This window comes from Salvelinus alpinus, chromosome 5 (genome assembly GCF_045679555.1).
Source record: "Salvelinus alpinus chromosome 5, SLU_Salpinus.1, whole genome shotgun sequence".
In the NCBI taxonomy this organism is placed as follows: Eukaryota; Metazoa; Chordata; class Actinopteri; order Salmoniformes; family Salmonidae; genus Salvelinus; species Salvelinus alpinus.
The window spans coordinates 93491778-93563866 of record NC_092090.1 but is presented as its reverse complement, the minus strand read 5'-3'; the positions used below and the strand labels follow the sequence as shown (position 1 = coordinate 93563866).

At 43.7% G+C, this 72089-nt stretch overlaps 1 protein-coding gene across 1 annotated transcript; it reads right to left on the bottom strand.

The window, feature by feature from the left end:
- Positions 1-56785: 56785 nt before the first annotated feature.
- Positions 56786-67919, bottom strand: LOC139575367 (mucin-21-like). The gene is made up of 3 exons (XM_071400282.1): positions 67850-67919; positions 66688-66801; positions 56786-57675 (listed from the first exon to the last, which is right to left on the bottom strand). Exons 1-3 carry the CDS (start codon positions 67917-67919, stop codon positions 56786-56788), a joined length of 1074 nt encoding a protein of 357 aa, XP_071256383.1.
- Positions 67920-72089: the final 4170 nt, after the last annotated feature.

Sequence of the window (72089 nt, the reverse complement as noted above, 5' to 3'; positions counted from 1 at the left end):
ATTAAATCATGCTTCCGTTCATCCATAAATGCCACCAGTGGATTTATTCAGGGGCAATAACATCCTTCTCATATTCGTACTGGGGAGAGCAATCACTGTATATCAAAATCATTATAAATGAACACAATCAATAAAGATGGAGGGTTGGGGAATGTGTTAAAAGTTAAATGCGGAATGGATAACCCCTTCGGAGGGTCAAGGACTGACTTGTCTCTATCCATTGTCTCGGAAGATGTATACCTCAATACCAGTAAAAATAAATGCATGCAAGGACCAGTGAGTAACAGTCACAGAGTGCATCCCTAATGGAACCCTGTTCCCTATATAGTGTACTACTTTCGACCAAGGCCCAATTGGGCTATATTCAAAAGTAGTGCACTATATAGGGAATAGACTGTCATTTGGGACGCATTCCATAAACGCTTGCTAGTATTCAGGCAATTTGTGTGTGATGGGTCTAAATGATCCGGGGGTGTCACATCTTGACACATAATTATCAAATGCCATTTAGTTTTATAACGCATCAAATATAATGCCATACGAACGTGTTTTCCCCTGTTTTGTCGGAGCCGATGAGAAGCCTCAAGGGGGAAATCAAATGCTGTGATGTAATCTTGCATTGCAAACATATGCCCAAGCTTATCGGCTGGCTGGAACGCTGCCCAGAGGCTGTCAGATAAGTCTAGTATCCACATATTGCCCCTAAAATACAAAGTAACACCAAATCAAGTGAGATTCAGATAAGATCGAATTGATGAGATGAGAAAGTCATTACCTGACATATACACAGCAGTTATGATAGCCGCCAATGTCAAGGGATGTTGGTCAATACCGTTTCCCATATTTCATAGCTCTTTAGTGGGGAATTAGATCATCAACATGGCCAGATGCCAACTCAAAGTCTTTCTTTGGCTCCTGAACATATATTTTTCATTTTATTCATAAGCCATCTCTCTAAGTGCTTTTTCATGTATTGCATAGTAGTGTAGGGGCCTATTTTCACAGCATGGGAGTGGAGTTACTAGAATCACAGATAGATCACAGTTGCACTCTCCCATTTTGGAAGGTATTACAGTGGTAGCGCTGTTAATTCATAAACGTAACCCAAAATGACCTTCAATTGACACAATATGCAAAATATTAGCATAATTCTATGGTCCATTTTCCTTTTTTAATTCACAATTTGAATGATTACACAGAGACAAAGGCTGTGTCTGTATTGGCACCCTAATCTCTAGTGCACTACTTTTGTCCAGGACCCTGGTTAAAAGTAGTGCACTACCTAGGGAATAAGGTGCCTTTTTGGATCAGCCAAGTAACAGGAAGTATCCCAAGTTATTAAAGTCCAACCGTGTAAATATTGATTACCGATGACGCCCTTGAAAACCTGAGCAATTTTGAAATTGGATGGGCATAAAGAAATAGAAAGGGGGACAACGTGTCAATGGCGTATAAACAGTTAAATATTCTATAAATAGTCATACATATTTCTTTCCCCATCAGATAAACGCTCAGTGAAAAGCAACGCAACACTTTTTTGTGTCTGCACTGTAAAAAAAAAATGTCCTGTAAAAATGTACAGTAATCATTACAGCGTATGTTTATTTATATGCTACACTGAATATACAGTAACTAAAATGTATTGACCACAAATATAGGTGATGTGGTAATGTGGTATTGTTTGTACTGAGAAAAGTATACTCTGAATAAAAAAAAGGTTTTATATTGATGTGTCTTTTCTCTTCAGCATTGTCCCAATGCGTAATCTCACATCTCTCTTGCCAACTTTCCATTGCCTCTGTATGGTATAGGACCAGGGGTGCACAACTAATTGAGCAAGGCGGACGGTTTCAGATACTGACACGAATGATTCAAGGGGCCAGGAAATGGTACAGGCTATTTCAACTTCATTCTGAGTATGGCGTCTCTTCATACTGAAAGTGACCTGTCTCCTGTATGGGCCGATGGATCCAGTTGGCTTTCCAGGTCCTCCAGGGATGTTGGCCATCCTCCCCTCCATCTGTGAGAACCTCACATCGATGAACAACCCTCCAAAAAGACAGACTCTCCAAATGCATACTCATCTCTTTGTGGAGTGGATCAGTGAAAAGATGACAAAATGGGACATGAAAAGTGTACTTTTTTAATAACGTTATATTCCAACGTTGAATATAACCTTCAAATGGCGTTAAATTAAAATGCGTATTATTGTTTTACAGCCTGTGGGGACTGCACAGATTTGGTTGATAAAAAAAGGGCATATGGGAATTGTTATGGACATTGTTTCAGAAGCTGTTTCAGGAGCTCCATCCCTGAATGATGTTTCAGGAGCTCCCTCCCTGAATGATGTTTCAGAAGCTCAAATCCCTGAATGATGTTTCAGAAGCTCCATCCCTGAATGATGTTTCAGGAGCTCCATCCCTGAATGATGTTTCCGTAGCTCCATCCCTGAATGATGTTTCCGTAGTTCCATCCCTGAATGATGTTTCCGTAGCTCCATCCCTGAATGATGTTTCCGTAGCTCCATCCCTGAATGATGTTTCCGTAGCTCCATCCCTGAATGATGTTTCAGGAGCTCCCTCCCTGAATGATGTTTCCGTAGCTCCATCCCTGAATGATGTTTCCGTAGCTCCATCCCTGAATGATGTTTCCGTAGCTCCATCCCTGAATGATGTTTCCGTAGCTCCATCCCTGAATGATGTTTCAGGAGCTCCATCCCTGAATGTTTCAGAAGCTCCATCCCTGAATGATGTTTCAGGAGCTCCATCCCTGAATGATGTTTCAGAAGCTCAAATCCCTGAATGATGTTTCAGAAGCTCCCTCCCTGAATGATGTTTCAGGAGCTCCCTCCCTGAATGATGTTTCAGAAGCTCCATCCCTGAATGATGTTTCAGAAGCTCCATCCCTGAATGTTGTTTTAGAAGCTCCATCACTGAATGTTGTTTTAGAAGCTCCATCACTGAATTATTCATAGTACCAGTGTAGGAAGAAGTTACACGCCTCAGCATTTCAAGAGTCTGTGTTCTAAAATGAAACGGCAGTAAAGTAGAAAGGGTATCTCAGAAGTACATCTGAAACTCCTCCTACTGAGGGATGTTGTTGCCAAATGATATCAAATGCTTATTTCCTCAGTGCCGGATCGGTTGTACAGTCGATGTTGTCTCACTAGAACTTCAATGTTCCTCAGTGGAGGATTTTCCCCTTTTTCCGTTTCCATTTCAAAAGCGTACCTTTTAAAAGTAACATGCATTTTGACACTTTATTCATTCCATCTGGGGTGAAGCGATGATGGAGTTGGGTGTCTCTGGGACAGCATTGGGGTATTCCATCACCAAAGACCTGGCCCCACCGCCATGGTTGACTGATGACATTTACTCCCAGCACTGACCGCCGCTGGCTGGCTGGCTGGATGGCCTCCTTCCCTTTGTGGCACTCCATTTACCTGTATGGGGTCCATATTAGGACAGCTTCTGAAACAAGTCTTGCTGAGACGGAGCCTGTTATAATATGGACACTGTGTACCTGAGTCCTGGTCAGAGGCTGCAGCTAACATCTCAATACTTAATGTGTAGGGCAGCCACCACCTACAGTGATCATATTTGCTCCGTAGCAACGCTTGCGTGTACGGTGAACTGTTGATGCCAAAAGGCATTGATTACATGCAATACCCAGATGTGCCAGCAAGAGACGCATATGTGTCGATGACTTAATGAGGAATTCAAATATTCATAACAGAAACACCACACCCTCTATGATAAAACATTGTGAGTGGAACACCATGTCTTCATTTGTAAGTATTGTCAAGCTAGGAGGGCTGCCAAACAATATGCCAAGGGTGGTCCCACCAGGAGAGGGTCTTGGCAGCCACAACAATGGCAGAAGGTGTTCTGGACTTCTCTCTTTCCACTTCAGCTAGCTGAAAGAGACACAGTGCAACACAGGAGCAGAGAGCAGGGCATGCTACCAATGCAGAATAATCACATGTCAAGTCTGGAACAAAGATTGTGCCTATGTGCTCTTGGAAACTGTTTTGATTTTGTTTCATGACTTTTCATATTATTTTCTGTTACTCACTTGTCTCAGGGCTTGTAACAGTATATGCATGTGGTATTATTTTTCCATACCATTCTAAAAGAAAAAAGTGTTTGAAAGAGGAGAGGGGAAATTAATACAAATCAAACTGTCAATATAGGCTAAGACAAATTGGGTACTAACTCAGTTCTGTTTATTCTGAAATAAACTTAGTTGTCCATGTGTACTTTTAATGGTGGACAACTAATCAATCCATTTAATTTATAGACAAACAAATTCCTCTGTCTAGACTACCCGGAGTGGGATCCTCTGTCTAGACTACACGGAGTGGGATCCTCTGTCTAGACTACCCGGAGTGGGATCCTCTGTCTAGACTACCCCGATTGGGATTCTCTGTCTAGACTACCCGGAGTGGGATCCTCTGTCTAGACTACCCGGAGTGGGATCCTCTGTCTAGACTACCCGGAGTGGGATCCTCTGTCTAGACTACACGGAGTGGGATCCTCTGTCTAGACTACCCGGAGTGGGATCCTGTCTAGACTACACGGAGCAGGATCCTCTGTCTAGACTACCCGGATTGGGATTCTCTGTCTAGACTACCCGGAGTGGGATCCTGTCTAGACTACACGGAGCAGGATCCTCTGTCTAGACTACCCGGATTGGGATTCTCTGTCTAGACTACCCGGATTGGGATTCTCTGTCTAGACTACCCGGAGTGGGATCCTCTGTCTAGACTACACAGAGTGGGATCCTCTGTCTAGACTACACGGAGCAGGATCCTCTGTCTAGACTACCCGGATTGGGATCCTCTGTCTAGTCTACCCGGAGTGGGATCCTCTGTCTAGACTACCCGGAGCAGGATCCTCAGTCTAGACTACACGGAGTGGGATCCTCTGTCTAGACTACCCGGATTGGGATCCTCTGTCTAGTCTACCCGGAGTGGGATCCTCTGTCTAGACTACCCGGAGCAGGATCCTCAGTCTAGACTACCCAGCGCGGACTGGGATATGTTCCGGGCCGCCTCGGAAAAACATGGACAAATATACTGACTCTCTCTCTGGGTTCATCAGGAAGTGTATAGAGGACGTTGTTCCTACAGTGACGTTTAGAACATACCCAAACCAATGGAAGCATTCACACAAAACTGAAAGCTCAAACCACAGCATTTAACCACGGTAAAGTGACTGGACCCATGGCGACTATAAACAGTCCACCTATGACCTTACCTATGACCTCACCTATGACCTTACCTATAACCTCACCTATGACCTCACCTATGACCTCACCTATGACCTCACCTATGACCTCACCTATGACCTCACCTATGACCTCACCTATGACCTCTGCAAGACAATCAAAGAGGCAAAAATACAGTACAGGGACAAAGTGGAGTTGCAATTCAACGTCTCAGACACAAGATGCGTTTGGCAGGGCTTTCAGACAATCACTGATTATAAAGGGAAAACCAGCTACATCGCGGACACTGACGCCTCACTCCCAGACAAGCTAAACACCTGTTTTGCCCATTTCGAGGAAAACAACACAGAGTCGCAGATGTTGCTCACGAGGACAGCGGGCTCCCGATCTCTGTAGCCGACGTGAGTAGGACCTTCAAGCGTGTTAACCAGTTAAATATAATTAAATGTAATTGAAAATGTCATCTACGTAATCCCCAGAAGTAATTATTCATCATGAGAGGGTCATAAACTATAACTAGTAATGCTGCATACTCCAAGAAAGGTTAAAATCTCACCTTTCTGTTAGATATAGTTATAAATTGCTGAGGTGTAGTCACAGTACAAATATGATAAAAATCTGCAACAAATCTTTGATGTGATGTATTTTCTATTCAACAAGACTGTATGAATAAGGCTTGAAATGACTTACATGCTTTCTAAAAAGAGTATAATCACATGATCCTACGTCACAAAGGTTCACAAACCGGGGGCTATTGCTCAATGCAAGCCGTTTCGATCTACGGTGTCCACAGATCGATTTATAAGCAAAATGTCAGTCAGAACCGGTACCAGAACCACGCAGGTCCCCTAAACTGGGGACTTTACTTAACCCTCACAAGGCTGCCGCCCCAGATGGCATCCCAAGCTGCGTCCTCAGAGCATGCCCAGACCAGCTGGCTAGAGTATTGACTGACATTTTCAACCTCTCACTGTCCCAGTCTGTTGTCCCCATTTTCTTCAAGATGGCCACCATTGTTCCTGTAACCAAGCAGACCAAGATAACTAAACTAAATGGCTATCGCCCCGTAGCACTCATCACTGTCATTATTAAGTGCTTTGAAAGTCAAGGACCATATCACCTCCACCATACCTGTCACCCTTGACCCACAATTTGCATACCGCCCGGCAGATTATCGGACGACGCAATCACCGTTGCACTCCACACCACCCTATCCCACATGGCCAAGAGGAATATCTATGTGAGAATGCTGATCATCGACTATAACATAGTGACTCCAAGCTCGTCACTAAACCCACCACCTGGGTCTGAACTCCTCCCTGTGCAACTGGATCCTAGATGTCCTGACGGGCCAACCCCAAGTGGTGAGGGTAGGCAACAGCAACACCACCACACTGATCCTCAATAAGGGGGTCCTCCAGGGGTTTGTTCAGCCCCCTAATGTAGAGGGAGCACACACCCATCCTCATCGACGGGCCGCAGTGGATAGGGTCAAATGCTCAGTGTGCACATGACTGAGGACCTGAAATGGTCTCGCCACACCGACATCGTGGTGAAGAAGGCGCAACAGCGCCTCTACAACCTCAGGCGGCTGAAGAAAAGACCCTCACGAACTTGATTGAATTGATTTGACAATTTGTCAAATCCAAACATAAGGGTGCTCCAGCTGGTGACGCCTCCACATACAATTTAAGAAAATCATCAAGGATAACACAATAAAGCTTAACAGCTTATTTCCATTGTGGTCCTTTTGGAGAGGGAAAGGGGAAGGAGGAATACTTCAACAGACGCACCATCTGAGTACATTCTGTCAGGCTGTTTCCCAGCCTGGTACGGCAGCTACTCCGCCCTTAACCGCATGTCTCTCCAGAGGGTGGTGCGGACAGCCCAACGCTTCACCGGGGCAACGCTGCCTGTCCTCCAGAACATCTACAGCACCTGGCGTCAAAGGAAGGCCAAGAAGATCATCAAGGACCTAGAGCCACGGATTGTTCACTTGGCTACTGTCCGACAGACGGACACAGTACAGGTGCATTAAACTCAAGACAGAGAGACTAAAAAACAGCTTCTATTAGCTGGACATCAGAGTGTTGAACAGCATTCACTAGCTGTCTGCCAAGTGATGCACGCTCACGCTCATGCTCACTCACACCAAACACACACAAACACACACACAAGCTATCACACACACGCACACACACACACACATACATCATACTCACTTACTCACACACGCACATACACACACTCACAGCCAATGGTGCTGTCCCATGTTGTAGAGACATTGAACCACTGGTCACATTCCATTTCACACTGTGTATTTAAATACTGTATCCCTGATATAGCTTATTCTATGATTTCTACTATTGTACATTGTATTTTAGTTATACTGGTTATACATACTGCATATGGATGTATCATGCTGGATTCTTGACACTCTAATATATCTACTGATGTACATATCATTCTTAGTTTATTTTGTGTAAATTCTCCCGGTGTACAAGCTGTATGTATAGATCAGTGGCGGTCCGTTTAAGACTAGGGAGGGTGATTCATTTTGTAATGGAGATGCTGAGAGTCGAGTAGCAGGTGAAACGTTTAATAAAACAACAAACATGAAACGAGACAACATAACAGTAGCGTCTACGCATAAACACAGGAACAATACTCACTGGGCAAGGAACCTAAGGGAGTGCCAGACATAGGGGAGGTAATAAGTGAGGTAATGAAGTCCAGGTGTGCCTCATGATGATGTGCAGGTGCGCGGTAATGACTGATGCCAGGTGTGCGTAATGATGGATCCCAGGACCGGTGGTTAGTATACCGGTGATGTCGAACACGGGAGGGGAGGAGAGGGAGTAGATGTGACAATTTTTTATGAGCTTGGCCTTATTTATATTACAGCACATTGGATGACTGTCATTCATATCACATATCTACATGATACTCGAATATTCCCTATACCAATCATGAGGTTGCTACAACCTAGCCCACGAATTAAAGTTTACAATGTAGGTACACAGGTCGAGAGAACATTTTGAGTAATCAAGGTGACAGACAGTGACACATTCAATACCGCCTTTCACACTCTTTCCTGCATCTAGCTGATCTGGGGTGTAATCATTAGTCCAAACAGTTGAAAAACTTGAGTTTCTATTGGAAAAATTCAGGTATGTTTATCCCCGTTTTACTCCGTTTGCTTCCGCTTAAGAAACGTTTTTCAAAAGAATCGGCAGAATAAATACACCCCTGATCAGTTCACTTTCATAGCAGCCACATACAAACAGCATTATCACTTTGCTCGTGGTATCATTCCTTCTCGCATTTCCGTCCTCTCCTCCAGTGCACAACACAATAGCTGTCTGTGACCAGGTGAAAAAACCTTTCCAAGTTAAACCTTCATACCATAATCACTAACCGCTACCCACAGCCTACATCATTGTCAACATATTAGCTAACTTCATAGTCAACATAGCTACTAGAACTAACACGTTAGTAAACCCGCTGCAATCATGTACAGCAAGCAATTTAGCAGTTACACCGGCAGCCTCGGTGGCAATAAATTAATCAAACCAAAAGCTTACCTTGACTTGGAAGAGTTCCAGTGTTGGATAGCATTAGCCAGCTAGCTAACATAGCATCCCTCTCTGTTTGATCCGGGTGTTTGAGTAGGCTGAACTAGCTAGCTGCATTAGCTAGCTAAGTAAGTGAAAGTGAAGAAAATCTCTCTCTCTTGCTTCTCCTTCATTTGTGAAGAAATTTAATTGTTCAAAACCAGTCAACTATTGTCTTTCTCTCTTTTTGAGTCAACTACTCACCACATTTTATGCACTGCAGTGCTAGCTAGTTGTAGCTTATGCTTTCAGTACTAGATTCATTCTCTGATCCTTTGATTGGGTGGACAAATCAAATCAAATTGTATTTATCACATGCGCCGAATACAACAGGTGTAGACCTTACAGTGAAATGCATACTTACAAGCCCTTAAACAACTATGCAGTTTTAAGAAAAATACCCCAAAAATAAGAAATAAAAGTTATAAATAATTAAAGAGCAGCAGTAAAATAACAATAGCGAGGCTATATACAGAGGATACCGGTAAAGAGTCAATGTGCGGGGGGGCACCAGTTAGTCGAGGTAATTGAGATAATATGTAGATGTAGGTAGAGTTATTAAAGTGACTATGCATAGATAATAACAGAGAGTAGCAGCAGCGTAAAAGAGGGGGGTGGGGTGGGGGGCCAATGCAAATAGTCTGGGTAGTCCTGAACACCTAGTCAAATGGCTACCCAGACTATTTGTATTGAATTTAATGTATTTTTTATTTAACCTTTATTTAACTAGGCAAGTCAGTTAAGAACAAATTCTTATTTTACAATGACGGCCTACCCCGGCCAAACCCTCCCCTAACCGGACGATGGAGGGCCAATTAAGCGCCGCCATATGGGACGGTTGTGATACAGCCCGGGATCGAACCAGGGTCTGTAGGGAAACCTCTAGCACTGAGATGCAGTGCCTTAGACCGCTGCGTCACTCGGGAGCCCCTAAAAGCTGTGGTTCTACTGGGGCTCGAACCCAGGACCTTCTGTGTGTAAAGCAGGCATGATAACCACTACACTATGTGGTTGTATACAGAGATGTATTGAACCTAGCTTGGTGACATCTGAATATATTTAATATAGTTTTATCTAAAAAGGATAACTTTTTCAATGTTTCACAATTTTTTAAAATTAAATTCACTAATGACAATGGTCCTCCCCTTCCTCTGAGGAGCCTTCACTGGTATAGATTGCAGTTTGATACTGCTGCAGCACTAATTGGGTATTTAATTGGATCAGCCCCCCGTTCTTGATTTTGTGCATTTTATTTGTATTTCTCTTAACATTTTTAACTCTTTGACATTTAACTGCATTGTTATGAGCTAACCTGTTAAACTGTGTACACCACCAATAAACTTTGATTTAATTTGACGAATATAGGAACATTGACTTTATTTTTTTATTTATTTTTTTAGCCCCTTTTTTCAATCTTGTCTCATCGCTGTAACTCCCCAACGGGCTCAGGAGGCGAAGGTCGAGTCATGCGTCCTCCGAAACTTGACATACCAAGTTAACACCCGCCCGCTTAAGCCGGAAGCTAGCCGAACCGATGTATCAGAGGAAACACTGTTCAACTGACGAACAAGGTCAGCCTGCAGGCGCCCGGCCCGCCACAAAAGCAGGATGAGCCAAGTAAAGCCCCCCCGGCCAAACCCTCCCCTAACCCGGACAACGCTGGGCCAATTGTTTGCCACCCTATGGGACTCCCAATCACAGCCGGTTGTGATACAGCCTGGGATCAAACCCAGGTATGTAGCGATGCTTCTAACACTGCAAAGCAGTGCTTTAGACTGCTGCGCTATTCGGGAGGCCCTGGAACATTGCATTTAAACTATGCACCATCGAGAGAATGCAGTCAGATTGAATCCCGGATAAAATACTTGAAGGAGTCTAGGTTTGTTTCTTTCTAGAGACAATTTACTTGAAAGCCCCCTAAGACGATAAAGTATCTATCACAATCTCTTCATGAAATGTTGCATTCATAAAGATTTGTGTGTATAACTCACATTGTAAGATAGATCATACATTGACGTCAATGTGAAATTTGCACAAAAAAATGTAACTATATGAAGTGCTATAAGACCAGTGTTGCGATAAACCATCAATGTCTGTCTGTGTTTTGTAATGATTAACCTGTCAAAGTAACAATACAGCAGACTATATAACGCACCAACCGTTCAGAATTATGACTTTCTGAAAGGATATTGAAGGAATAAAGTAATGGATTCATTTATAGCAATAATCTCAACAACAACAAAAAAATGTAACTGGCTATTCTCGGGCGTGTTTGCACCTTGAAAAGCAAATGTTAACATAATCTTTACAGACAGCAATGCATGCAGAATGTGTCATCAGATTATGTGTATTCATTATGTACACTCTCTTTTAAAAGACGTTAAGCAAGAATGGTTCCATTAAACTAAATTATGCTATTTCCATTCATCATTTAATTTATGGACATAAGGCAAAAGCATGTTCCGTGGATAAGCTGATTCTGAGGGAGGAATATTCTGCATTAATATTGATGCTAATATTCATGCTAGGAAATACAAACTGTAAGAATGTTGAAAACATGACAACATTCAAACCATCCAGTATCCAGAAGAAACAGAAAACTGCAGATCTACTTGTGTGTGTGCGCGCGCTGGCGCGTGTGTGTGCGCGTGTGTGTGTGCACGTGCGCGTGCGTGTGTGTGGTGTACCACTGTTGAGTGATTCTCCCGAAGGACTGATTAAGTATGATGATACTGATTTGTGGCAGGGAGATTTCTTTTCCCTGTTCATAACGTGCACGCCTTAAGTGAAGAGAAAACTATTTCCTCTTAATGGAATCTCCTAATGTTCCACAGTGTCATTAAGAATTCCAAACAGCCACCATATTTAGAGAAAATCTTTGAGTAATTAAAGAAATTGCTCCCCATCATGCTAGGGATGCTAGTGTCATGAAAGTCTAATGACACGCTGTCCTATCATTAGACACCGTTCTCATTCTGTCTCTCTCCCTTCCCCGATCTCCTCTCCTCTTCTTTTCTCTTCTCCTCCCCTTATCTACCTCAGCCTCTACCCTTTTTCTAACCATCTGGTTCTGTAACCTCCCTTCCATTCTGTGAAGTTATCTAGAAAACATTTTCTATGTTGTTTAATGGAGAAACATGGCTGCAGCCTGTGCCATGCTGTCACCCCAGCTGACAGAGTTCCCAGCGCAGCGTGTCGCCTCGCCCCCCCCCAGCGGCCCTGGCCTGTCCTCTGACTGCTGCGGGCTCCTGAACCACTCCACCACATCCTGCTACTGCGGAGCACTCCAGTACCAGACCTGGGTTTAAATACTCTTTGAAATCTTTCAAATACTTTCAGTGTTTGCTCTAGTCTGCCTGGAGTGCCAGATGGGCGGGGTTTGCACTTGTTGTGACTATTCTATTGGTTCCATTGCGCCAGACAAGCTCAATCAAGCCCGGATAAAGTATTTTAAATGATTTCAAATAATATTTGAACCCAGGTCTGCACCATGCAGTGAGTCACTGTATGTGGATGGATTTCAACTGCATGGGCCAGAGAGGATAAAGTAGCCTCAGGATCAATTCAAGGTCACTTCTGCTCTCTGATTCATCCTTTCACAGAAGGAACTCACTGGGAGTCACTTAATGCATGCCAGTACTATTCCGGGTCGGAATGACATGATGTTGGCACTACACGACTGCTGTTAAAGTGACATTGATTTTCTATCAACAAAAATATTGATAGCAGTAAGAGAATTTTCATTTGCATGGTCAATAGTAGTGCAAAAACACTGTGTATACTGTATATAGTGAAAGTCAACCGACAGCATTTCAATGGCAAAGGAATTGCCATATAGCTTTTTACGTTGCCTTTAAAAGAGTTAACACAATAGTGTACAAATATAAAAAATGTGAGTGTAAGTTACCACACGGATTAGAGATATACTATACTATCTCTGGTGCCTCAGTCATTTATTTAGAAATATGCACAATCCCATGCAGGATATCACCTCATAACTATTGGTCTCTGGAGTCCAGGTTTACAGCGTAGCAGCTTCCAGTCTACAACATAAATGGGGCACTAAATTCTCTCCATATGCATCCTCTGAACGCAAACAGACGGACACTTCAAGTCGCCACATGGTCTTCACAAAGAGCTTACCCAAGGACAGGCTGTGTTCTGACAAAACATGTCCTTCAGGTTGTAAGATGTTTTGTCGTTGTGCAACAGAAGCAGAACCATCCCCTAGAGACTATTGAATCTTAAGTAGCCTACGTTTTTACTTGGAATGCACTAAACATAGGCTACTACAATATAGAGGACTTTCTGAGCTTTACAAGATGCATCCTTTTGTATTGTGATGATTTCTATAGCCGAAAAGCATGTGTTTTCCAACACGCCAACAGGCCCTCAGCAGTCATCAGTAACACTTGCCGTATAACTACACTAAGCCTGAGCAGATGCTTCTTCATCATGCCCCAGCGATGATACACTACTACACACTACTTCGAGAGATGAACAGATTAGAGTGAGGTTCACTCAAGTGAAACTCTAACACAGGTGGATGAACTGGCATCATGAGCTCCCATGTCTTTCTCTGTGTGACATGGCTATAGAATGAGGCGTAGGCTGGATGGTTGGCTGGTGGAGCTGGTTGTTATGAATAGTCTGGGCAGAGGTGAATGAATGGGTTGCCGTGTCCACTGAGGGACAGATGGGGGAGGCAGTGGGGTATCTGGGAACATGGGCTACTTGATCACAGTACAACAGTCTACACGCTCAAGGGGCCATGTTAATGCTCAGCCATCCATCTTGGCCTCCCGGGGCTAGAGGAAGTGGTACAAGCTATAGAGGGGAGAGAAGAACCGGGGCCTGGCTGTCACAGCACCTGGAAATGGAGCTGACATTCCCTGTGTGTCCTCAGTCTACCTGTCACTTTAGGTCATTGTTGCCTGGTTGTTACTTGGATACCTCCATCTGTCTGTGGGGAAAATATGTGTCATATAACTGGATATTTACTGTTCCCTACTCATTTAATTTAATTTCAATTTGAACCAGATGGCTTTAGAACAAAATCTATACTTTTGAGAACAACATTTTATAGTCTAATTTGTTTAAGGACTGTGTAAAAAAAAAGGGGGGGGGGAAATAATACATCACAGAATTATATAATTCAATTAATGTGGGAAATTAAGTTTATTTTATTTAGCCTTTATTCAACCAGATAAATGTATTAGGAAAACTTAAGCATTTCTAAGTTTAAGAATAACACGCTTTACAACTCAAGGGGGATTTAGTGATGTGGAGCATTCTCTATTTGAATCTTTATTTACAAGAGGAAAACACAGTTCATCATAGTTGTATGTGCCTTCCGCTCAGACAAAAATGTAGCACACATGCTCTTCATTGTTAAGGTCAGGACCGTGAAACACGGTCTGTTTGAAAGCAGAGGAGGGTGAAATTGAGTTTGTTGGGTTAATGACATGAAAATGTCATTGTTCAGTTCACCTGCATGTATGGCTCTCATTATACCTGCTGGTTACTACATGCTCTCTACAGTTCATGGGAAATGAGCCCTTCACAATGATACAATGGCTGGAATGGGTGGAATTCTAGGTGGAATGGGTGGAATTCTAGGTGGAATGGGTGGAATTCTAGGTGGATTGGGTGGAATTCTAGGTGGAATGGGTGGAATTCTAGGTGGAATGGGTGGAATTCTAGGTGGAATGGGTGGAATTCTAGGTGGATTGGGTGGAATTCTAGGTGGAATGGGTGGAATTCTAGGTGGAATGGGTGGAATTCTAGGTGGAATGGGTGGAATTCTAGGTGGAATGGGTGGAATTCTAGGTGGAATGGGTGGAATTCTAGGTGGAATGGATGGAATTCTAGGTGGAATGGGTGGAATTCTAGGTGGAATGGGTGGAATTCTAGGTGGATTGGGTGGAATTCTAGGTGGAATGGGTGGAATTCTAGGTGGAATGGGTGGAATTCTAGGTGGAATGGGTGGAATTCTAGGTGGATTGGGTGGAATTCTAGGTGGGTTGTGAGGAATTCTAGCTGGAATGTGAACGTTCTCTTTGCTTGAATTGTGGCGCTGGTTGGGGCTAGGAATTACGGAATAAATGATGGACTGGATTATGGTTCTGGTAGGGGCTAGGAATTACAATAGTCTCTTTTTGATCACAATGAAAAGGTCACTAATTATGTCTATCCGGTTCAGAAGCTGATTTTCCTCCAGAGGTGAATCTCTGAGGTGCTGCTATGAACCATTATCTGGATATTTACATTCAAAAATGGAAAGAAGAAAAGGCTCTCAGTATTTCTCTCCTTACAAACTGCTTAATTAACAGCTAATGTGTGGATTTTACTTCAACTTCACATAGACTTTGACATGGAACCAGGTAATGCTGTGGGCTAAGATGCAGCTGGAAGATATTACATATTTTCAGTTTTTCTAAATGTCACACGGAATTTTTTACAAAGTTTGAAAGGTTGCTGCTTTTGGGGCTGTCGTAAACGGCCAGCAAAACACACTGTTCAATCAAAACGAGATGCATTATGGGCTAGGTTTGTCGCTGTGCAGCCTGTTAGCCACCCAAACTTTGCATTTGTAAATATAGACTGTTTTGTGATAACAATATACTGTACATAAAGTTGTTCAAGTCTCCATTTTTTGGTACTTGATCCTCTTCAGATTCTTGAGATATTTATAATCAGGCTAATTTCAAAGAGGGCTGTCCTTCAAAGCCAGTAGCGTCCCTGTAGCCTACATACAGTGCATAGACATGGCTGCAAATGAAATATGATATGCTGTTCGTGCTAGTGTTTTTGTTTAAACTAACATGGATATTGAAAATGTGTCTAACCAGTAATGTGCTAATGAAATTGCACAAATTATTGAATCCCATCTAACATTTTTAAAGAGCAGAAATTGATCATGTGATATAGCTTGGGGAGCTTAAACCCCACGAGAATGCAGTAATGTATTTGGCCGGCAGTGGGGCATTTACTGTCAAATGTAATGATGTGTGTAAATGACAGGTTAAGCATGAAAGATCCAAATGGGCATGGACGATACTGAAAATGGTTTAGGAGAATGGTTAAAAACACAATTAGCAAAACATTTAGCCCAAAAAATGCAGCAACAACTTCTTGTAGGAAAAATATAGATCACAATAATGTTAGTGGTGACATCTCTCCCACAGCAATTCATCTGAAACAGAATTACATAAGCCATTTACCACAGAGCCTGTGTGATGGATGACATCGCTCCAAAGCCAAGCTGAAACCGATCGCCACACTGTTCTCTGGAAATGTCACCAGCAAGACATACGACACACCCTGATTCCCTTTTAAATGAGAATCTGTTATTAAAGAAAGAAAGAAACACCCCAGGTGTTATATTCCGCATCTCCCCAAAATGCACCCTTGGCGTTTTTTTTATTTTCTTTAACTAAGAGTACAAAGAGTAGATTTATTCGTATGGGCGTGATAGTCAGGGTTTGATTGGCTGTCGGAGCCTTTAGCTGGTATAGGATGTCAGATCATATTTGAATACCTCTGGCAGATGATTTATAGGTGCAATCTTACCCAGCTGTCATGAGCCTTTATTCCTAGGGACAAGAGGATCTGGTGGCCTGAAGCAGCTGGTAAACACATTTGATGCGAGCATTCCTTAAACTAATCTCTGCTCACATTGACAGAATGACTGCCACTGTATACATTTCCCTGTTTTTGGGGGGGGAAATTAACACGGGGAGGGGAAATGCTCAAGGAGATCAAAGCAGCTGGTTGCCAGGATTCATTTCCAAATGAAATATCGGGCTCTGATGTGACAGAGTCGGGACTGCATGGACCTTTCTGGGTAAACAGTAGGTGCAGAGATTGAATAAGTCCATCTGAGATTGAAGCTGTCCTAATATGGACACCATACATTTATACATTTAACGTTTGAAAATTGACATTATTTTGTACAGGGTCACCAAATCCAAGGAAAATTGGGGTGCTCTTGTCTTGGACAAGATGAATGCAATTGTGGGGTACAATCCCGCATGTTGGCCCTGTGTCCCTTTGTCCTGTAACCAAACAATCATGTCCCGCATTTTATCATCAAATTCAAACACCACCAACTTAGAAAAACAGATTGATGTGTCCTGTATTTCAGTCAGACATTCCAACCTGTCTCTTGCAGTCACGTTAAACTCATGAAAAGATATCATCGGGATGTGGTAGCCTGTCGTTGTTGTTGAGATCTGATATCCTGCGCAGCGCAAGACGAGCCAATGTCATAGGCCTATCGTCAACCAATCATATTTCTCAAATCCTTTCGGGCTAAATTCCAGCTAAACTTGGAGAACTACAAAAGTAAGTAAATAGACGTATTAGACTAAGAGATATAAGGTAATTTCGTCAAACTTGTGAGGCTCTCCATGCTGATTAGTTGCTCATTCAACATATTTGCTGCTACTTCACACAATCCCATTTTAAAAGACTCCCTTCCTAACTGTTTTACATTCCCTGAGACCAACCAGAAATGTTTCCTTGGCTAATTTAGGAAAGGGATCATTTTAGCTAGCTGACTAGCTAGCCACCGGAGGACAACAACACAACGAGATGCAACAATTCAAGTTTTTCTGACAATGACATATGCTCTCAACGGGATTAGATAGGAGTGATGCCAAATCCAAACTGGCTTCCCTTGACACTTTTTTTTGTTGTTGCGCCAGGACCATTCACAGTTGAGCTCGTGCAGTCTAGCTCAACCATACGGGCGGCAACAATATCATACTCCTTTGGATCAGACATCATCAGATAGATGGCCTACACATAGATAGACAGAGGGGTGCTGGTTCATTCAATCCTGTGAGATACATTCAGCCTCTTGCAAATCGAAGGAAAATTATGAATCACAGAGAGACTAAATATATATATTTTTTATATTTTGGAGGGAAGCCTGGCTTCCCTTGGCATCCATGAATACACGCCACTGCACACATGAGGTCTCTCATTTCTGCATCAAGAGTAGGCTACCCATCAACTGCTCATTCGCTGCAGTGAACCGCAGGGGTGCAGTACTGCCAGAGCAAGGAAGAGTGCCACCTCTCATAATTTAGTAAAGTTAGTTTAAAGCTGAATCAATGTCTTGGAAGATCACAATGATTCATTAGTATTCTACATAACATAACCCAATATAATAGTATAACGTTACTGTTACACGAAAAAATACCATCTCATTTCTTATAAGATATTTAGCTGAATAGTCCCCCAAAAATATAATGCGTCCAAAACTCAACAGCGTGCTCCGCAAGGCAGAATGTGCTTTGATTGAGACAAAATACAGGAAGGCTATATAGTTTTTAATACCCTCTCCTCTAATTTGATCACGAAAGTAATTCAATAATGATATTCAATATTGATCTTCAATAATGATATTCAACAATGATATTCGATATCTGTCAATATATGAGAAGTTACGGTTTGATCGCCAGACTAATAAATCATTATTGACATTCTGGTGTTAATGAATCGGTATTAACAATCTGGGACTCTCCAAGAAACATCCCCACCCATCCCATCCCAGCTCATCCCAGCCCATCTCCACCCATCCCAGCCCATCCCAGGCCATCCCAGCCCAGCCCATCCCCGGCCAGCCCAGCCCACCCCCACTCATCCCAGCCCAGCCCATCTCCACCCATCCCATCCCATCCCAGCCCATCCCCGCCCATCCCAGCCCAGCCCATCCCAGCCCATCCCCGCCCATCCCAGCCCATCCCAGCCCATCCCCAGCCCCACCCATCCCAGCCCAGCCCATCCCATCCCAGCCCACCCCCACCCATCCCAGCCCATCCCAGGCCACCCCCACCCATCCCAGCCCATCCCAGGCCACCCCCACCCATCCCAGCCCATCCCAGGCCAACCCCACCCATCCCAGGCCACCCCCACCCATCCCAGCCCATCCCAGCCCATCCCAGCCCATCCCCACTCAAGGTCATTTGTCACCCTCAACAAAGGACACAATCCCTCTCCGTCTCTGGTTGAGTATAACACAAGTTAAACACTGATTTAATTAAGCCCTCATTTTACCACTGGCCTGGGCTTTTTGCCTCTAATGTGGAATGAATGAGCAGTGGCCCTAATGGTCTGTGCACTAATGCGGTTGAGACTAAAAGGTATTGCACTTCATCTGCTGCCATGCAGCCAGCACCAGAACCCTCTCAGACACACCACTCAGATACAGGCCCCATTATTCACTGGGACACATTCCTCTGCGTTCTAGCTAGCCATTTAGGCCTATAGGTGTCCCTGTTTTACTGTTTCAGTGTCTACAAAACGATAAAACTAGGGATGTTTTGTTTTTGCACCGGTGTCCATAGGACAGTCTCAATCTCAACAATACTTATTTTCAGGATGTCCTAATATGGACATAATGTTTTTTCAATGTTGTGCAGTCAAAGTTGAACATGCTATAGACGTCCTCTGTAGCTGAGTTAGCAGAGCATTGGGCTTGCAACGCCAGGATAGTAGGTTTGATTCCCGTAAAATGTATGCATGCATGATTGTAAGTCGCTTTGGATAAAAGTGTCTGCTAAATGGCTTATATTATGCCATGCTGACTTGAACATGCTATAGACGTCATGCTTAGTTGAATATCTTATAGACATCATGCTGAGTTGAACATTCTATAATACGTTGTGCTGAGTTGAACATGCTATAATACGTTGTGCTGAGATGAACATGCTATAGACGTCATACTGAGTTGAACATGCTATAGACGTCATGCTGAGTTGAACATGCTATAGACGTCATGCTGAGTTGAACATGCTATAGACGTCATGCTGAGTTGAACATGCTATAATACGTCATGCTGAGTTGAACATGCTATAGACGTCATGCTGAGTTGAACATGCTATAATACGTCATGCTGAGTTGAACATGCTATAGACGTCATGCTGAGTTGAACATGCTCTAGACGTCATGCTGAGTTGAACATGCTATAATACGTCATGCTGAGTTGAACATGCTATAGACGTCATGCTTAGTTGAATATCTTATAGACATCATGCTGAGTTGAACATTCTATAATACGTCGTGCTGAGTTGAACATGCTATAATACGTTGTGCTGAGATGAACATGCTATAGACGTCATACTGAGTTGAACATGCTATAGACGTCATGCTGAGTTGAACATGCTATAGACGTCATGCTGAGTTGAACATGCTATAATACGTCATGCTGAGTTGAACATGCTATAGACGTCATGCTGAGTTGAACATGCTATAATACGTCATGCTGAGTTGAACATGCTATAATACGTCATGCTGAGTTGAACATGCTATAGACGTCATGTTGAGTTGAACATGCTCTAGACGTCATGCTGAGTTGAACATGCTATAATACGTCATGCTGAGTTGAACATGCTATAGACGTCATGCTTAGTTGAATATCTTATAGACATCATGCTGAGTTGAACATTCTATAATACGTTGTGCTGAGTTGAACATGCTATAGACATCATGCTTAGTTGAATATCTTATAGACATCATGCTGAGTTGAACATGCTATAATAAGTTGTGCTGAGTTGAACATGCTATAATACGTTGTGCTGAGTTGAACATGCTATAGACGTCATACTGAGTTGAACATGCTATAAACGTCATGCTGAGTTGAACATGCTATAGACGTCATGATGAGTTGAACATGCTATAGACGTCATGCAGAGTTGAACATGCTATAGACGTCATGCTGAGTTGAACATGCTATAGACGTCATGCTGAGTTGAACATGCTATAGACGTCATGCTGAGTTGAACATGCTATAATACGTCATGCTGAGTTGAACATGCTATAATACGTCATGCTGAGTTGAACATGCTATAGACGTCATGTTGAGTTGAACATGCTCTAGACGTCATGCTGAGTTGAACATGCTATAATACGTCATGCTGAGTTGAACATGCTATAGACGTCATGCTTAGTTGAATATCTTATAGACATCATGCTGAGTTGAACATTCTATAATACGTTGTGCTGAGTTGAACATGCTATAGACATCATGCTTAGTTGAATATCTTATAGACATCATGCTGAGTTGAACATGCTATAATAAGTTGTGCTGAGTTGAACATGCTATAATACGTTGTGCTGAGTTGAACATGCTATAGACGTCATACTGAGTTGAACATGCTATAAACGTCATGCTGAGTTGAACATGCTATAGACGTCATGATGAGTTGAACATGCTATAGACGTCATGCAGAGTTGAACATGCTATAGACGTCATGCTGAGTTGAACATGCTATAGACGTCATGCTGAGTTGAACATGCTATAGACGTCATGCTGAGTTGAACATGCTATAATACGTCATGCTGAGTTGAACATGCTATAGACGTCATGCTGAGTTGAACATGCTATAGACGTCATGCTGAGTTGAACATGCTATAGACGTCATGCTGAGTTGAACATGCTATAATACGTCATGCTGAGTTGAACATGCTATAGACGTCATGCTTAGTTGAATATCTTATAGACATCATGCTGAGTTGAACATTCTATAATACGTTGTGCTGAGTTGAACATGCTATAATACGTTGTGCTGAGTTGAACATGCTATAGACGTCATACTGAGTTGAACATGCTATAGACGTCATGCTGAGTTGAACATGCTATAATACGTTGTGCTGAGTTGAACATGCTATAGACGTCATACTGAGTTGAACATGCTATAGACGTCATGCTGAGTTGAACATGCTATAGACGTCATGCTGAGTTGAACATGCTATAGTACGTCGTGCTTAGGTGAACATGCTATAGACATCATGCTGAGTTGAACATGCTATAATACGTCATGCTGAGTTGAACATGCTATAGACGTCATGCTGAGTTGAACATGCTATAGACGTCATGCTGAGTTGAACATGCTCTAATATGTCATGCTGAGTTGAACATGCTATAGACGTCATGCTGAGTTGAACATGCTATAGACGTCATGCTGAGTTGAACATGCTATAATACGTCATGCTGTTTTGAACATGCTATAGACGTCATGCTGAGTTGAACATGCTATAGACGTCATGCTTAGTTGAATATCTTGTAGACATCATGCTGAGTTGAACATTCTATAATACGTTGTGCTGAGTTGAACATGCTATAATACGTTGTGCTGAGTAGAACATGCTATAGACGTCATACTGAGTTGAACATGCTATAGACGTCATGCTGAGTTGAACATGCTATAGACGTCATGCTGAGTTGAACATGCTATAGACGTCATGCTGAGTTGAACATGCTATAGTACGTCGTGCTTAGTTGAACATGCTATAGACATCATGCTGAGTTGAACATGCTATAATACGTCATGCTGAGTTGAACATGCTATAGACGTCATGCTGAGTTGAACATGCTATAGACGTCATGCTGAGTTGAACATGCTCTAATATGTCATGCTGAGTTGAACATGCTATAGACGTCATGCTGAGTTGAACATGCTATAATACGTCATGCTGAGGTGAACATGCTATAGACGTCATGCTGAGTTGAATATCTTATAGACATCATGCTGAGTTGAACATTCTATAATACGTTGTGCTGAGTTGAACATGCTATAATACGTTGTGCTGAGTTGAACATGCTATAGACGTCATACTGAGTTGAACATGCTATAGACGTCATGTTGAGTTGAACATGCTATAGACGTCATGCTGAGTTGAACATGCTATAGACGTCATGCTGAGTTGAACATGCTATAGACGTCATGCTGAGTTGAACATGCTATAATACGTCATGCTGAGTTGAACATGCTATAGACGTCATGCTGAGTTGAACATGCTATAGACGTCATGCTGAGTTGAACATGCTATAATACGTCATGCTGAGTTGAACATGCTATAGACGTCATGCTGAGTTGCACATGCTATAGACGTCATGCTGAGTTGAACATGCTATAGACGTCATGCTGAGTTGAACATGCTATAGACGTCATGCTGAGTTGAACATGCTATAGACGTCATGCTGAGTTGAACATGCTATAATACGTCATGCTGAGTTGAACATGCTATAATACGTCATGCTGAGTTGAACATGCTATAGACGTCATACTGAGTTGAACATGCTATAATACGTTGTGCTGAGTTGAACATGCTATAGACGTCATACTGAGTTGAACATGCTATAGACATCTTGCTGAGTTGAACATGCTATAATACGTTGTGCTGAGTTGAACATGCTATAGACGTCATACTGAGTTGAACATGCTATAGACGTCATGTTGAGTTGAACATGCTATAGACGTCATGCTGAGTTGAACATGCTATAGACGTCATGCTGAGTTGAACATGCTATAGACGTCATGCTGAGTTGAACATGCTATAATACGTCATGCTGAGTTGAACATGCTATAGACGTCATGCTGAGTTGAACATGCTATAGACGTCATGCTGAGTTGAACATGCTATAGACGTCATGCTGAGTTGAACATGCTATAATACGTCATGCTGAGTTGAACATGCTATAGACGTCATGCTGAGTTGAACATCCTATAGACGTCATGCTGAGTTGAACATGCTATAATACGTCATGCTGAGTTGAACATGCTATAGACGTCATGCTGAGTTGAACATGCTATAATACGTCATGCTGAGTTGAACATGCTATAGACGTCATGCTGAGTTGAACATGATATAGAGGTCATGCTGAGTTGAACATGCTATAATACGTCATGCTGAGTTGAACATGCTATAGACGTCATGCTGAGTTGAATATCTTATAGACATCATGCTGAGTTGAACATTCTATAATACGTTGTGCTGAGTTGAACATGCTATAATACGTTGTGCTGAGTTGAACATGCTATAGACGTCATACTGAGTTGAACATGCTATAGACGTCATGTTGAGTTGAACATGCTATAGACGTCATGCTGAGTTGAACATGCTATAGACGTCATGCTGAGTTGAACATGCTATAGACGTCATGCTGAGTTGAACATGCTATAATACGTCATGCTGAGTTGAACATGCTATAGACGTCATGCTGAGTTGAACATGCTATAGACGTCATGCTGAGTTGAACATGCTATAATACGTCATGCTGAGTTGAACATGCTATAGACGTCATGCTGAGTTGAACATGCTATAGACGTCATGCTGAGTTGAACATGCTATATTACGTCATGCTGAGTTGAACATGCTATAAACTCATGGTTAGTTGAATATCTTATAGACATCATGCTGAGTTGAACATTCTATAATACGTTGTGCTGAGTTGAACATGCTATAATACGTTGTGCTGAGTTGAACATGCTATAGACGTCATACTGAGTTGAACATGCTATAGACGACATGCTGAGTTGAACATGCTATAGACGTCATGCTGAGTTGAACATGCTATAGACGTCATGCTGAGTTGAACATGCTATAGTACGTCGTGCTGAGTTGAACATGCTATAGACGTCATGCTGAGTTGAACATGCTATAATACGTCATGCTGAGTTGAACATGCTCTAGACGTCATGCTGAGTTGAACATGCTATAATACGTCATGCTGAGTTGAACATGCTATAGACGTCATGCTGAGTTGAACATGCTATAATACGTCATGCTGAGTTGAACATGCTATAGACGTCATGCTGAGTTGAACATGCTATAATACGTCATGCTGAGTTGAACATGCTATAATACGTCATGCTGAGTTGAACATGCTATAATACGTCATGCCGAGTTGAACATGCTATAGACGTCATGCTGAGTTGAACATGCAATAATACGTCATGCTGTTTTGAACATGCTATAGACGTCATACTGAGTTGAACATGCTATAATACGTCATGCTGACTTGAAAATGCTATAATACGTCATGCTGACTTGAACATGCTATAATACGTCATACTGAGTTGAACATGCTATAAGACGTCATGCTGAGTTGAACATGCTATAGACGTCATGCTGAGTTGAACATGCTATAGACGTCATGCTGAGTTGAACATGCTATAATACGTCATGCTGAGTTGAACATGCTATAGACGTCATGCTGAGTTGAACATCCTATAGACGTCATGCTGAGTTGAACATGCTATACTACGTCATGCTGAGTTGAACATGCTATAGACGTCATGCTGAGTTGAACATGCTATAATACGTCATGCTGAGTTGAACATGCTATAGACGTCAAGCTGAGTTGAACATGATATAGACGTCATGCTGAGTTGAACATTCTATAATACGTTGTGCTGAGTTGAACATGCTATAATACGTTGTGCTGAGTTGAACATGCTATAGACGTCATACTGAGTTGAACATGCTATAGACGTCATGTTGAGTTGAACATGCTATAGACGTCATGCTGAGTTGAACATGCTATAGACGTCATGCTGAGTTGAACATGCTATAGACGTCATGCTGAGTTGAACATGCTATAATACGTCATGCTGAGTTGAACATGCTATAGACGTCATGCTGAGTTGAACATGCTATAGACGTCATGCTGAGTTGAACTTGCTATAATACGTCATGCTGAGTTGAACATGCTATAGACGTCATGCTGAGTTGAACATCCTATAGACGTCATGCTGAGTTGAACATGCTATAATACGTCATGCCGAGTTGAACATGCTATAGACGTCATGCTGAGTTGAACATGCTATAATACGTCATGCTTAGTTGAACATGCTATAGACGTCATGCTGAGTTGAACAAGCAATAAAACGTCATGCTGTTTTGAACATGATATAGACGTCATACTGAGTTGAACATGCTATAATACGTCATGCTGACTTGAAAATGCTATAATACGTCATGCTGAGTTGAACATGCTATAAGACGTCATGCTGAGTTGAACATGCTGAGTTGAACATGCTATAAACGTCATGCTTAGTTGAATATCTTATAGACATCATGCTGAGTTGAACATTCTATAATACGTTGTGCTGAGTTGAACATGCTATAATACGTTGTGCTGAGTTGAACATGCTATAGACGTCATACTGAGTTGAACATGCTATAGACATCTTGCTGAGTTGAACATGCTATAATACGTTGTGCTGAGTTGAACATGCTATAGACGTCATACTGAGTTGAACATGCTATAGACGTCATGTTGAGTTGAACATGCTATAGACGTCATGCTGAGTTGAACATGCTATAGACGTCATGCTGAGTTGAACATGCTATAGACGTCATGCTGAGTTGAACATGCTATAATACGTCATGCTGAGTTGAACATGCTATAGACGTCATGCTGAGTTGAACATGCTATAGACGTCATGCTGAGTTGAACATGCTATAGACGTCATGCTGAGTTGAACATGCTATAATACGTCATGCTGAGTTGAACATGCTATAGACGTCATGCTGAGTTGAACATCCTATAGACGTCATGCTGAGTTGAACATGCTATAATACGTCATGCTGAGTTGAACATGCTATAGACGTCATGCTGAGTTGAACATGCTATAATACGTCATGCTGAGTTGAACATGCTATAGACGTCATGCTGAGTTGAACATGATATAGAGGTCATGCTGAGTTGAACATGCTATAATACGTCATGCTGAGTTGAACATGCTATAGACGTCATGCTGAGTTGAATATCTTATAGACATCATGCTGAGTTGAACATTCTATAATACGTTGTGCTGAGTTGAACATGCTATAATACGTTGTGCTGAGTTGAACATGCTATAGACGTCATACTGAGTTGAACATGCTATAGACGTCATGTTGAGTTGAACATGCTATAGACGTCATGCTGAGTTGAACATGCTATAGACGTCATGCTGAGTTGAACATGCTATAGACGTCATGCTGAGTTGAACATGCTATAATACGTCATGCTGAGTTGAACATGCTATAGACGTCATGCTGAGTTGAACATGCTATAGACGTCATGCTGAGTTGAACATGCTATAATACGTCATGCTGAGTTGAACATGCTATAGACGTCATGCTGAGTTGAACATGCTATAGACGTCATGCTGAGTTGAACATGCTATATTACGTCATGCTGAGTTGAACATGCTATAAACTCATGGTTAGTTGAATATCTTATAGACATCATGCTGAGTTGAACATTCTATAATACGTTGTGCTGAGTTGAACATGCTATAATACGTTGTGCTGAGTTGAACATGCTATAGACGTCATACTGAGTTGAACATGCTATAGACGACATGCTGAGTTGAACATGCTATAGACGTCATGCTGAGTTGAACATGCTATAGACGTCATGCTGAGTTGAACATGCTATAGTACGTCGTGCTGAGTTGAACATGCTATAGACGTCATGCTGAGTTGAACATGCTATAATACGTCATGCTGAGTTGAACATGCTCTAGACGTCATGCTGAGTTGAACATGCTATAATACGTCATGCTGAGTTGAACATGCTATAGACGTCATGCTGAGTTGAACATGCTATAATACGTCATGCCGAGTTGAACATGCTATAGACGTCATGCTGAGTTGAACATCCTATAGACGTCATGCTGAGTTGAACATGCTATAAGACGTCATGCTGAGTTGAACATGCTATAATACGTCATGCTTAGTTGAACATGCTATAGACGTCATGCTGAGTTGAACATGCTATAATACGTCATGCTGTTTTGAACATGCTATAGACGTCATACTGAGTTGAACATGCTATAATACGTCATGCTGACTTGAAAATGCTATAATACGTCATGCTGACTTGAACATGCTATAATACGTCATGCTGAGTTGAACATGCTATAAGACGTCATGCTGAGTTGAACATGCTATAGACGTCATGCTGAGTTGAACATGCTATAGACGTCATGCTGAGTTGAACATGCTATAATACGTCATGCTGAGTTGAACATGCTATAGACGTCATGCTGAGTTGAACATCCTATAGACGTCATGCTGAGTTGAACATGCTATACTACGTCATGCTGAGTTGAACATGCTATAGACGTCATGCTGAGTTGAACATGCTATAATACGTCATGCTGAGTTGAACATGCTATAGACGTCAAGCTGAGTTGAACATGATATAGACGTCATGCTGAGTTGAACATTCTATAATACGTTGTGCTGAGTTGAACATGCTATAATACGTTGTGCTGAGTTGAACATGCTATAGACGTCATACTGAGTTGAACATGCTATAGACGTCATGTTGAGTTGAACATGCTATAGACGTCATGCTGAGTTGAACATGCTATAGACGTCATGCTGAGTTGAACATGCTATAGACGTCATGCTGAGTTGAACATGCTATAATACGTCATGCTGAGTTGAACATGCTATAGACGTCATGCTGAGTTGAACATGCTATAGACGTCATGCTGAGTTGAACATCCTATAGACGTCATGCTGAGTTGAACATGCTATAATACGTCATGCCGAGTTGAACATGCTATAGACGTCATGCTGAGTTGAACATGCTATAATACGTCATGCTTAGTTGAACATGCTATAGACGTCATGCTGAGTTGAACAAGCAATAAAACGTCATGCTGTTTTGAACATGATATAGACGTCATACTGAGTTGAACATGCTATAATACGTCATGCTGACTTGAAAATGCTATAATACGTCATGCTGACTTGAACATGCTATAATACGTCATGCTGAGTTGAACATGCTATAAGACGTCATGCTGAGTTGAACATGCTATAGACGTCATGCTGAGTTGAACATGCTATAGACGTCATGCTGAGTTGAACATGCTATAGACGTCATGCTGAGTTGAACATGCTATAATACGTCATGCTTAGTTGAACATGCTATAGACGTCATGCTGAGTTGAACAAGCAATAAAACGTCATGCTGTTTTGAACATGATATAGACGTCATACTGAGTTGAACATGCTATAATACGTCATGCTGACTTGAAAATGCTATAATACGTCATGCTGACTTGAACATGCTATAATACGTCATGCTGAGTTGAACATGCTATAAGACGTCATGCTGAGTTGAACATGCTATAGACGTCATGCTGAGTTGAACATGCTATAGACGTCATGCTGAGTTGAACATGCTATAATACGTCATGCTGAGTTGAACATGCTATACACGTCATGCTGAGTTGAACATGCTATAGACGTCATGATGAGTTGAACATGCTATAATACGTCATGCTGAGTTGAACATGCTATAGACGTCATGCTGAGTTGAATATCTTATAGACATCATGCTGAGTTGAACATTCTATAATACGTTGTGCTGAGTTGAACATGCTATAATACGTTGTGCTGAGTTGAACATGCTATAGACTTTATACTGAGTTGAACATGCTATAGACGTCATGCTGAGTTGAACATGCTATAGACGTCATGCTGAGTTGAACATGCTATAGACGTCATGCTGAGTTGAACATGCTATAATACGTCATGCTGAGTTGAACATGCTATAATACGTCATGCTGAGTTGAACATGCTATAGACGTCATGCTGAGTTGAACATGCTATAGACGTCATGCTGAGTTGAACATGCTATAATACGTCATGCTGAGTTGAACATGCTATAGACGTCATGCTGAGTTGAACATGCTATAGACGTCATGCTGAGTTGAACATGCTATAATACGTCATGCTGAGTGGAACATGCTATAAACTCATGCTTAGTTGAATATCTTATAGACATCATGCTGAGTTGAACATTCTATAATACGTTGTGCTGAGTTGAACATGCTATAATACGTTGTGCTGAGTTGAACATGCTATAGACATCATGCTGAGTTGAACATGCTATAGACGTCATACTGAGTTGAACATGCTATAGACGTCATGCTGAGTTGAACATGCTATAGACGTCATGCTGAGTTGAACATGCTATAGACGTCATGCTGAGTTGAACATGCTATAGACGTCATGCTGAGTTGAACATGCTATAGACGTCATGCTGAGTTGAACATGCTATAATACGTCGTGCTGAGTTGAACATGCTATAGACGTCATGCTGAGTTGAACATGCTATAGACGTCATGCTGAGTTGAACATGCTATAATACGTCATGCTGTTTTGAACATGCTATAGACGTCATGCTGAGTTGAACATGCTATAATCCGTCATGCTGACTTGAAAATGCTATAATCCGTCATGCTGACTTGAACATGCTATTATACGTCATGCTGACTTGAACATGCTATAAGACGTCATGCTGAGTTGAACATGCTATAGACGTCATGCTGAGTTGAACATGCTATAGACGTCATGCTGAGTTGAACATGCTATAATACGTCATGCTGAGTTGAACATGCTATAGACGTCATGCTGAGTTGAACATCCTATAGACGTCATGCTGAGTTGAACATGCTATAATACGTCATGCCGAGTTGAACATGCTATAGACGTCATGCTGAGTTGAACATGCTATAATACGTCATACTGAGTTGAACATGCTATAGACGTCATACTGAGTTGAACATGCTATAGACGTCATGCTGAGTTGAACATGCTATAGACGTCATGCTGAGTTGAACATGCTATAGACGTCATAATGAGTTGAACATGCTATAATACGTCATGCTGAATTAAACATGCTATAATACGTCATGCTGCGTTTAACATGCTATAGACGTCATGCTGAGTTGAACATGCTATAATACGTCATACTGAGTTGAACATGCTATAGACGTCATGCTGAGTTGAACATGCTATAATACGTCATGCTGCGTTTAACATGCTATAATACGTCATGCTGAGTTGAACATGCTATAATACGTCATGCTGCGTTTAACATGCTATAGACGTCATGCTGAGTTGAACATGCTATAATACGTCATACTGAGTTGAACATGCTATAGACGTCATGCTGAGTTGAACATGCTATAGACGTCATGCTGAGTTGAACATGCTATAATACGTCATGCTGAGTTGAACATGCTATAGACATCTTGCTGAGTTGAACATGCTGTAGACATCATGCTGAGTTGAACATGTTATAATACATCATGCTGAGTTGAACATGTTATAATACGTCATGCTGAGTTGAACGTGCTATAATACGTCATGCTGTGTTGAACATGCTATAGACGTCATGCTGAGTTGAGCATGCTATAATACGTCATGCTGAGTTGCACTTGCTATAGACGTCATGCTGAGTTGAACATGCTATAAGACGTCATGCTGAGTTGAACATGCTATAATACGTCATGCTGAGTTGAACATGCTATAGACGTCATGCTGAGTTGAACATGCTATAATACGTCATGCTGAGTTGAACATGCTATAGACGTCATGCTGAGTTGAACATGCTATAGACGTCATGCTGAGTTGAACATGCTATAATACGTCATGATGAGTTGAACATGCTATAGACGTCATGCTGAGTTGAATATGCTATAATACGTCATGCTGAGTTGAGCATGCTATAATACGTCATGCTGAGTTGAACATGCTATAGACGTCATGCTGAATTGAACATGCTATAATACGTCATGCTGAGTTGAACATGCTATAGACGTCATGCTGAATTGAACAGCCTATAGACGTCATGCTGTGTTGAACATGCTATAGACGTCATGCTGAGTTGAACATGCTATAGACGTCATGCTGAGTTGAACATGCTATAGACGTCATACTGAGTTGAACATGCTATAGACGTCATGCTGAGTTGAACATGCTATAATACGTCATGCTGAATTGAACATGCTATAATACATCATGCTGCGTTTAACATGCTATAGACGTCATGCTGAGTTGAACATGCTATAATACGTCATACTGAGTTGAACATGCTATAGACGTCATGCTGAGTTGAACATGCTATAATACGTCATGCTGAATTGAACATGCTATAATACATCATGCTGCGTTTAACATGCTATAGACGTCATGCTGAGTTGAACATGCTATAATACGTCATACTGAGTTGAACATGCTATAGACGTCATGCTGAGTTGAACATGCTATAATACGTCATGCTGAGTTGAACATGCTATAGACATCATGCTGAGTTGAACATGCTATAGACATCTTGCTGAGTTGAACATGCTGTAGACATCATGCTGTGTTGAACATGCTATAGACATCATGCTGAGTTGAACATGCTATAGACATCATGCTGAGTTGAACATGCTATAATACGTCATGCTGAGTTGAACATGCTATAATACGTCATGCTGAGTTGAACATGCTATAGACGTCATGCTGAGTTGAGCATGCTATAATACGTCATGCTGAGTTGAACATGCTATAATACGTCATGCTGAGTTGAACATGCTATAATACGTCATGCTGAGTTGCACTTGCTATAGACGTCATGCTGAGTTGAACATGCTATAAGACGTCATGCTGAGTTGAACATGCTATAATACGTCATGCTGAGTTGAACATGCTATAGACGTCATGCTGAGTTGAACATGCTAAAATACGTCATGCTGAGTTGAACATGCTATAGACGTCATGTTGAGTTGAACATGCTGTAGACGTCATGCTGAGTTGAACATGCTATAATACGTCATGCTGAGTTGAACATGCTATAGACGTCATGCTGAGTTGAACATGCTATAATACGTCATGCTGAGTTGAGCATGCTATAATACGTCATGCTGACTTGAACATGCTATAGACGTCATGCTGAATTGAACATGCTATAGACGTCATGCTGAGTTGAATATCTTATAGACATCATGCTGAGTTGAACATGCTATAATATGTCATGCTGAGTTGAACATGCTATAGACGTCATGCTGAGTTGAACATGCTATAGACGTCATGCTGAGTTGAACATGCTATAGACGTCATGCTGAGTTGAACATGCTATAATACGTCATGCTGAGTTGAACATGCTATAGACGTCATGCTGAGTTGAACATGCTATAGACGTCATGCTGAGTTGAACATGCTATAATACGTCATGCTGAGTTGAACATGCTATAGACGTCATGTTGAATTGAACATGCTATAATACGTCATGCTGAGTTGAACATGCTATAATACGTCATGCTGAGTTGAACATGCTATAATACGTCATGCTGAGTTGAACATGCTATAGACGTCATGCTGAGTTGAACATGCTATAGACATCATGCTGAGTTGAACATGCTATAGACGTCATGCTGAGTTGAACATGCTATAATACGTCATGCTGAGTTGAACATGCTATAGACGTCATGCTGAGTTGAACATGCTATAGACGTCATGCTGAGTTGAACATGCTATAATACGTCATGCTGAGTTGAACATGCTATAGACGTCATGTTGAATTGAACATGCTATAATACGTCATGCTGAGTTGAACATGCTATAATACGTCATGCTGAGTTGAACATGCTATAATACGTCATGCTGAGTTGAACATGCTATAAGACGTCATGTTGAATTGAACATGCTATAATACGTCATGCTGAGTTGAACATGCTATAGACGTCATGCTGAGTTGAACATGCTATAATACGTCATGCTGAGTTGAACATGCTATAGACATCATGCTGAGTTGAACATGCTATAGACGTCATGCTGAGTTGAACATGCTATAGACGTCATGTTGAATTGAACATGCTATAATACGTCATGCTGAGTTGAACATGCTATAATACGTTGTGCTGAGTTGAACATGCTATAGACGTCATGCTGAGTTGAACATGCTATAGACGTCATGCTGAGTTGAACATGCTATAGACGTCATGCTGAGTTGAACATGCTATAATACGTCATGCTGACTTGAACATGCTATAAGACGTCATGTTGAATTGAACATGCTATAATACGTCATGCTGAGTTGAACATGCTATAGACGTCATGCTGAGTTGAACATGCTATAGACGTCATGCTGAGTTGAACATGCTATAGACATCATGCTTAGTTGAACATGCTATAGACGTCATGCTGAAATGAACATGCTATAATACGTCATGCTGAGTTGAACATGCTATAATACGTCATGCTGTGCTCTAACATCCCAGGCTGCTGCAGTTTTCACTCCAAGCCCGTCAAAGATTAGACAGAATAAGATGCAATGCAACACAAAATGAGAGATACCTGTACCGTTCTAGCTGAGTCTCTTATGGCCTTATGGTCCAAAGCACATGACTGTGTGCTGTCTGAACAGTCAGGTGATGCTGCATAGGAAACAATGGTTAACCAACACAGTCAAATGACATGAATTTCTTCATTTTCCTCTGGACCATGGATGACGGTTATTTCCATCAATGATATTTAAAAGTTTTTTTTTGTAGGAGGGGGCAATAGAGGATGTCCTAGGAAGACAATAATGGTTACACTGATTGAATAGAAGTTGGAGAATGCTGTAATTGTCACGTTCTGACCTTTTTATGTCTTTGTGTTAGGTTGGTCAGGGCGTGAGATGGGGTGGGTAGTCTATGTTCTTCATTCTATGTTATTGTATTTCTGTGTTTGGCCTGGTATGGTTCTCAATCAGAGGCAGCTGTCGATCATTGTCTCTGATTGAGAATCATACTTAGGTAGCCTGTTTTCCCCATTTTGGTTGTGGGTGTTTATTTTCTGTGTAGTGTCTGTTCACCTTGCAGAACTGTTTCGTTTTCTCCTCGTTGTTATTTTGTGTAGTGTTCAGTTTTCATTTAAATTATGACGAACACTTACCACGCTGCATTTTGGTCCTCTTCTCCTTCACCAGACGAGAATCGTTACAGTAATGTATTGAACCATGTGCCTGGTGGTGCATGTTGCTGTTTCGGCTGACCTGACGGGTCCTGTCTGAGAGAGCCTGTTTCCAGGGCCATCCCCTGAGAGCTGGGAGTGTGAAATGGAATTCCCCTGTGGGAGAAATGAGAGCAGCAGGACAGATCCAGAGACACACCGCCGAGCATGGCATTGACTCATTTGGCCCTCTTTCATGGTACATTTCAGAGGCACTCATTTGTCAGGGAAAGAGGACAGAAAAATATTTCTATGCCTAAAGGTGATACCAGGAAAGACGAGTGTCTATTCAGACTCTCTGGCATCAGCCCTCGATGGTGCCAATGTGAGATGGAATTACAAAGCGCACACGGAGCGCCACCACTGCTTTCCGTGATGCTTGGTTACATTATTCAGGACTGACAACCCATTGGTGTTCTTCAGACATCCTCACGATCACACTGGTGCAATTCCAGCCTATGGCAGTTCAGTTACAATGTTTGGACCATTTGAGACCCAGCGTGTAAAAATCAAGACACTTTCAAATTATCAGTTGAAGACATTTGAAAAGTTTTAAACTCTTCCACCCGTTGATATTAGAGTATATGATGCTGACTTCATATCCTCAAACATGTTCTTGTTTCATAAGACGATAAAAATATGTTTCAACTAACCTGAATATGTCTGTCCTTCTTCTCAAACGTGTAGTGGGTGTTCTCCAAAACATTAACATTCCTGATGTATTTTGCAGTGGGCGATAACCATATGTTAACATATTAATTTTATGCTTAAGGGAACTGGCACCATCAAAGACACCATCAAATATAACATGCTGGGTGAGACACATTGTTTTCATGCCTACAACTCACGTCAAACTTCATCAAATAGCTATTTTAAGTTCATGGAGCTCAAGGTTTTACCTTCCTTTCACTCTATAGTGTACTTTTGAAATGGTTGAAAACATCTAGCTTAGGGTTGTCACTTATCTCATAGATGTGCTTTGTTTTTGTCAGTGCTCTGAAGTTCAAGCAGGGAAACTGTCTTGCCAGCAGGCTTCAGGCAAGGACAAATGGAATATTTTGGTGTGCTGTGGGCTTGAGGTCCTCTGTGTGTGCGTGTGTGTGTGTGTGTGTGTGTGTGTGTGTGTGTGTGTGTGTGTGTGTGTGTGTGTGTGTGTGTGTGTGTGTGTGTGTGTGTGTGTGTGTGTGTGTGTGTGTGTGTGTGTGTGTGTGTGTGTGTGTGTGTGCGTGCGTGCGTGCGTGCGTGCGTGAGTGTGTGCCAGATTCATGTTTTCCACAGTGAACCTATTAACTTTCTCACAATGACCTTGAAATTGGTGTGAGAAATTGATTAATATGTAAAACCATTGAGAAAACCCTGCTGTGTTCGAATCACCACAACTACTCTGTATTCTCAGTGGTTGTATAGCCCAAAGCTGAATGGATCGGTCCTAACTTAACCTCTCATTTAGAACGCTTTCAATTCATCATGTGTGCACTCACAGGAAACATAGAAATTCTTTATGTAGACATACACTCTCTACACTACAGAGTAGTTATCCCATACGCACAATGCTGAAGAAATCAGTGAGTAAAACACACACCCTAGTCTGCGTCCCATTGAGAGAACAGGGTGCCATTTAGGACGCAACTCTGGAAAAGGCTATTGATCAGGAGAAAGTGGTCTGTTTCCCTGACAGGATTATTACAGGCTGCATTACCTCTCCCACATGACTAGGTCCAGGAAATGGTCAATAATAGAACCCTCAGTCAGACACACTCACTTTATTACCCCTCAGTCGAGCACTCGCTTCATCACCAGACACAACAGTCTCAATCAGCAAGGTGACGCTGTTCAACATTCACGACAGAGCGGAGAACGCCAAAAGGAGGCCATCTTTTAAACACGACAGCATGGAGGATAGAGTTTTAGGTTACATTTGCCCCTAAACTTTTTTTCTAAATTGGACCCATTAGAGATACATGAATTGTCTGAGATGAAGGGTTGTTGTGGAGTAGAAATGTAGTCCACACTGACAGGCTGGATATGTTGTTTTGTTGGAAGTGGCTCTTCTATCAAACACATTCAATCACGTCTTGAGCTATAAAACTCAGTTTGTTCTTCTGAGAGACTGATGGTTATGATGACCGACATGATAGAACATTACCATACACATGGGATCTTGAGCCCTGAAACTATTAAACATTAGTTCACGGTTTCACCTAGACCAGGGTTATCCAACCCTTTTCCTAGGGAGCTAGGGGTTGGAGTGAAAGCCTATGGGAGGGTAGCTCTACAGGAACAGGGTTGGAGAGCCCTGGCCTAAACTGTCCAAATTGCTAGAATACATCAGCCAAAAAAATTACCACGAAAAGACCACCACTAATTTTGGCCTGTAGACAAAACTGCAAAAACGCAATTCAGATACTGTAAGATTCAGTAGGAAGCTAATCCTCTGTCAATTGTCATCTAAAGCTGGGGATCATTTAGACCCAGTCAAATATCTACTGCAGCTGGCAAAACACACAACAGCTCCAGAACACTAGAGAATATCAGTGTCAACTGGACAAATTGAGCCCGATGGCAAAAGTGGAGGATGGGTGGACAAGAGAAGAAACAGATTGAGGGCAGGCAAAAAGAACAAGAGAATCAGAACGGTGAGAGATGAAGAGATGGAGAGAGAAGCCGGCGATCCGCATCAAGCCCAGAAAGAATCAGTGTCCGTGGCACCGGGGATCTGGAGTGTCCAGGAACACTCAGCAGTGAAGAAACACATCCAGGTGATGAATTGAAAAGTTCACAAAGAATCAGTTCTAGTTGGAAATCAAGGAGGTGGGAAATTGGCAACAACATCAGGAAGGCAGAACCTCAGAGAAGATCCATTCATCATGAGGAGATAAAAGGTTAGATCCCAGGCAGCTTTCGGTGGCCAAAACCAGGCAGATTGCAAGGCTTCAACACCATGCTGTGGCCCAAATCTTTCGGAACAGTCTGCCCTGTGGGCAGGCACACATGACAACATTTGCTCTGTAATTATTAATAATAATTTCAATGTTTATTTTGACTTAATTTGTGAAGGGTATCTGCCCAGCACTTGAACATGACTGTGACACAATAATCTCCACTGGGGACTTCATTTCGAGAAGTTAATTAGAATAACTCATGTTGATTCTGTTTTGATTTGTTTTTAAAGAGTTATCTGAAAATGCCTCCAGGTTTAATTGTTCTTTTAGAATTTCTTATCAAATGAAGTAGAAAAGATATTGCAACTCTTCAGGTAATCAAAGTGGAGGTGACTATTGATGCTGTAGGATCTACATTCCACATGTTTTGAAGCATCATGAGTTTTGGATGACGTCACACCTCGAGTTCAATGTATCCAAAGTCTGGAATAGGTCGCCGTGTACACTTAGATATCGTTGTCTAGTGAATCAAAAAACGTAGTCCAGGGAAAAAGGTGGTTGGTTTATACGATAGCCCTGCAAAGATCCACATTCTGTTGTTTATCTCAAAAATGGCCTATCGGGCAGAGGCTGGAAGACAGGAAACACTAGTTTGGTATCGGCAACTGCCTCTTCCCCAGAAATTATTATTATTTCTCTGTCAATTTGATTGACAGCGAGTTGTCTGACCAGAATTAGATATTTGTTGTTGTTTTCCCTTTGGGCTCCTCGTTGATAATGGCTAAAAGTGTCTGCACATGCCCAGTCAGGTGAGACCTCTGTGACAATGGAAAAGACATTGCTTAGACTGACACCTGCTGGTTGAGGTAAATAAGCTGTCCTTATATGGACACAGAACTAGCAACTACAGTTGGTCTATAGAAGTAGAAACTAGTGGAGATTACTATTCTTCAGACGCGTAACAAAAAAAGGGTTGAGACATTCTGATGTATATTACATACAACCTGGAAGGATCTAAATGATACTACATACAACCATGGGTGTCTGGGCACAAGGACTGTGTTAATAAACTGTCAAATAAACCTGACATGACTGGACAGTTGGCATGACGACCACATAATGCAGGCTGTAGAAGATTTGCTGATATGCTAATAATGACAGTCAGTGATTGACAAGTCTAGGGGAGAGAGATATCTACGGATAGTTGTTTTCCCAGTTATTGTTTTGTTTCCCTCTGAGTTCCTGCTCATCCAGCAGGTGATGTCAACTCAGCTCACTGCAGGAGGAAGAGCAACATGTGATGTCAACTCAGCTCACTGCAGGAGGAAGAGCAACATGTGATGTCAACTCAGCTCACTGCAGGAGGAAGAGCAACAGGTGATGTCAACTCAGCTCACTGCAGGAGAAAGAGCAACAGGTGATGTCAACTCAGCTCACTGCAGGATGAGGAGCAACAGGTGATGCCAACACAGCTCACTGCAGGAGGAAGAGCAACAGGTGATGTCAACACAGCTCACTGCAGGAGGAAGAGCAACAGGTGATGTGAAAACAGCTAACTGCAGGAGGAAGAGCAACAGGTGATGCCAACTCAGCTCACTGCAGGAGGAAGAGCAACAGGTGATGTCAACACAGCTCACTGCAGGAGGAAGAGCAACAGGTGATGTCAACTCAGCTCACTGAAGGAGAAAGAACAACAGGTGATGTCAACTCAGCTCACTGCAGGAGGAGGAGCAACAGGTGATGTCAACTCAGCTCACTGCAGGAGGAAGAGCAACAGGTGATGTCAACTCAGCTCACTGCAGGAGGAAGAGCAACAGGTGATGCCAACACAGCTCACTGCAGGAGGAAGAGCAACAGGTGATGTCAACACAGCTCACTGCAGGAGGAAGAGCAACAGGTGATGTGAACACAGCTAACTGCAGGAGGAAGAGCAACAGGTGATGCCAACTCAGCTCAATGCAGGAGGAAGAGCAACAGGTGATGTCAACACAGCTCACTGCAGGAGGAAGAGCAACAGGTGATGTCAACTCAGCTCACTGCAGGAGGAAGAGCAACAGGTGATGCCAACACAGCTCACTGCAGGAGGAAGAGCAACAGGTGATGTCAACACAGCTCACTGCAGGAGGAAGAGCAACAGGTGATGTGAACACAGCTAACTGCAGGAGGAAGAGCAACAGATGATGCCAACTCAGCTCAATGCAGGAGGAAGAGCAACAGGTGATGTCAACACAGCTCACTGCAGGAGGAAGAGCAACAGGTGATGTCAACTCAGCTCACTGCAGGAGGAAGAGCAACAGGTGATGTCAAACCAGCTCACTGCAGGATCTGAGGAAGAGCAACAGGTCATGTCAACACAGCTAACTACAGGAGGAAGAGCAACAGGTGATGCCAACTCAGCTCACTGCAGGAGGAAGAGCAACAGGTGATGTCAACACAGCTCACTGCAGGAGGAAGAGCAACAGGTGATGTCAACACAGCTAACTGCAGGAGGAAGAGCAACAGGTGATGCCAACTCAGCTCACTGCAGGAGGAAGAGCAACAGGTGATGTCAACACAGCTCACTGCAGGAGGAAGAGCAACAGGTGATGTCAACTCAGCTCACTGCAGGAGGAAGAGCAACAGGTGATGTCAACCCAGCTCACTGCAGGAGGAAGAGCAACAGGTGATGTCAACACAGCTAACTGCAGGAGAAAGAACAACAGGTGATGCCAACTCAGCTCACTGCAGGAGGAAGAGCAACAGGTGATGTCAACACAGCTCACTGCAGGAGGAAGAGCAACAGGTGATGTCAGCTCACTGCCCACTGTTCCAGACGTCGCTGCGTGCTCCCTACTATTCCCAGAGGTTTCACATCAAGTTCTTAAATTATTTTGTTTCTCCTTACCAGTCAGTGATTAGGGAGTACCATGGCAGTAAATGGTTTCTTAGCACAGAGAAATGCTCTACGTCCCAAATGGCACCCTATTCCCTATTTACAGTAGTGCACTATATAGGGAATAGTTCCATTTGTGATGCAGCCTTGGTCTTGGCTAAGAGTGAGCAGGTGAAGTATAAGATAACAGGAAACATACCGGATAGTGATGGAGTCCTTTTCCTGGAACCATATTGGATTGTGATGGAGTAATTTTCCTGGAACCATACTGGATTGTGATGGAGTCCTTTTCCTGGAACCATACTGGATAGTGATGGAGTCATTTTTCTGGAACCATACTGGATAGTGATGGAGTCGTTTTCCTGGAACCATACTGGATAGTGATGGAGTCATTTTCCTGGAACCATATCGGATAGTGATGGAGTCATTTTTCTGGAACCATACTAGATAGTGATGGAGTCATTCTTCTGGAACCATATCGGATTGTGATGGAGTCATTTTTCTGGAACCATATTGGATAGTGATGGAGTCATTTTTCTGGAACCATATCGGATAGTGATGGAGTCATTTTTCTGGAACCATTTTGGATTGTGATGGAGTCATTTTCCTGGAACCATATTGGATTGTGATGGAGTCATTTTCCTGGAACCATATCGGATAGTGATGGAGTCATTTTCCTGGAACCATACTGGATAGTGATGGAGTCATTTTCCTGGAACCATACTAGATAGTGATGGAGTCATTTTCCTGGAACCATACTGGATAGTGATGGAGTCATTTTCCTGGAACCATACTGGATAGTGATGGAGTCATTTTCCTGGAACCATACTAGATAGTGATGGAGTCATTTTCCTGGAACCATACTAGATAGTGATGGAGTCATTTTCCTGGAACCATATTGGATTGTGATGGAGTCATTTTCCTGGAACCATATTGGATTGTGATGGAGTCATTTTCCTGGAACCATATTGGATTGTGATGGAGTCATTTTTCTGGAACCATATTGGATTGTGATGGAGTCATTTTCCTGGAACCATTTTGGATAGTGCATTAAGTAATGATGACAATAAAGTGAAATGTGATGCGTTCAATGCATATACACTGTTTAACATGCAATTGCGTGTGTGTGTGTGTGTTTGTACGTGCATGCCTGTCTATGTATGTGTGTGTGTGCACATTCGTGTCTGCGTGTTATTATGTACATATCTGTGTACGTCAAATTCTCTTCCGACTTCCGCGTATTGCCAAAGTAGTGAGCGGTAATTATCCCAGTTAACGTTCTGATGAACCCCTCTAATGACCAGATCAATGTGCTACAAGGATCTAAGTTAGAATCATACGCTGGGTATTCATTATGAATGACAGAGACTCCAGCATATATCCCACATGGCACCCTACTCCCTTCATAGTGCACTATTTTTGACCAGAGCCCTATGGATTATAGTACACTAAATAGGGAATAGGGTGCCATTCGGGATGCAAACACTTTCCTCTGACTACAAAGGAGAAACGCGGAGAAGAGGATTGTTTCTGCCCCATGCTTGGTTAAGTCATAATGCCAACCCCATGTCTCCTACTAATTCATCTTCCAAGGGTGCGTCAGTGCCAAGAGCAGTACTAGCAAGACATGGCAGTAAATGCATCATAAAATCATTACCCTCGGAAGTCTGGCAATTAAATTGTCTGAGTGGAGCCGAATGGCAAGCAAGATGGCATCGGGAAAACACCTTGGGACATGGACCACCTTCCGGTGCCTTCTGAAGGTGAGGATATGCAAATTAACACTCAAATTTAATGGGAATTAACACAGGAAGGGAGGACAGATAGGGACACTGGAGTGAGAAATGGAAACGAGGCAGCGACCGGCCCCGCTACATGGCCGTCGTTCATGCTCTGCTTATGAACATCAGCCAGACTGACAAACGCAGGAAACCGTGAGGAAATTTATCACACTGAAAGTGACAAGAGAAGTGTGTATGTGAAAAGGGTGTAAATGAGGTGAAGTGAGGTGGTTCAGAGGCATTCTGCTGTACAGCTGGATATCACATTACACCACATAAGGCAGCCTGGTCTCATAGACTGGACTTAACATAGTAAACTTAAATCCGAGACACTCAATTAGTACAATTTGTTACGTTTGATATGGTTGCATAAGACAGATGGTTATCTAAGACAAAAATTAAAGTAGGGTGGTTGTTCGAGGTGGATGGGTGGGCGTATAACGTGAACATCTAGTAACCTGAAGGCAGCGAGTTCGAATCTCATCACGGACAAATGTAGCATTTTAGCAAATTAGCCATTTTTCAACTACTTACTACTTTTTGGCTGCTTTGCAACAACTTAGCATGTTAGCTAACCCTTCCCCTAACCCTAACTTTAAGCCTTTTAGCTAACCCTTCCCCTAACCTTAACCCTTTAACTTCACTAGGGTAGGGGGCAGCATTCGGAATTTTGGATGAAAAGCGTGCCCAAATTAAACTGCCTGCTACTCAGCCATAAAAGCTAGAATATGCATGTAATTAGTAGATTTGGATAGAAAACACTCTGAAGTTTCTACGACTGTTTACATGATGTCTGTGAGTATAACAGAACTCATATGGCAGGCAAAATCCTGAGAAAAAATCCAACCAGGAAGTGGAAAATCTGAGGTTTGTAGGTTTTCAAGTCATTGCCTATCGAATATACAGTGTCTATGGGGTCATATTGCACTTCCTAAGGCTTTCACTAGATGTCAATGGTCTTTAGAACCTTGTTTGATGCCTCTACTGTGAAGGAGGGGGGAATGGGAGCTGAATGAGTCAGAGGTCTGCCAGAGTGGCATGAGCTGACCAAGCGCGTTCACGTGAGAGTTAGCTTGCGCTCCATTGCATTTCTACAGACAAAGGAATTCTCCGGTTGGAACATTATTGAAGATTTATGATAAAAACAACCTAAAGATTGATTCTATGCTTCGTTTGACATGTTTCTACGAACTGTAAGACTTTTCATCTGAACTTTCGCCTGGACCTGCCCGCGCGTCATGATTTTGGATTGTGAACAAAATGCGCGAACAAAAAGGAGGTATTTGGACATAAATTATGGATTTTATCGAACAAATCAAACATTTATTGTGGAACTGGGATTCCTGGGAGGGCATTCTGATGAAGATCATCAAAAGGTAACTGAATATTTATAATGCTATTTCTGGCTTCTGTTGACTCCACAACATGGCGGATATATCTATGGCTTGGTTTTGTGTCTGAGCGCTGTACTCAGATTATTGCATGGTGTGCATTTTATGTTTTTTTAAATTTTTTATCTGACACAGCGGTTGCATTAAGGAGAAGTGGATCTAAAATTCCATGCATAACAGTTGTATCTTTTATCAATGTTTATTATGAGTATTTCTGTAAATTGATGTGGCTCTCTGCAAAATCACCGGATGTTTTGGAACTACTGAACATAATGTGTCAATGTATACTGAGATCTTTGGATATAAATATGAACTTTATCGAACAAAACATACATGTATTGTGTAACACGAAGTCCTATGAGTGTCATCTGATGAAGATCATCAAAGGTTAGTGATTAATTTTATCTCTATTTCTGCTTTTTGTGACTCCTCACTTTGGCTGGAAAAATGGCTGTGTTTTTCTGTGACTTGGCTCTGACCTAACATAATCGTTTGGTGTGCTTTCGTCGTAAAGCCTTTTTGAAATTGGACACTGTGGATTTACTGGATTAGTAGTGTATCTTTAAAATGGTGTAGAAAGTTGTATGTGCGTCCCACATACCCTAGTGAGGTTAACCAACTCCTAAACTTAACCCCAACCTTAACCCATAACCCTAACCCCTAGCCTAGCTAACGTTAGCCAGCTAGCTAATGTTAGCCATCTAGCTACCTCTAGCTATCGAAACATATAATACGTTTTGCAAATTTGTAACATATTTTATGTTTTTCAAATTCGTAACATATTGTATGTTTTGAAATTCCTAACATATCATACGAAATGTGTGATGGAGAACCACAAATGAAAACAGCATACTAAATGGAGGCTCTTGCGTTTTACGTACAGAGTAATACGAAATGCCCTGAGACCAGGTTGCATAAGAAGGTTAAGAAGTGTATACCATGAAAAGAGAGCGCAGTTATTCATCAGATGCAGACCTTGTGTGACAGAATGCTCTTCACAGTGAGTGAATTAATATAACTTTAGATATGAAATCAAATGCATTGCAATCTGGAGTCAATAAAACAAGCTTTGAACACCCACGATACACTCAAAGGCATTTTTTTTCACCTTTATTTAGCCAGGTAAGCTAGTTGAGAACAAGTTCTCATTTACAACTGTGACCTGGCCAAGATAAAGCAAAGCAGTGCGGCAGAAACAACAACACAGAGTTACACATGGAATAAACAAGGGTACAGTCAATAACACAATAGAAAAAAAATAAAGTATATATACAGCATATGGCATTTTTTTATTTATTTTTATTTCACCTTTATTTAACCAGGTAGGCTAGTTGAGAACAAGTTCTCATTTGCAACTGTGACCTGGCTAAGATAAAGCATAGCAGTGTGAACAGACAACAACACAGTTACACATGGAGTAAATAAACAATAAACAATAAACAAGTCAATAACATGGTAGAAAAAAAGAGAATCTATATACAATGTGTGCAAAAGGCATGAGGAGGTAGGCAATAAATCGAATAATTACAATTTAGCAGATTAACACTGGAGTGATAAATCATCAGATGATCATGTGTAAGTAGAGATACTGGTGTGCAAAAGAGCAGAAAAGTAAATAAATAAAAGCAGTATGGGGGGTGAGGTAGGTAAATTGGGTGGGCTATATACCGATGGACTATGTACAGCTGCAGCGATCGGTTAGCTGCTCGGATAGCAGATGTTTAAAGTTGTTGAGGGAGATAAAAGTCTCCAACTTCAGAGATTTTTGCAATTCGTTCCAGTCGCAGGCAGCAGAGAACTGGAAGGAAAGGCGTCCAAATGAGGTTTTGGCTTTAGGGATGACCGTTGAGACATACCTGCTGGAGCGCGTGCTACGGGTGGGTGTTGTTATCGTGACCAGTGAGCTGAGATAAGGCGGAGCTTTACCCAGCATAGACTTATAGATGACCTGGAGCCAGTGGGTCTGACGACGAATATGTAACGAGGGCCAGCCGACTAGAGCATACAGGTCGCAGTGGTGGGTGGTATAAGGTGCTTTGGTAACAAAACGTATGGCACTGTGATAGACTGCATCCAGTTTGCTGAGTAGAGTGTTGGAGGCTATTTTGTAAATGACATCGCCGAAGTCAAGGATCGGTAGGATAGTCAGTTGTACGAGGGTATGTTTGGCAGCATGAGTGAAGGAGGGTTTGTTGAGAAATAGGAAGCCGATTCTAGATTTAATTTGGATTGGAGATGCTTAATGTGAGTCTGGAAGGAGAGTTACAGTCTAACCAGACACCTAGGTATGTGTAGTTGTTGACATATTCTAAGGCAGAACCGTCCAGAGTAGTGATGCTAGTCGGGCAGGCGGGTGCAGGCTGCAATCGATTGAAGAGCATGCATTTAGTTTTACTAGCATTTAAGAGCAGTTGAAGGCCATGGAAGGTTGTGCGAACCTGCAGGTTCCAAGTGGAGGCAGAATCTACTGCTGATGTAAGACAATACAGTGAAGTAGGCTGTAAATAGCTGAGCCATTATTCCACATTTTAATTGTATGCCATCATAATTAGCGTGGATGAAATTTGGAGAACCAAACTATAGACTTCTGTAGGGCTGAACATGCCAAATTGATGTATGCATTTTAGAACATTTTAACTACAGTTGAAGTCAAAAGTTTACACACACCTTAGCCTTCGCATTTAAACTCAGCTTTTCACAATTCCTGACATTTAGTCCGAGTAAAAATGTCCTGTTTAAGGTCTGTTAGGATCACCACTTTATTTTAAGAATGTGAAATGTCAGAAAAATAGAGAATTATTTCAGCTTTTCTTTCTTTCTTCTCATTCCCAGTGGGTCAGAAGTTTACCTAGACTCAATTAGTATTTAGTAGCATTGCCTTTAAATTGTTTAACTTGGGTCAAATGTTTCGGGTAGCCTTCCACAAGCTTCCCACACTAAGTTGGGTGAATTTTGGCCCATTCCTCCAGACAGAGCTGGTGTAACAAAGTCAGGTTTGTAATGCCTCCTTGCTCGCACACGCTTTTTCAGTTCTGCCCACAAATCTTCTATAGGATTGAGGTAAGAGCTTTGTGATGGCCACTCCAATTCCTTGACTTTGTTGTCCTTAAGTAATTTTGACACAACTTTGGAAGTATGCTTGGGGTCATTGTCCATTTGGAAGACCCATTTGCAACCAAGCTTAACTTCCTGACTGATGTCTTGAGATGTTGCTTCAATATATCCACATCATTTTCCATCCTCATGATGCCATCTATTTTGTGACGTGCACCAGTCCCCCCTGCAGCAAAGCACCCGCACAACATGATGCTGCCACCCCCGTGCTTCACGGTTGGGATGGTGTTCTTCGGGTTGCAAGCCTCCCCTTTTTCCTCCAAACATAACGATGGTCATTATGACCAAACAGTTCTATTTTTGTTTCATCAGACCAGAGGACATTTCTCCAAAAACTACGAACTTTGTCCCCATGTGCAGTTGCAATCCGTAGTCTGGCTATTTTATGGTGGTTTTGGAGCAGTGGCTTCTTCCTTGCTGAGCGGACTTTCAGGTTATGTTGATATAGGACTCATTTTACTGTGGATATAGATACTTTTGGGCCTGTTTCTTCCAGCATCTTCACAAGGTCCTTTGCTGTTGTTCTGGGATTGATTTGCACTTTTTGCACCAAAGTACATTCATCTCTAGGAGACAGAACGCGTCTCCTTCCTGAGCAGTATGACAGCTGCGTGGTCCCATGGTGTTTATACTTGCGTACTATTGTTTGTACAGATGAACGTGGTACCTTCAGGCGTTTGGAAATTGTTCCCAAGGATGAACCAGACTTGTGGAGGTCTACAACTTCATTTCTGAGGTCTTGGCTGATTTCTTTTGATTTTCCCATGATGTCAAGCAAAGAGGCACAGGTACATCTCCAATTGACTCAAATGATTTCAATTAGCCTATCAGAAGCTTCTAAAGCCATGACATTGTTTTCTGGAATTTTCCAAGCTGTTTAAAGGCACAGTCAACTTAGTGTATGTAAACTTCTGACCCACTGGATTTGTGATACAGTGAATTATAAGTGAAATAATCTGTCTGTAAACAGTTGTTGGAAAAATTACTTGTGTCAAAGTTACATGCACAAAGTTAACAAGAAATTTGTGGAGTGGTTGAAAAACGAGTTTTAACAACTCCAACGTAAGTTTATGTAAACTTCCGACTTCAACTGTATATGCCAGGGATTTTCTCAGCTTTATTTTTTATTTTTTTTATTTTACAATTTGCAAAGGGGGGTGAGTGTAACGGATGTGAAATGGCTAGCTAGTTAGCGGGTACGCGCTAATAGCATTTCAATTGGTTACGTCACTTGCTCTGAGACTTGAAGTAGGGTTTCCCCTTGCTCTGCAAGGGCCGTGGCTTTTGTGGAGCGATGGGTAACGACGCTTCGTGGGTGACTGTTGTTGATGTGTGCAGAGGGTCGATGGTCGGGGCGACTTTCCTGCAACTTTCTATTTACGAACTAAAAATACTTTCCTGCAACCCGCCTCACCCAATGTGGTACGGATCTCCTATTTTCATTTTTATTCCTTATAACTGGAACTTCCATCAGGAGCTAGCCAGCTAACTAGCTATTCGTCTTTGTTAGCCACGGCTAGCGGTCCTTGCCTTTTTTCCCGTCATCAGCCAGCCTTAGCTCGGACAACACCTGCCAGTCTGCACAGCGCGACATCAACCCAGAGCATATCGGACTGCTTCTCTCTACCATATCACCGGATTTCTGACATTCTGGATCACTACACCGGATCATTACTCCGGATCATCGCAGCTAGCTAGCTGCAAACGAATGGCTACTGTTAGCTAATGCCTCTGTCCGAAGCAAGCTCCAGCTAGCCTTGAGCAGGGCCCATATACCAGCTAATTCTAAGGCTACAACACCTCCTTTGTCAATTGGTCTGGACCCTTTATTGTCGACACGGAGCCCTACAGATCCATCACGACTGTACTACCGACGTGATCGCCTGATGTGGTCTCAACAGGCTATTCTGTTACGATGTCGCCGAAGAACCAGCTACTAGCCCCGGCCCGCTAGATATTCTGAACGCTGTGTCCCCTGCTCGCCCAGCATAGTAGTTACGACCGAACAGCACCCTGACTCACCTATTGCTGCTCTTTGACCCTATGATCACTCGGCTACACAGCTGATGCCCCCTGGACTGTTTCAATAACACGGTACCTCATTTTGTTTACCTGTCGGTCCCAGCCTCGGACTCAGGTCTTGTATGTACCTAACTGACCCGCTCTGCCCATTCATCACCATTTACCCGTTGTTGTCTTAGCTCTCCTGATCGACACCTGTGATTGCTTTATGCCTCTCTCGAAAATCAATATGCCTTGACTACTGCTGTCTTGGCTAGTGTTTACTGTTTTATTTCATTGTAGAGCCTTCAGTACCGCTTAAAATGCCTTAGATAGCTCTTTCGTCCCACCCCACACACATGCGGAGACTTCACCTGGCTTAACGTGTCCCTCCAGACACGAAACCTCTCTCATCATCACTCAATGCCTAGGTTTACCTCCACTGTACTCACATCCTACCATTCCCTTGTCTGTACATTATGCCTTGAATCTATTCTTCCGCGCCCAGAAATCTGCTCATTTTACTCTCTGTTCCGAACGCACTAGACAACCAGTTCTTATAGCCTTTAGCCGTACACTTATCCTACTCCTCCTCTGTTCCTCTGGTGATGTAGAGGTTAACAGCCCCTAGTTCCACTCCTATTCCCCAGGCTCTATCATTTGTTGACTTCTGTAACCGTAAAAGCCTTGGTTTCATGTATGTTAACATCAGAAGCCTCCTCCCTAAGTTTATTTTATTCACTGCTTTAGCACACACCGCCAATCCTGATGTCCTAGCCGTGTCTGAATCCTGGCTTAGGAAGGCCACCAAAAATTCTGAAATATCCATCCCCAACTACAACATTTTACGCCAAGATAGAACTGCAAAAGGGGGTGAAGTTGCAATCTACGGCAGAGATAGCCTGCAGAGTTCTGTCATGCTATCCAGGTCTTTGCCCAAACAGTTTGAGCTTCTACTTTAAAAAATCCACCTTTCCAGAAATAAGTCTCTCAATTTTGCCGCTTGATGTAGACCCCCAACTGTGCCTTGCACACCATATGTGAATTAATTGCCCCCCATTTATCTTCAGAGTTTGTACTGTTAGGTGACCTAAACTGGGATATGCTTAACACCCCGGCCATCCTACAATCTAAGCTAGATGCCCTCAATCTCACACAAAATATCATGGAACCTACCAGGTACAACCCTAAATCTGTAAACATGGGCACCCTCATAGATATCATCCTGACCAACCTTCCCTCCAAATACACCTCTGCTGCCTTCAACCAGGATCTCAGCGATCACTGCCTCATTGCCTGAATCCGTAATGGGTCCGCGGTCAAACGACCACCCCTCATCATTTACATTTACATTTAAGTCATTTAGCAGACGCTCTTATCCAGAGCGACTTACAAATGCTCCCTGAAACACTTCGGCGAGCAGGATATTGACCTCATTCCGTCAGTAGAGGATGCCTGGTTATTCTTTAAAAGTGCTTTCCTCACAATCTTAATTCATTAAATAAGCATGCCCCATTCAATTTTTTTTTTTAAACTAAGAACAGATGTAGCCCTTGGTTCACTCCAGACCTGACTACGCTTGACCAGTACAAAAACATCCTGAGGTGTTCTGCATTAGCATCGAATAGCCCCCGCGATATGTTACTTTTCAGGGAAGTTAGGAACCAATATACACAGGCAGTTAATAAGAAAGCAAAGGAAAGCTTTTAAAAAACAGAAATGTGCATCCTGTAGCTCAAACTCCCAAAAGTTCTGGGACACTGTAAAGTCCATGGAGAATAAGAGCACCTCCTCCCAGCTGCCCACTGCACTGAGGCTAGGAAACACTGTCACCACCGATACATCTACGATAATCGAGAATTTCAATAAGCATTTTTCTACGGCTGGCCATCCTTTCCACCTGGCTACCCCTACCCCGGTCAACAGCCCTGCACCCCCCACAGCAACTTGCCCAAGCCTCCCCCATTTCTCCTTCACCCAAATCCAGATAACTGATGTTCTGAAAGAGCTGAAAAATCTGGACCCGTACAAATCAGCTGTGCTAGACAATCTGGACCCTCTTTCTAAAATTATCCGCCGAAATTGTTGCAACCCCTATTACTAGCCTGTTCAACCTCTCTTTCGTATTGTCTGAGATTCCCAAAGATTGGAAAGCTGCCACAGTCATCCACCTATTCAAAGGGGGAGACACTCTAGACCCAAACTGCTACAGACCTATATCTATCCTACCCTGCCTTTATAAAGTCTTCGAAAGCCAAGTTAACAAACAGATCACCGACCATTTCCAATCCCACCATACCTTCTCCACTATGCAATCTGGTGTCCGAGCTGGTCATGTGTGCACCTCAGCCACGCTCAAGGTTCTAAACGATATCATAGCCTCCATCGATAAAAGACAATACTGTGCAGCCGTATTCATTGACCTGGCCAAGGCTTTCGACTCTTTCAATCACCGCATTCTTATCGGCAGACTCAACAGCCTTGGTTTCTCAAATGACTGCCTCGCCTGGTTCACCAACTACTTCTCAGATAGAGTTTAGTGTGTCAAATCGGAGGGCCTGTTGTCCGGACCTCCGGCAGTCTATATGGGGGTGCCAGAGGGTTCAATTCTTGGGCTGACTCTTTTCTCTGTATACATCAATGATGTCGCTCTTGCTGCTGGTGATTCTTTGATCCACCTCAACGCAGACAACACCATTCTGTATACTTCTGGCCCTTCTTTGGACACTGTGGCCTCCAACTGCTCTTAAATGTAAGAAAAACTAAATGCATGTTCTTTAACCGATCACTGCCCGCACCCGCCCGCCCGACTAGCATCACTACTCTGGACGGTTCTGACTTAGAATATGTGGACAACTACAAATACCTAGGTGTCTGGTTAGACTGTAAACTCTCCTTCCAGTCTCACATTAAGCATCTACAATCCAAAATTAAATCTAGAAGCGGCTTCCTTTTTCGCAACAAAGCATCCTTCACTCATGCTGCCAAACATACCCTCGTAAAACTGACCATACTACCAATCCTTGACTTCGGCGATGTAATTTACAAAATAGCCTCCAACACTCTACTCAGCAAACTGGATGCAGTCTATCACAGTGCCATCTGTTTTGTCACCAAAGCCCCATATACTACCCACCACTGTTACCTGTATGCTCTCATTGGCTGGCCCTCACTTCATATTCGTCGCCAAACCCACTGGCTCCAGGTCATCTATAAGTTTCTGCTAGGTACAGCCCCACCCTATCTCAGCTCACTGGACACCATAGCAGCACCCACCCGTAGCATGCGCTCCAGCAGGTATGTTTCACTGGTCACCCCCAAAGCCAACTCCTCCTTTGGCCGCATTTCCTTCCAGTTCTTGCTGCCAATGACTGGAACAAATTGAAAAAAATCACTGAAGCTGGAGACTTCTATCTCCCTCACTAACTTCAATCATCAGCTGTCAGAGCAGCTTACCGATCATTGCACCTGTACACAGCCCATCTGTAAATAGCCCACCCAACAACCTCATCCCCATATTGTTATGAATTTCCTTTACACACCAGTATCTCTACTTGCACGTTCATCATCTACACATCTATCACTCCAGTTTTTAATTGCTAAATTGTAATTATTTCACCTATTATTGCTTTACCTCCTTAATCTTACTACATTTTCACACACTGTATATAGACTTTTCTTTTGTGTTATTGACTGTACATTTGTTTATTCCATGTGTAACTCTGTGTTGTTGTTTGTGTCACACTGCTTTGCTCTATCTTGGCAAGGTCGCAGTTGTAAATGAGAACTTGTTCTCAACTGGCCTACCTGGTTAAATAAATGTGAAATATATATTTATTTTAAATAAATCTCAGTGCTAGAAGCGTCACCACTGACACCCTGTTTAGAATCCAGGCTGTTTCACAACCAGCCGTGATTGTGAGTCCCACTGGGTACTGGTTTTATTTAATTGTATTAATTTAACCTTTATTTAACTAAGCAAGTCAGTTAAAAACAAATTCTTATTCACAATGACGGCCTAACCCGGACGACGCTGGGCCAATTGTGCGCCACCCTATGGGAATCCCAATTACAGCCGTATGTGATACAGCCTGGAATTGACCTAGGGACACACAGTAGTGACACCTCTTGCACTGAGATGCAGTGCCTAAGACCGCTGTGATACAGCCTGGATTCGAACCAGGGTCTGTAGTGACGCCTCTTGCACTGAGATGCAGTGCCTAAGACCGCTGTGATACAGCCTGGATTCGAACCAGGGTCTGTAGTGACGCCTCTTGCACTGAGATGCAGTGCCTTAGACCGCTGTGATACAGCCTGGATTCAAACCAGGGTCTGTAGTGACGCCTCTTGCACTGAGATGTAGTGCCTAAGACCGCTGCGCCACCCGGGAGCTAAATTGTGTTCTGATTGCGTAACTGTAACAAATCAGATTACTTCTAAATAGATACGAATCATAGTCATCACATTTTTTAGTAATATTTCTAAAATGATTATTTGATGACATGTCTAATGGTAAATGTTATTCACAATATACATAGCATATTTGCTTGGTCTCTTAATGTGCATCTCTGAGCTAAGTTTAACTCAATCATTTAATGCTAGGACATTGATTTCAAGATATTAGCTCCTTGTCCCTCAGTCTCTAAATAATTGCATAATGGTAAACCAAGACACGTGCATCTTATAGTATTCCGAGTCGTGATGCAAGGCCCGCAACCTTGGCTATACCAGGTGGATACGATTATAGGACTATAGCATTCACATGGTAATGGGGTCAGATGGTACAGTGCCTTACAAAAGTATTCACCCCCTTGGTGTTTTTCCTATTTTGTTGCATTACAACCAGTAATTAAAATTTATTTTTATTTGGATTGCATGTAATGGACATACACAAAATAGTCCAAATTGGTGAAGTGAAATTAATAAAATAACTTGGTTCAACAACAAAAGAATTACATTTAAAAAATGGAAAAGTGGTGCGTGCATATGTATTCACCCCTTTTGCTATGAAGCCCCTAAATAAGATCTGGTGCAAACAATTACCTTCAGAAGTCACATAAATAGTTAAATAAAGTCTACCTGTGTGCAATCTAAGTGTCGCATGATCTGTCACATGATCTCAGTGTATATATACACCTGTTCTGAAAGGCCCCTGAGTCTTCAACACCACTAACCAAGGGGCACCACCAAGCAAGCGGCACTATGAAGACCAAGGAGCTCTCCAAACAGGTCAGGGACAAAGTTGTGGAGAAGTACAGATATGGGTTGGGTTCTAAAAAAATATCAGAAACTTTGAACATCCCACGGAGCACCATTAAATCCATTATTAAAAAATGGAAAGAATATGGCACCACAACAAACCTGCCAAGAGAGGACCGCCCACCAAAAATCATGGACCAGTCAAGGAGGGCATTAATCAGAGAGGCAACAAAGAGACCAAAGATAACCCTGAAGGAGCTGCAAATCTCCACAGCGGAGATTGGAGTATCTGTTCATAGGACCACTTTAAGCCTTACACTCCACAGAGCTGGGCTTTACGGAACAGTGGCCAGAAAAAAGCCAAAAGACTCCCCAAAAATATGGAAGAAGGTACTGTGGTTAGATGAGACTAAAATGGAGCTTTTTGGCCATCAAGGAAAATGCTATGTCTGGCACAAACCCAGCACCTCTCATCACCCCAAGAATACCATCCCCACAGTGAAGCATGGTGGTGGCAGCATCATGCTGTGGGGATGTTTTTCATCGGCAGGGACTGGGAAACTGGTCAGAATTGAAGGAATGATGGATGGTGCTAAATACAGGGAAATTCTTGAGGGAAGTCTTCCAGAGATTTGAGACTGGGACGGAGGTTCACCTTCCAGCCAGGACAATGACCCTAAGCATACTGCTAAAGCAACACTCAAGTGGTTTAAGGGGAAACAATTAAATGTCTTGGAATGGCCTAGTCAAAGCCCAGACCTCAATCCAATTGAGAATCTGTGGTATGACTTAAAGATTGCTGTACACCAGCGGAACCCATCCAACTTGAAGGAGCTGGAGCAGTTTTGCCTTGAAGAACGGATCAAAAATCCCAGTGGCTAGATGTGCCAAGCTTATAGAGACATACGCCAAGAGACTTACAGCTGTAATTGCTGCAAAAGGTGGGTGAATACTTTCCACTGTATATCATACTAGGGTCATAAACCCTCTACACTAATTCTCTGTCATCCTCAGACCAATTTAATTTTCTCTATTCAATAACTCCCATGAGGAAACTGATAGTGAATTAGTTACAGTAAGCAGTAAAACAGAAGATTTTGTATTTTAGACCTCCCTATGGCTCTTACAAAATAAGAATGTAAATGGAGAGATTAGTAAAGTAAAATCTACATTACATTTATACACTCTTTGAAGTTTCTCCAATCAACTTTTGTGTCTCGTCTTCCTTGTGCATTCATCCCATTTCCATATAAAGCAGCCCCTTGTGAAAAAACATCTATCTGTTCTAAACAGAATACACAGAGATAACAACTTTCTGCTCAATTAAAACCCACTCGCTGAAGAAGGAGATGATAACTTTGATCATTGTGGGGGGGGATTCAAAACCAGATCTGGCACTTAGAAGCCGACCCATTCCTTCTGTCCTTCTTCTGCCCCCCCCCACCCCCCACCCCCTCATCAGTCTGTCTGTCTTCATATCTTTTCCCCTCCTCTTCTCTTTTTCTGGGTCCCTTGTTTTGCTCCTCTTTGAAATGTGGCGGCTGGATGATGTGTGTGTGTGTCTAGGCATATGGCCATGGTGAGCCAAGATTCAGAGTCCTTTGGTGAGCGGCGTCTATCTGCCTTCCTCAGACGGCAGGCGGGCCACTGAGCTGACAGCGATTAGACCGCTCCCCTGCTGGTGGCAGACGGAATGAAGCGGCCTGATAACGACCCCTCCCCCCCACACTTCCCCCATCCTGCACCCACGCTCACCATGGGTGGTGAGTTTAGGGGGGCGCTCGCTCACAGAACGCACCGTTTCCTTTGAACCTTTTAAAGCCAGCCTGTTGGAGTATTCACAGCACGTGGAAAGGAAGCATTTGAACCCGTAGTGGGATTGTGAAATTCAAGCTGGAGAAGAGCTGAGACGGTCATGGCAGTGGTGAATAAATCAGAGCAGAGATAGAGGTAAAGAGAGTGGGGATCACGGGTGGATTAACAGTGGCTGTGGCTGACAGCGGCTTTGAAATAGTAACTGTTGAAAGTTTCTCCTGCTCTCAGGTCTACAGGGAGGTGAGGATGTCTGGGGTTAGGTCAAAGGGGATACAGTCCTTCCACTGCATAATGGTGTGTAAATGAATGCTTTGGAGTCAGAGCAGAGCTTCCAGGCATGGCGGAGAATGAAGTCTTCAACTCCAAGGTATGACACTGAACAACATCCCTACATTAATTGTGTGTGTCTGGCATGCGTGTGTGTGTGTGTGTGTGTGTGTGTGTGTGTGTGTGTGTGTGTGTGTGTGTGTGTGTGTGTGTGTGTGTGTGTGTGTGTGTGTGTGTGTGTGTGTGTGTGTGTGTGTGTGTGTGTGTGTGTGTGTGTGTGTGTGTGTGAGCATTACAAGAAATAACTCAATGTGTTGAATCTAATTAACTTTTTTATTGGTTAATTTGATTACGGTTTAAAGTATAATTTTTATGAGGGTATAAAAACATATGCAATGAAGTATGAACTGAAAAAAAACGCATTAAAAAAATAACATAGCCAGAGGCATTAGTAGCTTTGTGCAGTCCACTTGGTGTCTAAACACCCCAGAGGCTTCATGTCCCATCAATCATGCTCTTCACAAATTAATTAATGTCAACCGTGCCCGTATCAGACTAGGGAGGGAAAACAACAGCCCACTAAACAAACGTACCAAGCAGCACAAACCAATCCACATATAATACCCTCCTCGTCATTGTGTTAACCCTGCGACCCCCCTGTGGAATAATTCTCATTATTGTTATTATTATTATTAATATTATTATTTGGGAGGAGAGGGTAATCAGGCAGAAATAGATGAGCAAGGGTGAGGAGGTTCTCATTTATCTCAGCCATTATCTGTAATGAGCCACTCGTCGCTGTGCCCTGTGGCAATGGGGCTCTGCCATTAGGAAAACATCCCCCACCCCACACCACCCTGTGGCCACTGGGCCCCACTCTCTCCTTCTCTCTTTCTCTCTGTAATTGAGGGGGGAATAGACATGCTCGGCCGAACACACAGGGGCACACTTCTTATTGACACAGTGTTAAAGACTCATTAACACAACGATTGGAAGAACAGAGGGAGAAAGGACCAAATGAACTCTATATGGTAATCAGGCGAATAGACTCGGGCTAAAAGTGCAGTTGTCTGTCAGACTGTGTTGTACCTGCAGTGTCTGGGGGATCGGTTCGTCTGTCAGACTGTGTTGCACCTGCAGTGTCTGGGGGATCGGTTCGTCTGTCAGACTGCGTTGTACCTGCAGTGTCTGGGGGATCGGTTCGTCTGTCAGACTGTGTTGTACCTACAGTGTCTGGGGGATCGGTTCGTCTGTCAGACTGTGTTGTACCTGCAGTGTCTGGGGGATCGGTTCGTCTGTCAGACTGTGTTGTACCTGCAGTGTCCGGGGGATCGGTTCGTCTGTCAGACTGTGTTGTACCTACAGTGTCTGGGGGATCGGTTCGTCTGTCAGACTGTGTTGTACCTGCAGTGTCTGGGGGATCGGTTCGTCTGTCAGACTGTGTTGTACCTGCAGTGTCCGGGGGATCGGTTCGTCTGTCAGACTGTGTTGTACCTGCAGTGTCTGGGGGATCGGTTCGTCTGTCAGACTGTGTTGTACCTGCAGTGTCTGAGGGATCGGTTCGTCTGTCAGACTGTGTTGTACCTACAGTGTCTGGGGGATCGGTTCGTCTGTCAGACTGTGTTGCACCTGCAGTGTCTGGGGGATCGGTTCGTCTGTCAGACTGTGTTGTACCTGCAGTGTCTGGGGGATCGGTTCGTCTGTCAGACTGTGTTGTACCTACAGTGTCTGGGGGATCGGTTCGTCTGTCAGACTGTGTTGTACCTGCAGTGTCTGGGGGATCGGTTCGTCTGTCAGACTGTGTTGTACCTGCAGTGTCCGGGGGATCGGTTCGTCTGTCAGACTGTGTTGTACCTACAGTGTCTGGGGGATCGGTTCGTCTGTCAGACTGTGTTGTACCTGCAGTGTCTGGGGGATCGGTTCGTCTGTCAGACTGTGTTGTACCTACAGTGTCTGGGGGATCGGTTCGTCTGTCAGACTGTGTTGTACCTGCAGTGTCTGGGGGATCGGTTCGTCTGTCAGACTGTGTTGTACCTACAGTGTCTGGGGGATCGGTTCGTCTGTCAGACTGTGTTGTACCTGCAGTGTCTGGGGGATCGGTTCGTCTGTCAGACTGTGTTGTACCTACAATGACTGGGGGATCGGTTGCCACAGTCAGTGCTGTACTGAGCCCCTGGATAAGTTTTTCTCAGTGGAGACAATGTTGAGAGCTGAGGAATACGCATGGAAAGTAGATAAGCATGGATGCGCATCACAATGGTCAACTGGAGACTGTTATTGACACGACATCACTACTCTAACTGGCAAAACAGTGTAGAAGTGACTGACTGTAAACCATTTTAGCCTGCTAGCTAATCATCTTGGCCAATTTTGGGGCAAAACAATTGACTTATTTACCGTTAATTAGGCAACGCAAACACCTTAGCTTGTAAACGAGATGCAACGCAAACACCTTAGCTTGTAAACGAGATGCAACGCAAACACCTTAGCTTGTAAACGAGATGCAACGCAAACACCTTAGCTTGTAAACGAGATGCAACGCAAACACCTTAGCTTGTAAACGAGATGCAACGCAAACACCTTAGCTTGTAAACGAGATGCAACGCAAACACCTTAGCTTGTAAACGAGATGCAAAGCAAACACCTTAGCTTGTAAACGAGATGCAACGCAAACACCTTAGCTTGTAAACGAGATGCTGTCACCAATATTTAAGGTGTCTACAGTAATCCTTACTTTTTGATGTTCTATAACAGCTCCACAGGAGGCGGGCTGCCTCCTGAGAATTCATAGGCGATCAGATAAACCCCAACTTCCTTCCATTCTGCTAGCAAACGTGCAATCTTTGGAGAATAAAATAGATGACCTACTGGGAAGATTAAACTACCAAACGGGACATTCAAATCTGTAATATCTTATGCTTCACAAAGATGTGGCTGAATGACGACCCTATCAACATACAGCTGGCTGGTTACACGCTGTGTCGGCAGGATAGAACAGCGGCGTCTGGTAAGACAAGGGCAGCAGACTATGTATTTTTGCAAATAACAGCTGGTGCACGATATCTAAAGAAGTCTCGAGCTATTGCTCGCTTGAGGTAGAGTATCTTATGATAAACTCTAGACCACACCACCTACCTAGAGAGTTTTCATCTGTATTTTCCATAGCTGTTTATACTTACCACCCAGTCCGATGCTGGCACTAAGAGAAAACGCTCACCCAGAGGCGGCGCTCCTAGTAGTCAATGACTTTAATGCAGGGAAACTTAAATCCGTTTTACCAAATTTCTATCAGCATGTTAAATGTGCAACCAGAGGGAAGAAAACTCTGGACCACCTTTACTCCACACACAGAAACGCATACAAAGCTCTCTCTCTCACCCTCCATTTGGCAAATCTGACCATAATTCTATCCTCCTGATTCCTGTTTACAAGCAAAAATGAAAGAAGGAAGCACCAGTAAAAAAGTGGTCAAATGAAGCAGATGCTAAACTACAGGACTGTTTTATTAGCACAGACTGGAATATGTTCCGGGATTCCTCCGATGGCATTGAGGAGTACACCATGTCAGTCATTGGCTTCAACAATAAGTGCATCGATGACGTTGTCCCCACAGTGACTATACGTACATACCCCAACCAGAAGCCATGGATTAAAGGCAACATCTGCACTGAGCTAAAGGCTAGAGCTGCCGCTTTCAAGAAGCCGGAAGGTTATAAGAAATCCCGCTCTGCCCTCCGATGAACCATCAAACAGGCAAAGCGTCAATACATGACTAAGATCGAATCGTTTAACACCAGCTCTGACACTCGTCGGATGTGGCAGGGCTTGCAAACCATTACAGACTACAAAGGGAAGCACAGCCGAGAGCTGCCCAGTGACACGAGCCTTAAAACATGTTGGTATTACAGATTCGGACAGGGAGAGGTTGAAAATGTCAGTGAAGACACTTGGTAGTTGGTCAGCGCATGCTCGCAGTACACGTCCTGGTAATCCGTCTGGCCCTGCATGTTGGTAGGGCCAAACTACTTCTATGCTCGCTTCGAGGCAAATAACACTAAAACATGCATGAGAGCACCAGTTGTTCTGGAAGACTGTGTGATCACGCTCTCCGCAGCCGATGTGAGTTAGACCTTTAAACAGGTCAACATTCTGGCCGCAGGGCCAGACGGATTACCAGGACGTGTACTGCGAGCATGCGCTGACCAACTACCAAGTGTCTTCACTGACATTTTCAACCTCTCCCTGTCCGAGTCTGTAATACCAACATGTTTTAAGCAGACCACCATAGTGCCTGTGCCCAAGAACACTAAGGCAACCTGTCTAAATGACTACTGACCCGTAGCACTCACGTCAACAGCCATGAAGTGCTTTGAAAGGCTGGTCATGGCTCACATCAACACCATTATCCCAGAAACCCTAGACCCACTCCAATTTGCATACCGCCGCAATAGATCCACAGATGATGCAATCTCTATTGCACTCCATACTGCCCTTTCCCACCTGGACAAAAGGAACACCTATGTGAGAATGCTATTCGTTGACTACAGCTCAACGTTCAACACCAGAGTGCCCTCAAAGCTCATCACTGAGCTAAGAACCCTGGGACTAAACACCTCACTCTGCAACTGGATCCTGGACTTCCTGATGGGCCACCCCCAGGTGGTAAGGGTAGGTAACAACTCATCCGCCATGCTAATCCTCAACACATGGGCCCCTCGGGTGGGTGCTCAGTCCCCTCCTGTACTCCCTGTTCAACAAGAACTTCTCCCTCAATGTGATCAAGACAACGGAGATGATTGTGGACTACAGGAAAAAGAGGACCGAGCACGCCCACATTCTCATTGACGGGGCTGCAGTGGAGCAGGTTGAGAGCTTTAAGTGGTGTCCACATCCCCAACAAACTAATATGGTCCAAGCACACCAAGACAGTCGTGAAGATGGCACGACAAAACCTATTCCCCTCAGGAGACTAAAAAGATTTGGCATGGGTCCTCAGACCCTCAAAAGGTTCTACAGCTGCACCATCGAGAGCATCCTGACTGGTTGCATCACTGTCTGGTATGGCAACTGCTCGGCCTCTGACCGCAAGGCACTGCAGAGGGTAGTGCGAACGGCCCAGTACATCACTGGGGCCGAGCTTCCTGCCATCCAGGACCTCTATACCAGGCAGTGTCAGAGGAAGGCCCTAAAAATTGTCAAAGACTCCATCTACCCTAGTCATAGACTGTTCTCTCTGCTACCGCACTGCAAGCGATACCGGAGCGCCAAGTCTAAGTCCAAGAGGCTTCTAAACAACTTCTACCCCCAAGTCATAAGACTCCTGAACACCTAATCAAATGGCTATCCAGACTATTTACATTGCCCCTCCTCTTTTACACCGCTGCTACTCTCTGTTGTTATCATCTATGCATAGTCACTTTAATAACTCTACCTACATGTACATATTACCTCAACTAACCAGTGCCCCCGCACATTGACTCTGTACCGGTACTCCCCTGTATCTCGCTATTGTTATTTTATTGCTGCTCTTATATTACTTGTTACTTTTATTTCTTATTCTTATCCACATTTGTTTTTAAACTACATTGTTGGTTAGGGGCTCATAAGTAAGCATTTCACTGTAAGGTCTACACCTGTTGTATTCGGCGCATGTGACTAATACAATTTGATTTGATTTAAGCCAGGTATAACAGCCCAAGAGATCAACAATATTTTCAATACACTTTGCTACAAACTATGAGCTGTACAGACAGACAGAGACTGATTTATAGGTCGTCATGCATTGACTCTGAAGTTGTGTTCCTTCCTGTTTCAGAGGCTAATGCATTTGCACACACACACACACACACACACACACACACACACACACACACACACACACACACACACACACACACACACACACACACACACACACACACACACACACACACACACACACACACACACACACACACACACACACACACACACACACACATCATCTCCACAATTTCACCTTCCTCTACTGTAATTCTCAAAACTTTCATGGCTAGTTCATTTAGAGCAGACCTTCATTTTCAGCTTGTATCCTATCCCCTACAATTGTCAGCCCTCAAAGTTGTGTGAAACAAAGGAATGGGGAGGAATAGTCCTGCAGCCTGAGGCAAGGACGACTCCAACACTTAGCTTCCGGATGCTCTCATCTTTCAACGGGGGCCACTTCCACAGACCTGACATACTCTTGACAGTAATCAGTGGCCAATTCTGTTCAGTGACCAACGGCTATTGTGTATAACAAAAACCTTGAAGCAATTTAGAAAAAAGCACTTTCGAGAAAAGTGAGAGACCACAAGACATTGCTTTCATAGAAAGCAATGTCATCAGCAAAGCAGCCTGAGTACTGTATCCAACGAAGGCTGAGTACGAGTACTGTATCCAACGAAGGCTGAGTACGAGTACTGTATCCAACGAAGGCTGAGGACGAGTACTGTATCCAACGAAGGCTGAGTACGAGTACTGTATCCAACGAAGGCTGAGTACGAGTACTGTATCCAACGAAGGCTGAGTACGAGTACTGTATCCAACGAAGGCTGAGTACGAGTACTGTATCCAACGAAGGATGAGTACGAGCACTGTATCCAACGAAGGATGAGTACGAGTACTGTATCCAACGAAGGCTGAGTACGAGTACTGTATCCAACGAAGGATGAGTACGAGTACTGTATCCAACGAAGGCTGAGTACGAGTACTGTATCCAACGAAGGATTAGTACGAGTACTGTATCCAACGAAGGCTGAGTACGAGTACTGTATCCAAAGAAGGCTGAGTACGAGTACTGTATCCAACGAAGGATGAATACGAGTACTGTATCCAACGAAGGCTGAGTACGAGTACTGTATCCAACGAAGGCTTTAGCTTTCATTTACTCGATAGCAGGGTTGTGGTCAATTCCATCTAAATTCAGTCGATTCAGGAAGTAAACTGAAATTCCAATGTCAATTCCACACTTTCTCATTGAAAGGCATTGAGGAAAATTGACATTGAAACCAACACACCCCAATTAGACCTGGGTTCAAATACTATTTCAAATACAGTATCTCAATTACTTCCACATACAATCGAAAAGAAGTATTCTAGATATATTTGATTTGAAAAGTAGTTTAATATTGTAAAGGCTTCATAATCTCTTCACAAGCACTACATCAATGTGTTACAAATAATCTATAACCTTATGTCATACTTTATAAAGGGCTCATAAATGTGGCATAACTGTGTGACATAATCACCAATATCAAATGTGACATAAACATGTGCTTTATAAAGGGTGACATGTTGTGCTGAAGGATGGCACACGCTCTAAAGTGAAGTTAGTCACATTACACCTAATCTCGTTCCCAGACACTTCCGCTCAAATGTCTGGTGGACCGACGCATCAACATGGCCTTCTTTAGTAGGGTTAGGTTTCACATCACATCTTAAGAGGATAAACACTCATAAAGGCTTAATGATGTAAACACAAATGTATTAAGACTTAGGGAATTCACTAACAGCCCAAATAAAGTAAACATTAAAGGATAATTTCAAAAATGTTCAAATTCTTATTCATCGTCTCCAGCACCACCACAGCGACAACATCATCAACCAATTAGTTAAAAAATGCCTACTCATAAAATTGGTAAAATCACACGATACACACCGATGATGTCATTGAAAAACATTTATCTTCCTCTATCTTTTTTTACTACAAAACATTGAAATGTGCAATTTTCACATAGGTTGATGTTGGGGTGATGCTGGAGATGATGAATATGAAGTTGAACATTTTAAAATGTTCCTTTAAAGATATGTTTAAACCCATACTTTTTCTATTATTGTTTTTCTTTTTAAACAATACAAATACATTAAGTTTCAAAAAGTCCAGCAATGCAATTACATTGAACATTACACATTTATAGTTTAGCTTCTTCCTCAGCTGGCGGACGAATGGTTCTTACCTCTCTGCCTGCTGGAAGTACTGCATGTTGGTTAAACCTTATTAAAAGTAACAACAAAGAAAGTTAGCAGGTCTGTTAGGAAATGCCTTTCCGTCTGGATATGCTGGCTCCCAAGTGGCGCAGGGTCTAAGGCACTGCATCTCAGTGCTTGAGGTGTCACTACAGACACCCTGGTTCGAATCCAGGCTGTATCACAACTGGCCGTGATTGGGAGTCCTATAGGGCAGCGCACAATTGGTCCAGTGTCGTCCGGGTTTGGCCGGTGTAGGCCGTCATTGTAAATAAGAATTTGTTCTTAACTGACATGCCTAGTTAAATATAAATTAATGAGGGCATTTCTGCACCAAAGATAATCTAAATGGGGAGATGGGAAACTACATTTGATCAGTTTTATTGTATTCCTCTTTCATTTACAAATCTCATGACGTGACTATGAGACATAGCTGTTACTAGGGGGATTTTATTTAGCTGAGCCTGCTAGCTAGTTACATTTTCGTTAGCTAGCTAGCTAGCAATTGCTGTAAAGCCACCAAAATTATTTAAAATAACAATTGAGGTAGTGATGTAATCTAATTTAAATTACAATAAATCTTACTCGTTTTTCGCTGTCCAGTGGCACCACAAGAGAGCATTTGATTTGCGAACTCATCACATATGTGATTACTGCGCTACAGAAACACTGCTAATCAAACATCAGTGCATGCGCACTAAATGAAAGGGAAACTACACTCAAAAATCAACGTTTATTTTGTTAGATTTTTCCCAGACCTAACTTCACTTGATGTGGTTTAAGCATTGTTGTAAATACATAAAATCCAATTTTGTTGTTTTTCTATAAAAATGTAAAAGGTGTGAAACTCGGACAATATACTGTATATATTACAATAATAATTTGAAGGCCCTACCAAAGTATTTTGCTGTGTATGACTGCACTTTGTGTCATCCTGCAGCACGGCATTTTGGGGAAAGTTGAGGCCGGGTGCAATATTGGCTACGCATCCAAAAGGGAAAGAGGTTGTGCATTTACATTTACATTTAAGTCATTTAGCAGACGCTCTTATCCAGAGCGACTTACAAATTGGTGCATTCACCTTATGATATCCAGTGGAACAACCACTTTTTTTTTTTTTTCACTTGTGCCATCCTAGAAATGTTTTCGAGTAATATAATTTACCAGACACTTCTATCCAAAGTGACGTACAGTCATGCGTGCATACATTTTTACGTATGGGTGGTCGCGGGAATCGAACCGACTATCCTGGTGTTGCAATGCTGTACCAAGATGCATGATGAGGCTATAAATGCCCTGTGAAGCCTCAATGTAATACGATGTATAAAGCCTTTATTAGAGCAGCACTTATGCCACCCTTTATAAAGATTTATGTCATATTTGACCAAGTGGGTTATGTCACATTTGACATTATTGGTTATGTCACACAGTTACGCCACGTTTATGAACCGTTTATAGAGCATGACATACGGTTATAGATAATTTGTGACACATTTACATAGTGTTTATGGAGGTTTTATGAAGGCTTTATGAAGCCTTTATAAGCTGCAATTCATTTAAAGCGGGACTAAATATTTTAATGCATTTGGTAATACACTTGGAAAGTATTTGAAAATACTCAAATACACTGACTCAAATACACTCCCATGCATTTAACCCAGTAATGTGAAAATAGTGTTTGAGAATACTCTCAAATTTGGTAGATTATTTGGTTTTTACAAATAACCATTCAAATACTCAAATAAAAGTACTTGTTTTGGGCTGTGTATTTTGAAAATACTCATTTGAACCCAGCTCTGACCCCAATACGGTTCTCCTGATCCAACCATAAAGTGTGGTCCACCATAATTGTCTTGACTCCCTTGGACTTCCCCCTACCCTCCACTCTCCTGGCTCCCCGTCACGCTCCACTCTCCTGGCTCCCCGTCACCCTCCACTGGAAGTCGATTAGGGACCATCATCGATGCGGACTAGTCTGAATCGTCAGGCCGGGACGACGGAGCTGAAGTTGACTGTGCCGTGACCTTTTTCACGCCCTCTCCCTGTGAAGGTAATGAATAATACATGTAGGTTAATACCTAAAAGCAGCTCCATGGCTGAGGTGTGATGTGTCCGTGTGCATTAGCAGCCGGCTGAGGAAGGCCACTGGACTCACTCTCGGCCCCAGGAGGGCTGGCATGGGCAGCCAAGAGCACTCCACGTTGACTTTGTCCCCTCTGACCCTGTCCGAGAGCTCCTATCCTCCTCAGATAGCCCCTCTAGTTTTACCAGAGTAAAGGGAGAAGCAAAGTTGCATAAAGAGGGCAAATGTTATTATTTTTCATGTCTGCTGATGTCTGCGCACATTCCAGGGATATCTGTCTGAGTTTGATTGAATATTTATCCGCTTTTAGCAATTTTTCCGTAGTTGACAGATTGAGTAGGTGTGACTCATATATCCCGTTTCCTTCAACTGAATATGTTTGCACATGAGCCTGACAGTTGAATAGTGAACAGTGTTGTACTAGCTACAGGTTTACAAATGACTAAATCGGCATTAAAATTAAATGGCCCATGTTTCCGCTGTTCTTATTCTTCTTCCATTATACTCTGAGAACATGAGAAAGTCTTACCATAAAAACTTCCAAAAGGACTAATTGGAGGTAAATGTGTTTGCTGAAGTGCAAAGACCCACCTGAATTCATACTCAGAGAACAGTTTGACATGTTCTCCAACACTTTATTACTCTAATCCCATCTCCTCCATGGCCTCTTTCCCCTCTCTGCAATCCCACACCTGCTTCACTGGCCAGACAGCCTTCTCATTAATCAGTAGTGCGGAGCCACAGCTCTCCTTCCCCTTTAAACCTCCCCAGCTCCCATTTTCCAACGACCTTGCTCTGTCCTTGTAAAGAGGGATGGTTGTGGGAGGGGAGCGGGAGCACCCCAGAGGCCTAGCGCACCAGCCTGCGTCTCAGCGACTTTCACTCACCTGGAGCGCCCTGCGTCCCATCTCGCCGCTTTCGCGTGTCTCCTATGGCGTCGACCGGTCTGTCGTCAAGGCGACGGCATGCCAGGACCCAGGCTACTAACAGCGGCAGGTCTCCTGAAACAGCACATTCTCCTCCGGTTTCATCACAGGATATACAACGAGCTTAGTCGTCATGAAAAGCTACTGAATCACAGCACAGGTGTGTGTGCTTTTCAACATTACAGATCGGGACCGGGATTATTTCATGAAAGCTGATCATTTACCGAACAAAAATATTTAAACGCAACATGCAAACAATTTCAAAGATTTTACTGAGTTACAGTTCAAATCAGTAAATCAGTCAATTTAAATAAATAAATTAAGCCCGAATCTATCGACTTCACATGACTGGGCAGGACTGCAGCCCTGGGTGGGCTCCGGTGGACATTCCTTCAGTCAGCATGCCAATTGCACACTCCCTCAAAACTTGAGACCATCTGCGGCATTGTGTTGTGTGATAGAACTTCATATTTTAAAGTGGCCTTTTATTGTCCCCAGCACAAGGTGCACCTGTGTAATGATCATGCTGTTTAATCAGCTTCTTGATATGCCACACCTGTCAGGTCAATGGATTATCTTGACAAAGGACAAATGTTCACTAACAGGGATATAAATAAATTTGTGCACACAATTTGAGAAAAATTCTATTTTTTTGTGTATGGAACATTTCTGCGATCTTTTATAGTAGCTCATGAAACACTTTACATGTTGAGTTTATATTTTTGTTCATTGTAAGAAAAGAGTGCTGTTTTGTCTTCTGAACATACCAGAAAGGTAATATGCGAGTGTTATAGGACAAGATATAAAGGGAGGAGGAAATCTTTGTAACAGATGGTGTCGTATGCTCAGGTGTGCCGAGACATGCAGGGAGTATCAGGTGCCAAGACGGGTCACTCAACTAAGACTGCTCTCCTCTGTGTCACAGAGGCTCTCCACACTGCCAAAGCTGACTCTCTCTCCTCTCTTCTCATCCTCCTAACACCCTGAACCATCAGGTCCTCCTCTCCACCCTCTCAGGGCTGGGCGTCTCAGGCTCTGCACACTCTTGGATTGCATTCTACCTGGCAGGTCACTCCTACCAGGTGATGTGGAGAGGATCTGTGTCTGCACCACATATTCTCACTACTGGTGTCCCCCAGGGCTCGGATCTCGGCCATCTCCTCTCTATACACCAAGTCACTCACCTCCGTCATATGCTCACATGGTCTCTCCTATCATTGCTATGCAGATGACACTGAACTACTTTTCTCCTTCCCCTCTTCTGACACCAAGATGGCGACACGCATCTCTGCGTGCCTGGCAGATATCTCAACTTGGATGTCGGTCCACCACCTCAAGCTCAACCTCGACAAGACAGAGCTGCTCTTCCTCCCGGGGAAGGTCTGCTCACTCAAAGACCTCTCCATCACGGTTGACAACTCCACCGTGTTGCCCTCCCAGAGTGCAAAGAACTTGGCGTTACCCTGGACAACATCCTGTCATTCTCTGCAAACATCAAAGCAGTGACTCGCTCCTGCAGGTTCATGCTCTACAACATCCGTAGAGTACGACTCTACCTCACACAGGACGCGGTGCAGGTCCTAATCCAGGCACTTGTCATCTCCCGTCTGGACTACTGCATCTCGCTGTTGGCTGGGCTCCCCGCTTTTGCCATCAAACCCTTGCAATTTAATCAGAACGCTGCAGCCCGTCTGATATTCAACCTTCCCAAGTTCTCCCATGTCATCCCGCTCCTCTGCACACTCCAATCAAACCTCACATCCACTACAAGACCATGGTGATTGCTTACGGAGCAGCAAGAGGAACTGCCCCTTCCTACCTTCAGGCTGTGCTCACACCCTACACCCCCAACCCGAGCCTTCCGTTCCGCCACCTCTGGTCTCCTGGCCCTCCCACTCCTACGGGAGGGCAGCTCCAGCTCAGCCCTCCCGTAGCTCTGCTCTGTCCTGGCACCCCAATGGTGGAACCAGCTTCCCTCTGAAGCTAGAACAGCAGAGTCCCTGCTCATCTTCCAAAAGCACCTGAAACCCTACATCTTCAAAGAGTATCTGAAATAATCCCCTCGCCTCGACCCCTCGACTCCTCGACCCCTCGACCCCTCCGCCCCTTCTAGCTCTGACTGTGCTGATAACTACTTTATTGAGGGAAAATGTACTTATTATGCCGGTGATGTGTGGTTGTCTCACCCAGCTATCTTAAGATGAATGCACTAACTGTAAGTCGCTCTGGATAAGAGCATCAGCTAAATTTAACCTTTAAGAGGGTTTTATAAATAAGTATAACCACTGGGTATACAGAGATGACCAGTTTACAGAGGAGTATAGAGTGCAGTGATTAAAGTGTAAATGTACATTTTTGGGGGGATGAAACACAGAGAGGGAAAAGTGAAATCTCTGCTATATTCCATGAAGCTTCACCTTCATCTTCTTTTTCACCCGCAGAATCGATTTATCCATGAAACTGATTCAAATGAAAACATAGTCCACTCTTCAAGGGGACACAGCTAAGTTTCAGTGGGACCTTAGCAAAGTGTTATTTTGTCTGGAGGCTGTGGGGCTGGTGAGGAAGAGAAGGTAGATTTAATGTGCCACTCAGCTCAGAGGGTGGGTCTGCTGCATTGGCTACAGCTCACTGCCTGCCTGAGACCACACGCTGAGACTCTCATCTATAACTGTCATCCTCTGGGCCTCCACCACACACACACACACACACACACACATACACACAGGGTGACACACACACACACACACAAACACACACACACACACACACACACACACACACACACACACACACACACACACACACACACACACACACACACACACACACACACACACACACACACACACACACACACACACACACACAACCTTCTCCCCTCACTGAGCAGCAAAGAGCTATCTCTCTTACCCTAGCCCCCATCTACAGGGGACAGCCCAACATGACACTCAGATCATCCACAGGGGACACCCCAACATGATGCTCAGATTATAGATCTCCCTCCACCCCTCCCACCCCCCATATCTCCACTGGGATAAAACCTGATAAGGGTGAAGGTTGTTTGTAGCCCCTCCTCTCTGTGCTCAACTTCTCCTAAATCATCTCTGAGTTTCTATGATGGGTATTTATTGCAGTACAGGGCCTCTCTCCCCAGCAGTACAGGACCTCTCTCTCCAGCAGTACCGGACCTCTCTCCCCCCGAGCAGTACTGGACCTCTCTCCCCCCGAGCAGTACTGGACCTCTCTCCCTCCGAGCAGTACTGGATCTCTCTCCCTCCGAGCAGTACTGGATCTCTCTCCCTCCGAGCAGTACTGGATCTTTCTCCCTCCAAGCAGTACTGGATCTCTCTCCCCCCGAGCAGTACTGGACCTCTCTCCCCAGCAGTACTGGACCTCTCTCCCTCCGAGCAGTACAGGACCTCTCTCCCCCCGAGCAGTACTGGACCTCTCTCCCCCCGAGCAGTACTGGATCTCTCTCCCCCCGAGCAGTACTGGACCTCTCTCCCCCCGAGCAGTACTGGACCTCTCTCCCTCCGAGCAGTACAGGACCTCTCTCCCCCCGAGCAGTACTGGACCTCTCTCCCCCCGAGCAGTACTGGACCTCTCTCCCCCCGAGCAGTACAGGACCTCTCTCCCCCCGAGCAGTACTGGACCTCTCTCCCCCCGAGCAGTACTGGACCTCTCTCCCCCCGAGCAGTACTGGACCTCTCTCCCCCCGAGCAGTACTGGACCTCTCTCTTTTCGCGCAGTACTGGACCTCTCTCCCCCCGAGCAGTACTGGATCTCTCTCCCCACGAGCAGTACTGGACCTCTCTCCCCCCGAGCAGTACTGGACCTCTCTCCCCCCGAGCAGTACTGGACCTCTCTCCCCCCGAGCAGTACAGGACCTCTCTCCCCAGCAGTACTGGACCTCTCTCCCTCCGAGCAGTACTGGACCTCTCTCCCCCCGAGCAGTACTGGACCTCTCTCCTTCCGCGCAGTACTGGACCTCTCTCCCCCCGAGCAGTACTGGACCTCTCTCCCCCCGAGCAGTACTGGACCTCTCTCCCCCCGAGCAGTACTGGACCTCTCTCCCCCCGAGCAGTACTGGACCTCTCTCCCCCGAGCAGTACTGGACCTCTCTCCCCCCGAGCAGTACTGGACCTCTCCCCCCCCGAGCAGTACTGGACCTCTCTCCCCCCGAGCAGTACTGGACGTCTCTCCCCCGAGCAGTACTGGACCTCTCTCCCCCCGAGCAGTACTGGACCTCTCCCCCCCGAGCAGTACAGGACCTCTCTCCCCAGCAGTACTGGACCTCTCTCCCCCCGAGCAGTACTGGACGTCTCTCCCCCGAGCAGTACTGGACCTCTCTCCCCCCGAGCAGTACTGGACCTCTCTCCCCCCGAGCAGTACTGGACCTCTCTCCCCCGAGCAGTACTGGACCTCTCTCCCCCCGAGCAGTACTGGACCTCTCCCCCCCCGAGCAGTACTGGACGTCTCTCCCCCGAGCAGTACTGGACCTCTCTCCCCCGAGCAGTACTGGACCTCTCTCCCCCCGAGCAGTACTGGACCTCTCTCCCCCGAGCAGTACTGGACCTCTCTCCCCCCGAGCAGTACTGGACCTCTCTCCCCCCGAGCAGTACTGGACCTCTCTCCCCCCGAGCAGTACTGGACGTCTCTCCCCCGAGCAGTACTGGACCTCTCTCCCCCCGAGCAGTACTGGACCTCTCTCCCCCCGAGCAGTACTGGACCTCTCTCCCCCCGAGCAGTACTGGACCTCTCTCCCCCGAGCAGTACTGGACCTCTCTCCCCCCGAGCAGTACTGGACGTCTCTCCCCCGAGCAGTACTGGACCTCTCTCCCCCCGAGCAGTACAGGACCTCTCTCCCCCAGCAGTACTGGACCTCTCTCCCCCCAAGCAGTGCTGGACCTCTCTCCCCCCGAGCAGTACTGGACCTCTCTCCCCCCGAGCAGTACTGGACCTCTCTCCCCCCGAGCAGTACTGGACCTCTCTCCCCCGAGCAGTACTGGACGTCTCTCCCCCCGAGCAGTACTGGACCTCTCTCCCCCCGAGCAGTACTGGACCTCTCTCCCTCCGAGCAGTACTGGACGTCTCTCCCCCCGAGCAGTACTGGACCTCTCTCCCCCCGAGCAGTACTGGACCTCTCTCCCCCCGAGCAGTACTGGATCTCTCTCCCCCCGAGCAGTACTGGACCTCTCTCCCCCCGAGCAGTACTGGACCTCTCTCCCTCCGAGCAGTACTGGACGTCTCTCCCCCCGAGCAGTACTGGACCTCTCTCCCCCCGAGCAGTACTGGACCTCTCTCCCCCCGAGCAGTACTGGACCTCTCTCCCTCCGAGCAGTACTGGACCTCTCTCCCTC

What these genes read in the sequence shown, in the direction of transcription:
- LOC139575367 (XM_071400282.1), bottom strand. Translation starts at nt 67,919, where the DNA reads ATGACGGAGGTGAGTGACTTGGTGTATAGAGAGGAGATGGCCGAGATC. An exon ending in AGCCCTGGGGGACACCAGTA is followed by an intron (nt 66,802 to 67,849) that starts GTGAGAATATGT and finishes GTGCTGTTTCAG; the next exon opens with GAGACCTGCCGCTGTTAGTA. An exon ending in TGGGACGCAGGGCGCTCCAG is followed by an intron (nt 57,676 to 66,687) that starts GTGAGTGAAAGT and finishes CAGACACTGTAG; the next exon opens with GTACAACACAGTCTGACAGA.